Genomic DNA, 72,089 nt, shown 5'->3' on the forward strand with positions numbered 1-72,089 from the left:
CGAGGTTATTCTCTTGAGGGAATGATAATGGCTTATAAATCTAGCATAGTGCCTGGTATCCTTTATGGGTTGGAACCTTTTTGGAAAAAGACATTTGCTGGATAAGGCAGCTAGAGGACAAGCTTTGGCGCTCCTGCCTCGGACTCCCTGCTTCCACTCTGGTGGAAGCTATTTGCTGTGAACTGGGGTTGGTCTTTATACTTACACTATAGAATATTGCTCAAAGTTCCTTTTATTTAAAAATGCTTTCTGAAATCGGTAACCCTTCGACTCTTTTGGGTCTTTTTGCTAACCTAGGGGAAGATCGCTTGAGAACTATGAAGACTTATTAGCGAGGTTGATGAATTTCATCTATCCATTGATGTTAAAATTAATACTCCTTTTAATTTGAGGCTATTGTTAAAACAAATTAAGCAGAAATACATGGGGTGGTTTAAACATGAATTGATATGTTGATTAGTGAAAAAGAGGAAATATCAGGATTATGTTAAACATGCTTTTTTCTTTCCTGACCCATTTAGCTACATTATTAGAGACAATGATGGGCATCTTCACATGTTCATTATGAGATTGCGATTTAACTTGCTGAACAACAATTGACAATGTAGGAGCATGGCATAATATACCTTATGGTTTGAGGAGGTGTTTACTGTGTTTTAAGGAAATTGAAACTTCGAGACATGGTTTAATCCAGTGTGAACTTTTAAAAGATAATTACATTAAAGGTTATTGTACATCTCTTAGTGTGATTGCCAGTTTTGTTTGGATCAATTCTGGGCACAGATTCTTTTAGCAAGTCCTTTGATTGTGGTGGGTGCTATGTCTTTTATTTTGAAGACATTTGAGAAGCTAATACGCCAGGATTACATTTTGTATAAACTCTGTTTTTTCCTTGATTTTAAGTAGTTGTATAATGATGTTAACTGTATGACCTTTTTCGAGACTGTTTTGTGTATTGGTTGTATATGAATTGTTATATGAAATATTGAAATTAGATGTTTTGATTATGCTATATTTAAGGGTTGTAATTGATATGTTGCTGAGGTATTTAAGTGTAAAGGTTTTATTGTTAAACCATACACACTATAAATAAAAAATTAAAAGGTGGGGAAAAAGATGAAAAACACACATCGCACCCTTATAAGGTTACAAGGCACAAGTAGACTTGACTACATTAGGACTAAACGCAAGCCCTATCCTACAACAGTGTTCTGCAGTCTTGCATGTAGGTATCCATTAACATTCAGGTAACTTTAGTTTTAGTTTGAAAAGTACCAAAATTACTTAACTAGCTTAACCATAGAAAAGCAAAGGCCTCAAAAGACATTTGAAAGGATGCTTTCCACAGTGGCACTTAACCTCCACCCATTGGCAAATCGATCGACAGCCCTGCTGCCCTCATCTCTTGACTATGAAGCACCACTCCTTGCCCACCTGCCACTTCCAGGTCTGTGGAATGGGTCTATTTCACAGTACCCCACTCTGCAGGCAAGCCCAGGTGCTCTGATACTAATACGACAGTGAGTGGGCGCAGTATAAAAGCATGTTGATATAACATGATATTAGGCGCTTTACAAAACACCTTTGTTACATCTGCCCCTCTGGTGTACCTGACCTCCCACATGGCGCCTTACTAAATGAAGGACGCAGACATGGGAGCGTAGGAAGCAAATATCTTTATTTCTCACTCACCATAATTCAACTGCCCCCCCCCGTCGCATCACTTGTTGTCCCTTCCCGCTCCCAGGTCCCACCCCACACCAAACACTGGACTGCATGTCCCGATGTCACAACCTCACCCCATTTCATACAACTGGTTCGGTAACTGTTAGCCCATTTCTTCAATGAGCCACCTCGGCCACATCCTGTCCCTTTATGGTCTCTCAGACCTCAGCTCTTGATGCTCAGTCATGTTTGTTGGCCCAAGGCCAATCCTGGCATCACACTCCGACTCTTCCTCATCCCCATGATATGATTCATCAGATTGGTATAGGTCCTCCTCTTCTGATCTGTTTCTCCTCTGTCTCCAGCTGGTGCTCGGCATCTTCCTGAAGTGTGAGGAGTTCCTTGTTACAAATGTTAAACCATGTGATGTAAAATCCATTGAAACTTCCTTGGACTCAAATTCCCAGAAAGCCTCAAGCACTGTGACAAGGAAGAGGAGCAAGGAGTTCATGTGGAGGTAATGTGACATTGAAAATGCTGTTCAGTCTAGTTGTTACAAATCTAATCAGCTGCACAGGACTTTTAAAGCCCAAAATAACCTGCAGCTACTGGAAAGTAGAAGGAGAGAGAAGGCAGGTCTCAGAGTGCGGAAAGCCATAAGCATGACCGGTGGCATATGGAATACTACGAAGGACTGTGGGAAGACCAGCTTGCCAGAAGTCCGCTGGAGGCGTTCGGGACTGGAGGAGAGGAGCCCCAGGTGAGAGAAACAGATGGTGCACAGCGTTCCTGAAAAGTTGCACCGGTCTTAGCAGCTCTTTGCCATACTTAAATCTCTGTTGTGAAAAAATACATTTGTGTTGCCATCCTGAAAAGTAGTAAAGACTTTCCTTTACCTTATTCAAACCAACACTGTGGAAAAGCTACTTAGTTTTGCCATTCTGAGAGGCTAGGAGATATTTCCTCTTTTCCAAATCAGTCTCATGGAAGGAACATTTGTTTTGTCCCCGGAGAATAACAGGTAAAAGAGACATTTGTAATGCCTATAAGAGATTGGTTTTGACACAGAACATTGTGAATAATGTTGAAATAATCCGGGCGAAAGGAGCCAACCATTGTATACAATAAGTATTTTTGTTGAAGTTACATGTTTGAGTTATTGCACTTTTCCAGTGAGTTGAACTGTGAAACATTTACCTTGCACATTTTGTTTGAATGTATTAGTGTGAGGGTCAGATTGAGTTTGTACACAAGAGGCCTCATTACGGGTCTGGCGGTGACCGTGCCGGTAAACCCGGCAGGTTGCCGCCGGACCCGTAATGAATTACTGGCGCCTGACTTCCCGGTAACACTGGGGTATTCCGACCCCAGCGGCCGGGAAGTCAGGCGCCGGTAATTTTGCAAATCCCCATTCTCATGGAGTCCCATAGGACTCCATGGGAATGGGGACCACAAAAGCACCGGCACCGTTAATAACAGTGCTGGTGCTTCCGTGAGACCCCGCCCACAGACTCGTAGTTTGCCGGTCCGGAAACAACGGTGCCGGTAGGCTTACTGGCACCATTGTTTCCAGGCAGACAAACTTGTAGTCAGGCCCAAGGTCATCGTTCTTTAGTTTTATAGAAAGGGACACTCTTGTTAGCATAGGCAAAGGTAGGCCTTTATCCAAACCTCTTTCTGTTAATAAAATGGCTAATGTTGAGAATTATACCTTTTTGTGTCCGCCTCTAATTTCGGATCCCTCACACCTACCTCCAGATAGGACTCCTTCGATCCTCTCTTGATATCAGCATTTCTCTTATCTTTTTCAACCCCATCCTGGGTCCTCATGGTGTCATCTTACTGGTATTTCTCAAGAGGCATCAGGGAAGTGTGGTATCAGAGTGCATATATTTCTTCCAAACATTATGTCTGACTGGCATTTCCTGGGTGGTGCTGTGTGGCGTATTTCTGTAGTCTCTCAAAGGCTGATCATGTACTTGTTCATATGGTTGTCCTGTGGGATTAGCTATCTGTAGTGATCGTTTTAGGTTTTTACATGAATCTCTCAATGTTCCCATTCGCTTGGGGACACCTTCCTATGTTTGAACCCGATATATATTCTGCGAATGCCCTAGCGTTGTGTCCTGTGAATGGGGGTCCATTGTCCGAATGTACTGTTCTTTGAATGCCATATGCAATGAATATTCTATTCAGCACTGGTATGACATGATGGGCTGCCATGGATCCCACTATCTGTGCTTCCGGGAATCGTGAATACTCATCAATTTCTGGTAGCACATACTTTTCCCCCCTTCCTATAGGCCCACCGAAGTCAATGGCAATTTTTCATCCCACACTCTCTCTGGTAGTTCTGTCTTTTGTAGTGGTTCTGGATGTCTTGCTGGTGTGATGAGACAGTATATGGGGAATTGTTTCAGTAGTTCCTCCAACTGGGCATCCAATTTTGGGAACCACACTTTCTGTCGTAGCATACTCTTGGTCGACACAATGCCTCTGTGCGCTTCATGGGCCAGTTCTACCACTTGGCACCTTAGGGAAGACCATTTTGTGTCCCCTGAGCAGTATTCCTTCGTCCAACACTGCCAAGTCCTCTTTGATCAATAAGAAGTTGTCAACATCCCTTTTTTTCTCTGCCAATTCCCTTCTTCCTTTTTCCTTGGCCCTCCTCCATTTGCCTGAGTAAAGGCCTTTAATCACGATTTGAATGGAAGTTCTTTTCTGCTTCCTGAATGATTTGTAATGGATCAATTCCTTGTGGAACTGCTTGTTGTACTATGTATCTAATGTTTCTTTCAACCACTTAAGGTTCAGGAGTCTTTGCTTTTCTCGGCTGTCGGGACAGGAAGTCTGAAGGATTTTATTCCTTCCCTGGTCTATGAACTATGTCAAATGCATAATTCTGTAGTCAGAGACCCCACTGGGCTATGCGTGGAGGCATTTTGGCTTAAGGATTTCCGTAGAGGAATAGTAGGGCTTGATGGTCTGTTATTATTGTTAATGGTTTTCCATAGAGGAATAAGTGAAAGTGCTCACGGGCCTATACTACCATCAGGCTTTTATTCAAGCCTGGGACCTGCTGGGTTTTTGACAAGCTTCTACTGGTGTATTACATGATGCGTCTCTCATGGGTTCTGCCTTCTCCTTTTTGTGCTAGTATGGCACCTAGCCCTACTGGACTTGCATCCACAGTTCAGTGAGTCCTGTTGCATCGAAGTAGGCTATGTTTTCGGATTCAGATATTCTTCTGCAAATGGTGGCAAAGGCCTCTTGGCACTGTGGGAACCACTGGAATGGCATGTGTTGCTTTGTGAGCACCCTCAGGGGTTCACTGATGGTTGTGAAGTATTTAATGTATCTTGTACAGCAGCTTGCAAGCCCCAAGAAGGATCTGAGCTCTGACGCATTTGCTAGAGGGGAAGTCTCATTTAACGCAACCACTTTTTCAGGATCTGGTGTCGTCCCTTTCTCCGAAAATATGGGCCAGAAGAATCGCTGTGTGCCCTTCCTGCCCCCACATTTGTCCTTGTTGACGGTAAGATTTGCTGCCTCTAATGCCATGAATACACTGGACAGTGTGTTGTGGTTTTCCACGCTTGTGCCAAAAACTAAAATAGTGTTGCTGTAGTGAATGCAATTCGGGATTTGTTTTTATCACATTGTGTACTTCGGCTTGCATGCCAAAGCATGACTCTTGCATCTGTAGAGACCCAGGTGTGTCACAAATGTGGTGATGTAGCGACAATCGGGCATAGCACCAGTTGATGATAACCTCTATTAAGGTCAAGTTTTGAAAATACTTTGGCCCAGCTTAGAAAGTGTATCATATCAGTGATACGAGGGTCTTGATGCCGTTCCCTTTTTATTGCTTTGTTTGGCCTCCTCAGGTCTACGCAAAGTCTTATGGTTCAAGGCCTTTCTTTGTCACTGGAATGATCGAGGTACCCACGGTGTTGGTCCTGATGCTGGTTCTATTATGTCTTGTTCTACTAGTTTATGTAGATCCTCCTCTACTTATGTTTATGGAAATGCCTCTGTAGTGTTGGGCCACAGGTGGGACAGTTTTGCTGAGGTGGAGTCGGATCTGTCTGTTTTTCAGCTTCCTGATGCCTTTAAATAGTGTTGGGAACAGTTGATCCATCTTGTCCATCTATGTACTTGTTGACATCTCAAAGCTCCTTGAGCGCCTCTCAACTCTCAGCTTTCGTCTCCTCTCACTCCCTCCTCCCCACCTCTCAATCTGGTTTCCGCCCTATACACTCCACTGAGACTGCTCTCACCTATGTACTTAATTCTCTCCTCTCCGCTCGCTACGCTAAGCAATCCTCAATTCTCATCCTCCTTGACCTCTTGGCAGCTTTTGACACCGTAGATCACCCTTTACTCCTCAGCACTCTGTCCTCCTTCGGCTTCAAAGGCTCTGTCCTCTCCTGGCTCTCCTCTTACCTCTCCAACCAATCCTTTACTGTCTCCTGGGGCGGCTGCACCTCCTCCAACTTCCCCCTGAACTATGGCATTCCCCAGGGCTCCGTACTTGGAACTTTCCTTTTCTCTCTCTATACCTCCCTTCTCGCCCCGTCATCTCTTCTTTCAGCATCTCCCACCACTTCTATGCGGATGATACACAACTCTTTCTATCCTTCTCTTTCTTCACCTCTGACCTCCACCACACACTCTCTTCCTGCCTTACGGCCATAATAAATTGGATGTCGTCCCATTTTCTTTCCCTCAACACTGACAAGACTGAAGTGCTTTTCTTCCCTCCCAATACTCTCTCACCTTCCCTTCCCTCCTTCATCCACTTTCCTCCTTCCAATCTCCTCATCTCGACCCACGCCCGCAACCTTGGCCTCCATATTGACTCCTCTCTCTCCTTCTCTAACCACATCTCCCTAACCTCTCGTGCATGTCGGCACCACCTCTTCAACATCTGCAAGATCCGCTCCTCCCTCACCTTTCACGCTTCTAAATTCCTAATCTCCTCCCTTATTTTCTCCCACCTCTTCTACTGCTCCTCTCTTCTCTTTGGACTCCCTGTCTCTCACCTGACTCCCCTAAAATCCATCTACCATTCCTCTATCCGCACTCTATGTCTTCTTGGCCCTCGAGACTCTATCTCTACCTCACTCTCTCAACTCGGCTGGCTCCCCTTCCTCTCACAATTGCAATTCCAATTCCTCTGCCTTGTCTACAAATCTCTCCACAACCTCGCCCCCCCTATCTTGCCTCCCTCCTCTCATTTTACTCTCCCTCCCGCTCTCTCCGCTCAGCTGATCTCTACCTGCTCACTATACCCCCAGCCCCTTGTGCCTCCTAGCGATTCCGCTCCTTCCAACTTTTGCCCCCCCCTCCATTGGAACTCCCTACCTCTCTCTATCCGCTCCTCCCCTACCTACTCATCTTTCCACTCCTCCCTCAAAGCCCTTCTTCACTACCCCCTGTCTCTCCTTCCCTACCTCTCTCCCCCCTCCCACACCTGCCCCCTTCCCTCCCCACCCCTTTCCCCCTCCTCCCGTTAACCCCAATTTGGATACTGCAACCACTTTAGTGCGTTGGAGGGCACCCGGGCCCCACCACCTCCCCACCACCTTCCCCCCACCTTCCCCCTCCCTCCTCTGTGTAAATTGTTCTAAATACTGAATCATTGGTTTGTTTCATGTTTTATAAATTATGCTTCATTCATTACTGTACCTGTTACTCTGTAATGCGCTTTGGTGTAAAGCGCTATATAAACTCAAACAAACAAACATTAACCTGTAAAGTATGTACATCAATCCCATGTCTATGGCAGCCTTGAAATTTAAGGTTGAGGGGTGCATTTAAAGGCCCCAAACAGAAGTCCCTTTTAAATGAACAGCAGCCATTTAAACACTGCAACCAAAAACGGCATGGCTTTTGCTTTTATTTGCTTTTATTGTCACATGACTGGCAAGAATGTTAACACTTCAACAAAAACAGCCTGGCATTTTCATTTTGTTCATGTAAAGTTAAAGAACCATGGGGAAAGTGGCCTACCTGTCATTATCAATGGACCAGCAGCAATGTAATTCACCCAAGAAGGAGGAATCAAAGAATCCTCTAACATGGAAAACAGGATTTTAAAACATTAAAAGCAAAAACGGCCTGCACAGGTATTTGCAAATAAAAACGGCTTTATAAAGCCACAATGGAAAAAGATACCATTGCTCACAGAAAAATGTCAGGAAAGCAAAACCTGTTGTGTGGGGGTGACCAAAGCGAATGTATACTAAGTTTAACCCACAAAACTTCTGTAAACATGTGAAGAGACACTTACTTCAGGAAAAACCTGTTCTGGCTGAGTTTTAAATGTCACAAAGAAATGCCCCGCTTCCAGCTGGATGTCGCATCTCCCAGCTAACAACCCTGCAATAAAATGTGACGCTGTTGGAGGCGATAAACTTCCCTATTCTACAAACTGGCTGGCAGGAGAGCAGGGATTTCAAAAGAAGGTAATCCTTCGCTAAGGCATGACAAAAAGGTGTGAGCTCTTGCTGCACCCACTTCAAAGAGCCCACACTAATTTCAAAGGGACTCATAAAAATCTCTGGTCACAGGGTCAGCCCAGGGGAACAGATGGCTGTGGGGGATGAAGTGGCCCCTTATGTGATGAAAAGAAACACTCATAATTAATAGTAAAAGACTGTCCCTGACAAATTTAAATGGCTAATTCATTGTCGTAGTTGCTTTTTCATGTGGTTACCCTTGTTGAGATCTACTTACTAGTTATTATGTACTAATTTGGTTCATGGACTTTGTAAATTGTCATTTTATCTTTTCCAAACACGACTAGATGTCGTATTTTGTTTTATATTATGTTTTTGTCTTAATAATTTTTATCTCTTTTTGTAAAAAAAAAAAATTTTGTTTAACATTTTGCTTTGTACAATATTTATTGGTGCATTTTTCTTTTTGTTTATTGTAACATTTTGAAAGGTTGATTTGTTTCAACCAAATCAAAAAAAAAAAATAGTAAAAGACTGTTTTCGTTTTAGGCATTTTGCGCAGCCATCAGACTGAGGATTAATTTCAATTTCATGACATTTTTCATGTAATTTCCAGGCGGTTTTGGGGATATAAATTGCATTTAACTGGGACTCTGGGAACTGTAATGGCCAGTTAGACTAGGTTTCTGGTGGATCTGGACATGTGTAAAATGTAAAAGTGGGTGAAAAGATGGAAAATTAAATTGTGAATATGCTTGATTACTTACATGTACATACCTGTACATTTTAAGAAAACGACAAAAATGTGACACATGGCCATGCTATATCATACAGAGTTGGCAGTCGGCTCATCCAGTTCCCCATGTCAGCTCAAACTGAATATATGTTTTATATGGCAGTGGCTAGTACAATTCTAAAGTTATTATACATAACTAGTTTTTGCCAAAATGTTGAAATGAGAACAAAGGATGGTAATAAAGGGGAAAAGACAGATAGTACTTCAAAAATCCCTCAACCAATCCTGACTGGGGACAGAGAGAAAGAGAGAAACTGTCCAATCCTGGCGGCAGGGATTATGGAAGGGTACTGCCCCTAGATTGAAAAATTAGAGATGTCATTTCTGCTATATGAGGGGGGCTGTACTAGGACAGGGAGACACAACAACCGGGAAAGACAGAAAAAGGAGGAAGGAGAGAAGGCTGTTGAACCTTACCATCTTTGAGAGTGCAGTGACCAGACCCTTGCCCTTTCTTTCCAGAGTGTCCTGAGATCCAGCTGGCTTTCCTGAAACTTAAAGAAATGCTTGCTATGCAAGTAGCAAACACCCAGCCCTCAATTGCATAAGCCCTTCATTTTTTTAGCAGTGCATTCAATATTTCCCCCTTGAAAGCCCAAAATTGCCAGTGTAGTCCAGCCATCTTCCCATTGAAGAATCTCTTGTTTGCCTGTGTATGTTAGCATATCTCCTTCGAAAAACCCCTCAGTTGACTGTGTAAATACTTAATATTTTTTAAAGTAAATCAATTAATTCCCCCATTGAGTTTCATGGATCGGGATTGTTGAAATTCGGAACCAACCATCCTCATCTAGTGTTTTTATTTAATTGTTATAGTCATTGAAGTGTTGCCTCAAAAGGATTATTCCCATTGTGAGCTGAAAACCGAATGTGTCCGTGTATTATGTGCGTTACCAAACAAATTCCTATTTGCATCTGTCAGTGTAAACCCTAACTGGTTTCATTAGTGTGAGCAATCCCTTTGCCTAGAAGTCTACCTCTTATGTACCTCTGTCATTGTCACTGAAAACCGATGTTCCTATTGTAAGCTAAAACCCTTCCCTGAGCTGCCTGTCATTAGAAACCTCAGTGTAAACAAATGTCCATTTGCCACTGTATTTTTCCTTTGCATTTGCTTTCTCCCAAAACCGATTTTCCTACTCATTTGTATTTTGCCCGGGTGTGCTGATTAGTATTCTCTAACTTTGCCTATGTCCTAAGTGTTAGCAAGACACATTTTCTTCTATTCTGTTCCCTAGCAGTTGTGAGAAATTATCAAAACCCCATTCTTCCCTTTTGCTCCAAAAACAGGGTTTCCCTTTCTTTGCTGGCTTCCCATCTTGTGGTGGTGGGGTTCACCCCAAATACAATTCCCCCCTTATATTCCTACTCATTGCCATTGCTTTCCATTCAAAGGAATCAAGTTTAATTGAGATTTGGGGGTGAGTGTTGCGGGGGGTGCTTAACTGTTGGTGCTATCACTTTGTGGAAATTGTCCTTTTTCCGTTCTGCCATGAAAAAGGAAGTAACTGTGATTGTATAACTTAACATGGTTGTTTTGTAGAGATTATTGAATTTTGTGTTGCCACAACATTGGTGGCTGTGAACTTGATTGATTTTCATGTTTCATTAAATAATAAATTAATAAATAGCGTATTGATGCACACCAGCCTGGTTCCTAGTCCATTGTGACATGGGGTGTTTGTGGGGGTTGGGTGCGAGACGGGTTGAAGGCCTACTCAAAAAGAATCTGTAGTATATTAAAAATAAAAAGTTTTTATTGTACGCCACATCCATTGTAGGGGAAGGAGATCCCTAGCTCGCGTGTGCTATGTAATAAACCGGGACAAGGTGCATCCACACTCGGTCGCCGTCGCTAGCACATGTACTGGTATTCTCTTTTCTTGTGTTTTATACCTACATGTTGCTTCAAATTATCCTTTTCCAGATAGCAGGGTTTTTGATCCATATGGGTAGATGTCGACTTCCGACGGGTGAAGTCTAGGTGCTTGTGGTATGGTCTTGTATACCTGTTCACTTATGACATTTACGGTAGCCACTGTGTCTACCAGAAATTCCGTTTGCAGATCGTTTATTTGCATGAGTAATGTTGGGCTATGTTCTGTGGTTTGTTTGTTCCCTATTGCGTATAAGTATCCTTTCTGTCTAGTCCCCTTCCGAGGAGCTTGCTCTCCGATGGAGACTGTTCCACCAAATATCTGACGTGTCATCTGTATTTCCTGAGTGGATGGGCCGCAGTCATACAATATCGCTTCCTTTCTTCATTCGTCTCTCGTCCCCAGTCTTCTTCTCACCTGCCCCCATCTTTGTTCTTCCCGTGCTTGGGCATCCGCTGACAATGCCGCCATTGCTGTTGTGTTGGTTCTGTCCTTGTGTCTGCTTGGGCCACAGTCTTCACCTTCTCCCTTTGAGGTGTTTGACACCCTGCAGACCAATTTGAATTGGTTCTCTCCCACACACACCGAGCAAAGCTGACCAATTGCTGTGCATGTGCCTTCATGGGCAAATTCATATCCAAAACGGTAACAAAATGGTTTCATTTGGAGCCTGGTGCAGTGGCCATTTTGTGGCTCGTGTTGGACATGGATGTGGACATTTTTGTGTTGTTCATGGCTTCCGCCTATAGCTCCAATGCCAGTTCTGCCCTGGGTAGCATCAGCATCTCCTCTAGTGTTAGAGGTTTTTGAAGTAGCTTTTTGCAAACATTATGAGACTCGCGGCAAGCAACGATTTGGGAGAGTGATACTTCATTATTGGAATAATTGTTGAAATCGCAGTGTTTTAACTTGATTCGCAATCTCATTACGAACACGTCCATGGTTTCCCCTTTTTCGTGTCTGGTGGAATGGAAAACGGGTCTCTCACAATCCACGTTCGTGTGTGGAGTGAAGTAGTCAGTGAACACTGCTTTTAACCCTCGAAAGGTGTTAGTGGAGTCTTCCAGTAGCTCATCAATGATATTCCTTGCGTCGGTTCTACCGCCAACTTCAGATGGCATTGCTTTCTGTGATCTTCCATTGGCCCCATTGCCCTTACATATATTTCAAAATCTCAAGCCCACCAGGGCCCCATCTTGCTGGTGTCAGTGATATGAAAAGCACCGGACTTCACCCGGAAGCACAAGAAAGCATGCTGTTTGCTGTTCCAGTCCCTTGTCAATTCATGTGCCGAGATCGACACAGACTTTTCATCTCCCCAGCCTGCACAGACTTCTCTTGCAGCGCGGTGGATCTGCAGCCGAGCGGACGTCCTTCACAGGCACACAGGAAGCTGCCTGATCCGAAATGGTGGAAAGTAAATACGGAGCTTGACTTTGAAATTGACTTTCTTTGAATACCCCTGTTAGTCAATCCGCCCCTTTTCCTATGATCTAATACTTGTCTTCTTACTTTCTACTAGCTGTAATTCTATTGGACTTGCTCTCTAAATCCCTCCTTTACTCCCGCCCACTCCGATTTCAAAAGCACGGTGTGCAGCGCGCACCCGCGCGTGCACCCGGAAGCACAAGAAAGCATGCTGTTTGCTGTTCGCGGTTTGTGCTTCGTAGTGCGTGTGTTCGGGTGACTAAACCTCAGATTTTAATAATTCGGGTTGCATGGGGATCTGCTCTGATGTTGATGAAGTCAGTTGGGAGTAAGTCATTTGCAAAAGCTTAGTACACTTTCTCAAATAATTATCAAAACTTTTTGATTAGTTTGAAATATTTCTGTAAAATTGGTAAGTAGGTGTTGCTTGATCTTTTATTCTTGCCTTGTCCTGTGGTATTGTGTGATTCAAATAACGGCTATTATGGGTAAAACAAAATTAGCAGCTATTCGTAAAGACCACAGGGCGGAATTCTTTACCGCAGTTAGTACTCGCAGGGCCAGTCTGGCACAAGCGGCGGCACTCCTTCTGCCAGCCCCCTGTGTAGATGAAGGGGATTTGTTACAATGTGCACAGGACTGTTCGGTAGAAATCAGGAATTTAGAGGAAAATATTGATCCCTCCCAACCTATGTTTGGAGACTATGAGAAGGAAGTGGGACATTATGATTTACACCAGGGGGATACGGCTGTGGAGACGGATGTTCTAGATTTAGACACTCCGGCTATCTTTATCCCAGATGACACTCTGTCTGACCCTATATATGACATCCTCACGGGGGGTAGAAATGATTTTCCTCCCGCAGATGATACGATGATGATGCTAGGAATCTTTAACCGAGCAATTCTGGTTGAGCTTAGAAAACATAATGAATTGTTGATGTACTTGGTAACAGCGATCGACAATATTCCAAACGTTCCATTAGCTTCACTCATACCTATTGTAAAAGGTATAGAGGTATTGCCTAACAGTATATCTAATATACTAGTGCCCTTAGTTAAGAAGCCGATGGAAATCCGGGGCGCTGAAGTGAAACCTGTATGTAATTTAGAAAGGGATGGATCAGGGAAGGGTCACTTTGATTTATCATCGCTGCCAAAGGATGTAATACCCATAAATAACATGGCGATTCCCAAATTTTCGGAAATCGTGGCCAATTCTGCAAAAAAGGATATTGCTATATCGAAAAGCACTCCCCAGGTTATCACTGTAGGTCCCAGGACGGATAGCCTGTTTTCTAGAGCAGCAAAAAAACAAGCTAAGAAAAACAATAATAAAGCAAAAAAAGCTGATCTAAAAAACAAATCCTCTAGAAAATTCTTGAGAGATATTGATATGAAGCACATGATTGAAGAGGATGTTTCGGATGCAGTTTGTGTGGCAACACATACTGGCGCCTCACAGACGAAGGCAGTCGAAATCGAGAGAACATCTGCTGATCAGGCAACCCAGAGTGAATATGAAGAAGGATTGGATGGAATGAATGAAGCTATGAAAAAAAAAAAGGAGCTTCGTCAGTGGAAAATAACAACAGATTGGAAAATGGGTTGAGTGACATTTTTAAAATCTTTAAGGGCTCATCGAGCACCTTGGGTAAGGATGTAGACCCCCGAGCTCCAAAGGAGCCCATTAGACCTGCTAGCAAGAATACTGTTACAGAACAGGTCAAAATTAACCAAACTCTTGACTACCCTGGAGATGTAGTTAAGTCTCGAATAAGACCTATTGTACAATCGGTAAATACGGGTTTATACCACAAAGACATTGCTAAAGACAATACACTGCCTTTTACAAATAAAACGGTGGTTAACTCCTACAGAAAAACAGATGAGATGTCATTGTTGCAAGGGGTTAAAGAGGGACTTCATAATTCCCACTTTACCTCACCTGAAAATCAGACAAATGTGGAGGATATTCTGATAAATGTGCAGGAGTTGGTGACTGAAAATAAAAGGCTGAAAGAAAGAGATAGAGTAATGGACGATATGAATGAGAATGTGTGTACAAATGGTAAGGGACCGGTATTATATACGGAGATGACTAAGGTGGTACAAATGGAGAAACCTACCATACATATTGAATCCAGTGATACAAGTAAAGATCTGAAGTCCAAAGACTTGGACCAAATTAGTGAACTTTTAAAAAATGTGCATGATATTGTGGAAGAAAATAAGAGATTGAGAATTAAAGATATTTAGCTGAATTGTCAAAAAAAAGATGAGGGTTTATCGGATGAAGAGAGGAATGGACGTGACTATCGCTCCTATGTAAGGGGGGAAGATTGATGGAATAATGAAAAATTACCTCAAGAGATCAAATATGTGCAGGAGACCAGACCTTTGGCATTCCCCAATATGCCCGGATTGATCTTATGCTCATTATTTAAAGATGAGAGAAATCAACTGCTAAATAGACCTTATATTCTCTCTTTATTTGTGGGGATACCTGAACTCAAACTCATTACTTCTGCTGATATCCATCTGGTTGATTTCATAGATGATGAAAGATGGTATTTTGTAAGACTGGTTGTTCCATTGCCATTGGTTTGTTCAATGATCCTGAAGGAAGCAGAAGCCTTACAACGAATGGGTTTCGATCTCTTCCCATTTAAAGATCAGTCTATTCCAGCGCAAGCCCTCGAGAGAGGTGGGTCAATTGAGCAGGAAAGATATGATCAGGTGAATTACCACTCCAATCAAAGAACTGATGATGTTCCTTAAAAACAGGATTGGAGATGGCTGGCTTTATCGTTGCGTGATGCTATCTCTAATCTAAAAGAATTGGGTAAACCTGCATAGCTAGAAATCATAACTTGAAATTGCTCTGCTGGAACTCTCGCGGCAATTTCAATCTTTTTAACAACGAGTCACTTATGACAGATTTACATGGATTTGATTTAATTGTGCTGCAGGAAACTTGGTTAACTTCGCATGTGGGCTGGGAAGATTTTGTAGTGGAGGATTTATGTGCCACTAAAGGACCGATGGGTAGACCCAAGGGTGGCATGCTTACAGCCTCAAAAGAGTCCTCAGGTATACTAATTAAAAATACTTCGAATCAAGGCCACTCTTTTCTCTTAACCGATTATTCGATTGGAGAGGGTGTGAATCTTTTTTCTCTACTGGTTATTAATGTTTATTGGAATGCCGATGAATTATCAGATCTACAGCTTGAACCCAACCTAATTGACCTAGGTAAACAAATAGACCGGTGGTCTACAGATAATATACATGGTCAAATAATAATAGCGGGAGATTTAAATGCAGATTGTGGCGTGGATAGCCTGACTGGAGAGTTTTTGTATCTCAAGATGGTGACCACTGATCAGTAGTCAGAAACTCTGAGGATTTTTATGGCTTAAATATACTGAACTGTGGGGTTTAAAGCATATTCCAAATGACCACTATACATGGAATGCAAGGAGCTGTATGTCCACAATTGATTATATTTTTTTGACTGCTAAACTAAGTTTTTCTGTGGCGAAGTTTGAAGTAAAAACTGTTGTGATGAGTGATCACTGTATGTTGATGGTGGAGTTTGAATCTACAATTCGTGTGAAGGAGAAACAGTTTATAACAAGGATCTTTTACTTAACTCTGCAAATAATAGGATTAAGTGGTCTTTTAATTCTACAAATAAATTTACCTCCACCTTGATTGCAGAATACGATAACACGAAGCTTGAACAACATTTACAAATGTTTTCTGTAAAAGAATTTGATAGCACTATTAGATCCAAAATTATGAGATTTTTTAACATAGGCCCTGTAGACCAGCACAACTTATACATCATAAGCATTCTATGGATATAGAGGTTCACGAAAGAAAAAGGGAACTTAACAGGGAGCTCCGCAGATTACGGAAAAGGAGCACAGTAGACCCTAGCTCTTGGGTCTCTATCAAACGATTAAAGCAATCTTATAAAAACTGGTTGATGAGCCATAGATGTATTATGGCTCAACGTGATGGGGAATGTATGTTGGGAGCAATGAGAGAGGCGACATCATCCAATTTCTGGCAATTGATGAATAATGTTGTTTCGACTCAAGCTCTAACATTGGTAAACCCAATTCCTGAAGCTATCTGGACTGGTCATTTTGCGGCGCTATATAAGACTAATGATCAATGCCACTCACCTCAGGGAATGAGTTCATCCTTATGGACACTGAGATGTGAGGTAGATGTAATTATGAGGCTGATAATAAAATCTAAAAACACGGGGGCTCCCGGTTTAAATAACCTCAGTAACAAGGTCTTAAAATCCAATCCCTTTTTATGGGCAAAAATTGTATGTATTCTTTTCAAAGATGTGTGCATTTCTAAATCTATTCCGCATTCTTGGAGGGTTTCGATTGTCATCCCGGTGTTTAAAAAGGGCTCCAGATTGCTACCCTGTAATTATAGACCGATAGCTATTGCGGACTCCGATTCAAAAATATTTTCTTCCTTGTTATTGTTGGATGTTCAGAGTTGGATGGATAAGAATCGCCTCTTCAGCATGAATCAAGTGGGTTTTAGGAAAAACTGTGGTACGGACTGTGGGGGTTTAGTGTTGCGTTGCTTGCAAAGCAAAACTTGGATTAAGGGGAAGAGTCCAACTTATGTTGCCTCCATGGACCTTAGCAAGGCATTTGACTTAGTTGATAGGCCAATGCTATGGCACAAATTAAGATCTTTAAAAATACCTAATCGTTTGCTGAATATTATTATTGAACTTTATACTGACACAAGGTTAGTTGTACGTATGAACTCACTAGGAGATCTTTCTTCTGAAATTGTAACAAAGAATGGTCTACGACAAGGATGCATGTTGGCCCCAATGATTTTTAACCTCTGTCAGTGGAGCTCAATTTGCTTTTGCGGATAGGGGTTTGGTATCTCCGAAACTGAATGGGAAGGGAATTTCGTGGTTGGCTTACGCTGATGATTTTCTCCTTATGGATAATACCAAAGTCGGTCTGCAGCGCTTAATTAAGACCTATGGACAGTTTATAAGCAATTTATACTTAAAAATGTATCCTTCCAAAACGATCATAATTCGAATGGGTTGTGCCAATAAGAAGCAGGAATCGTTTTCCTGGTTTTGTGAGGGCAAACTCATTAAGCCTCAAAAAGCGTTCAAATATCCTGGATACTGCTTTACTGGTACTGAATCAATCACCCTGTTTAAAAATCAACTTAGGTCTAAAGCAGAAGTGGCTCTAAGACAGATCCGAATGCTTGATAGAAAATTTGGAGGCTTCACGATGAAACCCATGAGGGATTTTTATTTAAGTAAAGTTGTACCACGGATTACTTATGGCCTGGAAATTTTCCCAACAGAGATCGTTGATTTCATGAAAATTCTGGAAGGAATTATATGGAGGGGGCTGCTATTCTTTTTGCCAAATTGCATACCTATTGAAATACTAAGGTACAAATTGGGTTTGCAATCTCTCCATTCGTTGGTTGTAACCAAAAGGCTTATGTTATGGAGAAAATGCAAACTATCTGGGTCTACTAACTTTTATGCAGAGGCGGGTGCTGATTTCTCTTGTCCATTTATGTGTGTTTTAAATAATGATATCAAATCCATGATGGAAGAAATTGGTATTGCTAAATGTACTGTAATGAACAAACCCAACAAATGCAAAAAGATCTTAAGAGGTATGGATTGGTCTCTGATAAAGAGTAAAGTGTTAGCATCTAAATTGTACAATCAGGCACATTCTTTTTGGAAAATGTTGCCGGATATGGAGAATTACTTGATCAAATATCTCTCAAGGAGGTTTAGAAATTCGTATATGAGATTTAGTCTCAATGTCATGCACACTCGCTCTATACTAAACATAAGAAATCCCCTGGTGGAAAAGAAATGGTGCCGATTTTGTAATGTGTTTGAAACAGATGAGACTCTTAAACACATTATGTTGAGATGTCCCTACTTGTTAAAACAAAGAACTGAATATTTTGCAGAGTTATTTGATAATGGTGTTTGCAACGATCCTGAATTTATATGGTACAGAATGAGAAACGGATATTCACCGATTCTGATTATTCGAGTAATTTCCTTTTTAAAAATAGTATGTGAATTAAGTTAGATAATGTTTTGACTTCTGATTTTGTGTTTTATTGTTAGTTCTGTGTTCTTATGTATATTAAATGAAACGTCTATATTCTGACTGTGAAAAATTTTAGTGGTTCTATTCTCTCTTATAACTTTGTTTTTGCGACAACTTTTGTAAAGGTTTGTGATAAACCAAGAACAAATAAACAAATAAAAAAATGTAAAAAATAGTGCTGGGCAATGCCGCAGGGCCGCCCAAGGCGGGGCAGGGTAACTGATGTTACCATCCAGCAGGCCAGGAGAGGGGCAGCCCCCACCCCCATGCCTGCTCCTCTCTCTCTCAGCTGCAGACACACACAGTCTCTGCCATACAAGGCCAGAGAAGGGTGAGGTGTGATCAATCACCTCACCCTTCCTCTAAGCAACAAGGTGCTAAGCACCTAAGAAGTCGGGCAGGACACAGGTTCAAAGACCTGCTCTCCGTCAGGGGGCCAGACAGTCGGCTACCCAGCCTGGGGGCTGGAGCACAGCCCCACCACTATGCACATCAAAGACCCAGGGATCCCCTGGGTCTTATAAATAAGAGCAGCATGCTCTAAGAAAACACAATCTGTTTGTGGACCCTGAACGGGGACCCAAACAAACAGGAGGTTCGCTGTTCACTCAGCGTCTTCCACTCTTTGCTTCTTTACCACAAAACCCTCCCACCCTACAAAAGAAGGGAGAAGAACAAAGGAAAAGAGGTACAGGACACTGTACGTGTCCACAACAAGTCGTGGGACAAGAAAAGGCAGCACGGGCCAGAGGGGGTAACCTCAGGACCCGGTGCCCAAAAGTATTATCCTATTATGATATGTGATTATTGTTATCTCCATAACCATATCTGCACAATAAAATCCTATGGCCTTTTATTGCCAACACTTGACAAGTTTTGTGAGCCAATTTATCTACTGGTGAGGGTAAGGGGTTGGCCAACACAAGTTGTATGCATATGGGTTCAGCAGTTACACGAGTTCCTGTGTCCTTGCTGGTGCATGGGTGGGCAGTGCGATTGCCACTGGAGCTGGAATCTCGTGGTCTGACATGTTTGCTTGCGCCGTCTTCTGTCTATGTGAGTGTGATGGACTGACTCATTGCTGCTTTTCTCTTTGTGTTACTGATTTTTTTTCTCGTTCGGGTGTTATGCTGCAGGGCCTCATTGCCAGGTGGGCGTGTCTAACGGCTGCCGTGTGCTGGTGTCAATTCTATGCTGTGTGCACCGCACCCGCCGCGAGAACCTGGTTCCTCCCACAGTCTAAACACCTCAGACGTGATGGGGGCTCCGTGGCAGCTCCCCACGGCTCAATTGCATCAGCCTTGGCCTAGTCGTCCTCCTCTCTTCACTGCTGACCCGCACGGTCTGGTAGAGGCCTTCACAGGTGGCCCTGTATGTGGGGTAGTGTGCGCAGGCACACCCACTAGATGCCAATGGTACATTTGACGGTAGGGGGTCTGCCCATCCATTGTACCTTGTTAGGAAAGATTTCGTAATTGTAGGTAATTTTCCTTCCATGTGGCAACCCCTAAACTTTTTGCTGTTGTTTTTCACCTTGTTCTTGACTTTGCCAGAGAAGTGCAGCCTTCTGCCGCACTCCTCTGGGCTTTCGCTCCTTTCTTATGGGGAAACTGACATGCCCTTAAGACAGTCAGTACCGGGGAACGCTGTTTCCCGTAGTTTCTTTTATCATGTTGCGGCTTTCGTGCAACATGACACAAGAGGGCACTGTAAGCTAAGTTACAGCTCTCTTGGGTCTCTAGCCTTCTACAGGCCCTAGATACTCGTTTAGGATTGTATCTGATCGGTGCAAGTGTTTCAGGGACGGGATTGGTGGCAGCGATCGTTTCTTGTGTTTTGAGCTCCTTTTGGCGTTCTAAGCGCGTTTCTCGCGCTTAACCCAAAATGGTGGCCTGGCTCCCAAAATGGCCAGACCACGAGGCTCCTTTGTCCTGTCCGCTGACCGTCTTGCTCCCTTCACCTTCCCCAGGTCGAGCCGACCCGGGGCCTTCCTTATTTGGGCATGTACTTTCCCGCGAAACACGGATGCTTTCGCGGGCTTCTACATGTCTTATGTGTGCCTCCAGGATGTGGGCTGGGATGTCTGGTCCCAATACACATCCTGGGTGCCAGAGAGTCTAGGGTGGTGTGAATGCCTGGGACCACCGTGGTACGTGATTGGTCCACGAATGGTGTGAGTGTTGATGAGCGGATCTCCCATTGGGTCCCCTCCGTTTTGGCGCGAAGGGAACCGTGGATAAGAGGGGGCTGGAAACACAACTACCATGTCGATCTCCTGAGTTCTCACGAACAAAGGAATACAGGAGCCAAGTATCCTGCAACCAAGAGGCTGGACCGAGGAATCGCTGGTGACCCGCTGAAGGACTTCTCCTCTGCACTGCTGTCGCCTTGGGAAACCCTTTTCACCTTTGATCGAACCAGAAGGCCTGTACTGGTACTTCGACCCTTGGAATAGCGGGAACAGCTATTCTCGGCATCTTCACCATCTCCTGCCAGTAAGCCTTCGGAAGCGTCTCTGGGCCATCCAGCTGACTGACCAGCTTACACGGGAGTCTTGCTCTGTAACCGCCGCCAGGTTGTGTAGTATTTCGAGTCCTTGTCACTCTCACACGCTTCGTACACTTGGCGTTCCCAGGTCTGAAGTGAGTAGTGTACATTTGGCTCAGATACACACGGCCGCTCCGTTGCCCTGCTGTGGTAACAAACTGTGCGGGTTTCTTCGATTGGGACGTCTTTTTACTCAACACGACGACGAGGCGTTCCCTGCTCTTCTGAACCTGCCAGCTGCTGAAACTGACGCAGAGAAGCCTGGGTCGGCTTGCATCGGGGACCGGTGAGTAGCATAGCTAGGATCTGGTCGCCCTCCTGCAGGAGCCCATTGCTTTTCCCCGCTGTGTCAAACAGCACCCTTTTCCGTACTCGCGCTCTGCTTCTGCCCACTGTGGAGGCTGCGCTTGAGTCGCGGAGCTTGTTCTTCTTCTTTTGTGCACTAAACTGAACTGCCTGATTTCCCTCGAAGAGCTTCTCCTTTTGCCCGTTGGCACCAGCGCGTGCAGGTACTTTTGAGCACAAGGCTCCACTCTTCGCAGGGCTCGGACTTCCATCTAGTTAGGTGCCTCTGAAGGCGAACTGGGTCTAAGCATTATTGAGTACTGCCTGTTTTCCCTCCCTTTTAGGTGGACTACACATTTCGTGCATATAACGCTTGAGACTTGTTGTATTTGTATATATATTGTGTTGATATGGTATGTGTTGGTTTACTATCGTTATATTGTGATTTTCTCGCTACGGTCATTGTTTTAAAGGCCTTGAAATAAATGTGTATATATTTTTAATATAACAACTGTTTGGAGTAGTTTGTAAGTGTTCTTGCTTTGTGTGCTCATTGCGGGCTTTCAGTCACCCTCACCCCTCTTGAGACCTAGTCTTGACCGCCGCGATCGCTACCTTGATTGGTCTGGCTCGTCCAGAGGTTACCCTGATCCAAGTAATTAGGTTGGCCTTCTGAACTTCTGGCCACCAGGACAGAGTTCAGAAATCCGTCTTAACATACCTGACCTCCCACACGGCGCCTTACTAAACGAAGGACGCAGACACAGGAGCGTATGAAGCAAACATCTTTATTCCTCGCTCACTGTAATTTAATTACCTCCCTGCTCCCAGGTCCTGCCCCCATCAAACACTGGACTGCGCCTTAAGAAAGAAAAAATAATATCCGGTCCGTGAGTAACGGTGAATGTTGAGGATGGGTGTCATTTCAAATAAGTGCTGGTAAATTGTGGCTGTTGCCCTACACACAGCGCCTGGAGACTCCTCGGGTTATTGGCTGCGCTCTACAGCGGTTTCTGATCAATGGCTGTACGAAACAAGTATGCACCATATGTGCCTGCAACACGCACGCATGCACACATTGGAACATTCACAAACCCCTTTTGTGAACTCGCCCAGACTGCACGTGCGCCCATGGTAGAATTGCAGCAGCAGAGGAAATGCTTTATTGCGTGTGCACTTGCAATTCCTGCAATAGATGACGTTACCTCAGGGCGTATTGTCTCTGCACGCAAAGACTGAACGACGATGCACAAAGTAATATAATATGCAAGTGAAAGGTGGTGAATTTGGGGCGGCTAAAAGCCAGATCAGAAGTGCACAAAGAAGCCGGTGATCCAAGAAGACAAGGGCTTGAACATGAATGAACGGCAGCACGCGCGCCGTAGCCGAAGAGGAGCCCACCTGATTACAGGAAGTGTTTCTGGACTCGATGCTACATATGTAAAGAAGTTCGCTCATAAGTCGGCTGCAGCCACAGGTGGGACTCGCGCTGCGTGTGAAGGGGCGTGCCACGGCGGCAGGTCACTGTCAGGGCAGGGCTGAGCTTTCGCGGTACAGTAGGCACGCCTGTACCTTCCGCCAACAGAGTGCCGCTCTGGGGAGGAGACGTCCCAGGTGTCAACCTGTGACGTCAGCGGCCAGCCCGGGCTTTATAAGAAAGCGGCGACATGAACTTGCCCAGAGGAAACACCAGGTTTCCTCCACATAAAAAAAAAAAAAACATCCGCTGTGGAAAAACTGAAAGACCTCGCCCTTGTACCTCTAAATTGTGAGTATAACATTTTCTTTTTTCGGGGAAGACATGCAAATTACTAATGGTGGGATGTAGCTAGTAACTGAAAAGAAATTCAATATTTGGAATTGTGCTTTTGACTGAGAACATTGCAGATATGAAAATGTAACAAAACTCCTCAGAAGAGTCCGAGGTGCTATCTGCACGCGTGTTTGGGGGCGGGGAGGGGGGGGGGTCAAAGGGAGCTAGGGCCAGACAGGTCAACCACCGTTACTCGCAAAGTTGTAGGGGCACCAATAGTCCGATTCCAGGCACCGCAAATGTTGCGTGATATGTAAACCTCCCATTGTATGAAAGAAATCTACCTTCATGTTCGGGGCTATGTGCATACACTGCACCGTGGGGTGAACGTGAATGCTGCGTTTAATTGAATTCTGTGTTTCGCTCCACTGATGGTAAATGGCAGTGGTGGTAAATTGGGTTTGGTGACATACGTCATGTGTGTTTTTTCTACGTGTAGTCGTGGTTACACATAAAAACAAACACGTGTATGACCAGTGTATGATGCGGCATATATCTTTTCACCAGTATTGTCAAATTTAGCACCATTGGAGCCAATTCATGCACACATTCACTTTAACAGAATATTCATTAGCATCACCCGTTGCAGTTTCTGTAACCCAGACCTTGGTTTGGACTGCGCTACTTATGAGAACCAAACTGGAAACATGTCTGCCTGAACATACCCAGTGCTCAAGTGTTTTTGCCATATCATTATAAATCACCCCTTCTCTATTCCGTAGCTTTGCTTGTTCTCAGAGGTACCACACTCGGCAACATCAGGAATGGCTGATGCCGGGGATGGGAGGGCTGGCACCTACCAATCTCCATCTCCCCTGATCCCTGACCACCGCTATGTTTGCTTGGGCCGGTGGGATTTATAGTTCAAAACACTTGGAGATCCAAAGGTTGCAGGCGCCCGAGCTATTGTGATGCAAACCCTCAATCCAATGTCAATTCCTTGACGGCTACTCTAGTTTTAGGAAACACAAAGGGCGATGGTGAGCCAGCAAGATATATCAAGCTATCCTTCCACAACAGGAGAGCCATGCCATTTTTTGCATTTTCTCAAGTATGGATATTAATAGCGGATATCCAAAATTATAGTTTAGAATATCAGCAGTCCTTGTGGGAGCACTGGAGGACCTAAACCTGCCAGAGCTGCTAGGGGCCTTGAGTAACCAACGGCACGTAGGATTTTACCATTAGGAGGGGATCTGATTTGCACCTGTGTTCATCTTTCTTTGGGCGCAATTGCTTCCCAGTCTGTTGCAGACCGCCTGAACATTATGGCTGTATGGTGCTTTTCTGCAACTTTGTATGTGATCATGTATGAGCGTGAAGGTAATGCAGTGTAATTGATTATTAGTTGGCGAGGGCTTCTAATGACATAGTGCACTCAGCCCTAACACTGAGGCACACACTAGAGCAAAAGGAAGGCTGGCAACCGTAGTACAAATAATATAAGATCACCAGCTTGTGTCACAGCTTTTCTAAAAATCAGTGACCCTTTTCGGAATGTTGGGCTTCAGCCCAGGGAGTCTTCGATGACATTTTCAATGTCTTAATTCTATAGATCGTTTTCATGGCTGGTGGTAATGGACGCGTGGAGAGGCTGCACTCTTCTGAACTTCCCGTTTTATTGACTTATCCTTCTGGAGCTCTCATTTTTCATTTCTGTTACCTACCTGGTTAGGGTACGGCACACTTTATTTATTTAGCAAAACCCTAATGTGTTATTGTGATTGCTGCACGTTAACATTCTAGGTAACTGTGCTCAGCCTGGGATCCTCCTGTCAATGATAACATGTAAAAGGCATATGCAATGGGAGGTGCTTGCTCTGCTAGATCTGCTTCATCCAGCATCACAGTGACAGCATGAATGGGGGTGGTTGCAGGGTAGGGGTGGTTATAGGATAGGTTTTTATAACGTGCTTAATACCCAGAGGTTTCTAAGCACGGACCCGGGGATTGAACTGGTGGTGCTCCGTGTCACCTTGCTTCCAAGGTGAGCACGTTGTCCTCCCTAGACTTCAATAAGGAGCAATGGCCCATAGTCTGCAAATCAAGATTTCTAAACCTCGGGTATTCACTTAATTAGAAATGATATGTCTAGAGGGAGCTCGGTTCAGATTTACTCCTAGGCCGACTATTCCTCTGCTGCATCAAAAAATCGAAAGTTTTATTGTTTTGTTGTATATTGTCCTGCAGCTGTAACCCGGGTTCTTTGGTGGCTATGTTCTTGGGTTTGTGGGTGGCACGTTTTAAGAGGTGATTGCTGCTCATTGGATCACAGAGATTAGTAGGGACAACAGCTACTGACTCAGAGGGACCTGCATGGCTAAGAGACCCCATAGCAATTGAACATTGTTACCCGGAAAACAAACTGGCTGTGCTGTCTAGTCATACCCCTTGCAAAATCTCCCCAATCGGTGATGCTTGGAGCCGTTGACGAGGCCGGTGCCTGCATGTGTTCCCCATGGTCATCCAATAGAAGAGTCATGTTGCCACTGCGGCGGACATTGAAATGGCACCGCTGAAAATGTGCATGCCTGGGGAACGTCATCAAATGCCAATGGGGCTACATGTAGTATTGAAGGGGGGTATCTTACAGGGATGTTGCTATGCCTGGAAAAGAACCGGGGCTACGCTAATGTCAGAACTGTCGGGACTGGGGGCTAGCTAGGCTTTAGGTTGTAGCTCCTGAGATTCTATCCGGGGCTACAACCAAAAGACCAGGGGCTATAGCCCCCTTAGGCCCCCTAGCAACGCATCAAAGAAAGCTTGTTAAAACAAACGATCAGGAGCATCTTTTGAAATGTTCGCGATTGCATTTATCCTTGAGCTGGCCCATCAACTCAATGCTCATCACTTTGCTTCTATCCCCTTTTTTCCTTTCACGTTACTTTTTTTTTGGGAGAAGTAACATCTGTTCCTACCACTGCTCCTGTATGATTTGGAATAAGGAACGGTGTGGTGGTCATACATTAGGCTTTGAACCCAGAGTTGCGGTTGTAGGTGCACATTATTCCTGGGTGTCCGATGAGAACTTGGAACACTTGAGCAATTGCCTGCCAACGCGTCATTAATCATTGCACCAAGTTCTATGTGCGCTATCATGTGTAACTTCACACGCCTACCTCAAGTTAACCATCACAGCCATTATCTGAATTATCCTTGGGGAGACAGCTGTTGCTTGGAGAAATGAGCCACTTCTTGAGTGAGCCTCCTGTGTGCCAGGATATCGTCAACATTCTAATCACCATCAGTATAGTATTCAACAGTAGGTTACTGTGTGCCCCTCCTCGTGCCCTGTATCCAGAAATCTGGAGCTTTTCCCAATGGAACAGCATGTTCCGGTGTGCCTCAAATCCACAAGCCTGGCAGGTGCCACACAAGGTTTATCCTTTCCCCTTTTTTCTTCACATTATTTTGACTTCATAATATTCACTTGGTTACACTGTCGTGCCCGCTTATGTTTTTCCATGTCATTTTGATGTTCCGTTAAGTGGGAGTAGTGGTCTACTTTCAAAATAAAGCACTCTCATGAACAAATGACTCTTTAACTTGTCTAATCTATTCTTTTTGTTTCAAAAACACATGCAATCCATTCCCTATGGTGTGTTCGACTTTAAGTGACAAAACGTAGAGGTGGCGTAAAGTTGACCATCAAGTGCTCAGTCCGTTTGACAGCTAATGGTGTCTAGAATGTGCCTACATGCCATCTTTCTGTAGAAGTACAATAATGTCAATTGACTCCTGTCGTGACAGTCCTGTTTATCCCCATAGTAATCCATTGTGGCCAAGAAAAGATGGTGGGTTTTAAGCCTTCAGACCTTCCTCCTACACAAGGCGTGAAGTTCCTCAGTGCTGGGACTGCTGCGTGCATCGCCGACCTCTTCACTTTCCCACTGGACACCGCCAAAGTCCGATTGCAGGTAATTATGATAGGAGCTATAATACCACCACCCGAAAGGAGAAGCGTTAGGAAGCAAACTGAGTGACTGACTCTGTGAAAGGGGGGAGAAGAACTCGAGTGGCAGTCCACAGAGGCAGGCACGTCTTGGACTTCATCAGAGAGGAAAATGGTATTTGGGGAATTCGAATGTGTAGAATAATGTCTAAACAGTTTAACATCACCATGAAGTGAGCAAGGGGGATGCTGAGATCTTTAGGAAGTGGTGTGATCAGGAGAAAATGGAGTCTGTGTCAACAGGGCACAACTCACTAGCAGTGCTCGGAACTCACCACGCACACTTCCTTCACACAGCCGGAAGGCAGAAGGATGGAGAACACGGCCTAAGGGAATTAGTGGAAGGGGCAACAGGGTCAAGATGAACCAAAGTGAGAAAAGAGAGTAAGAGTGGGATTGGGCGTGGGAGGAGCTGCCTAGAGATGGTGGTGGGCAGCGGGGCACAAGGGGATTAGTGGAAGGGGCCAGGGGGGTCATGGGATACAGGGAAGTGAGAAGAGAAGGTAGAAGTGGGATTAGAGATGGGGGGTATTAACAAGACTTAAACAAGGGGAGTACCAGATTTGGACATCTCAGGCAGCAGGGAGGGGCATCAGGAATGGACAAAGATCAATGCTTGCCATGGGTAGGGACCAGAATCTAACTCAACAGAGAGTGGGTAATAGGGAACTTCCGGGTGAGAGAGGAAGCTTGAATCCTGGATGGAGGATGAGGATTGAACACGGAGGGAGAGCAGGGGAGTGAGAGTTCACTTGGTCAAACTGCAGAACATGGAGGAACGTATAGGTTTATGGCAGTGTTCAGTGAAATTATATAACACTGCTACAATTATCGAAGCAACTTCTGCTTAGAGTATTCACTGTGATGATTGCCATGCAACAAGCGGGCCCCATAGAAACCTTTAAACTGGAGCATGTGCAGCAAAGAAATGCATCCTGGGGTCACCTTTCCAAAAGGATTTGAGTTATATAGTCTCACTTTCCGCTCTAGGGTACCTAGATGTCTAGGAGGACACTCGATTACACACAATATTCTTCAGTGCATGTGATGTTATATGGTGATGAGCGAGTTTTCCAATGGAATAGCAGGTTATGTGTCCCAACACTGGCTCAACACAGAATTATTCACCATTCCTGCCTCTGCACTGCAAGACTGGTATTGGCAGAGTCTTGCTGTGTACTGTAGGGCACCTCACTCCACGGTTCACATGCCTCACCAAAACCAGGCACCCAAGGCTTCCTGGATGGAAATGGGGGGAGACCATTAACTAGTGGTAGAAAGTGAGTGACAGAGAGGTGGCTAGTCATTGTGGGTAAGTCCGAGTGAGATGGCTAGTCATTGTGGGCAAGTCCGAGTGAGATGGCTAGTCATTGTGGGCAAGTCCGAGTGAGATGGCTAGTCATTGTGGGCAAGTCCGAGTGAGATGGCTAGTCATTGTGGGTAAGTCCGAGTGAGATGGCTAGTCATTGTGGACAAGTCCGAGTGAGATGGCTAGTCATTGTGGGTAAGTCCGAGTGAGATGGCTAGTCACTGGGAGTATTGCTTTTGACATGAATTTGAGGAGCCAAAAGGTATGAGGATTCCCAGCAGTGATAGTAAAAATAGCATGGATTCATCAACCCTGCATCAGGATTCACACCTGGGACCCACTGCAATGCATTCGGCACCAGATCAATCACCCCATCGAAATGTAACTGCCTTATCACGCAGGGGTTATTGCAGGACATACACACTAGGCATTAGCTGGATTCTTCTAGTAATTCGATGGCGGCCTAGAGCTCACCAGTCTTCTTAAGCTAGCCTAAACACGGATAACTCTCCAGTTAATGCAGGGTCATTCTTTGACGCAACAATCCTATATTTTGCAGGCCTTATCGTAAACCTAATAACCCATAATAGAATTCAATGTACATTTACCAGGGACTGCATATTCCATATGCTGTTTTTAGGCTGCCTTTCCTCGTAAATTACAATATTTTCTGACCGAAAGGGTTTTCTTTTATGCTTTATAGGTTTCGAAAAACAGGCAATTAGAACAATTATGTGAAACGCAAATTAGCAATAAAAAATACAGTGAGACGCATTTCAACTGCATCAATGATGCTCTGTAGCTGCCATGATGTCAGTGAGCGTACCAGGGGCAGAAGAGATAGCGGTTTAGCACACACTAGCGGGCTCTCACTGTGTCGGGGACAGCAGGCTGGTAATCAACGGCAAAGCAAAAGCTCATCAAGTACTCATGTGTTCACCTGCTGCCGCATAGCGTACCATATGCCCTGGGCTATGATGAGAGAATGCACCTGGAGCACCCCACTAAAGTTCTGGTGTTGGGCATACGCACAGGCTTCATTGTGCTATAGGCACACAGAATCCTGTGCAGCCACACACAGTTTGCCGACACAGTAGGCCCCACCTGACCTCTTACTGGGAGTCCAAGGGGTAGCTACGAAGATGACGGACATCTAAGTGGGAGTCCAGAGGTTAGCCACGTGAGTGGATGTCAGCCACACTCTTATAGTGTGTATACAGCAGACCCATTCTGACCTCTGAATGGGAGCCCAGAGTTTAGCAACAACAGTGAGTGTCGGCCATACTCCCATATAGTGCCTACAGCAGGTCCCTTCTGACCTCCGAGTGGGAGCCCAGAGTTTAGCCACGAGGGTGAGTGTCGGCCACACTCCCACAGAGTGCCTACAGCCGGTCCCTTCTGACCTCCAAGTGGGCGCCCAGAGTTTAGCCACGAGGCCGAGTGTCGGCTACACTCCCATCGAGTGACTACAGCAGGCCCCTTCTCACCTCAGAGTGGGAAGTCCGCAGGGTAAAGACGAGGCTGAGTATAGTCACAATTGGACTCAGGCTTAAGGAGATCCTCAGTCAAGTTCTAATGCCCCAGCGAAAGGGTATGTGGCTCCCAAGAACCACTACTGAGGCCCTTCCACGATAGCTACTGATTTCTGGGCACTATGCTGACCCAAAGAGTGATCCACGAGTCTTGGAAGGAATGCCCACTGCCCGGGAGTAGGTATCTTCTTATGGGAAGGTCGCCCTCTCCGGCAGCAGAAACCTCAATGTATCATTGTCACAGAGTCCTTTGGCTGGAAATGGAGACACTGACAGACAATTCTTCAGATAGATCCAAAAAGGGTTTTGCTCTTCTGGACGCTCTTGTGGCCCCATAAAGGATCCTTTGGTGCCCATGTAACCTGGATCCTATATGTTTTGTTGCATAGGCAGTGCTTGGTTCATCCAAAACCTATAAGGAAGCTGGTGCTGTCTGTAAACTCTGACCCTGTCACGGGATACAATGTGGCTAGATTACTGTCACTAGGCTGCTTTCAATTTGATAGGAATATACAAATGGGCCTACACAAATCTTTAGCAGGCATTCCCCAGACTGTAATGTCCCCTTTAGCATTACCCATATCCACTTAAAAATTCTAAAACCTAGCAGGCAGTAATTCTTAAACGCCAAATTAGACTTTGTTTAGCCTATTTGTAAATGGACCTTTTCTGGGTTCATGACTACCCCACACTTTTGGCATTTCCCGGTGAGGAGCGTTTTCTTAGAGGTGAAATCAGTGAGCCCTGCTGTGAAGGGGGGATTGGGGGGGGGGGGTGTATCTTGACGGGGAATCCTCTTCCTTCAGGCACATTCATTCTTGCAGGGCGCTCCCAGGAAAGGCCAGGACTAAACCTGGACTTACAGCAGCAGCAGACTTTGTTCTCAGGACAGAAAGGGGAACCAATTGCCCAATGCTCTCCCAGCAGACTTTGCAGGAATCCATGTTTTCCATACAGGGAACAGAACATGAAGTTTTAGACAGAAGCAAGGCAGCCCTCGCAGAATTTGTTGCACAGAGACCATGAGAAGAAGCTGCAGAGGGGAAATAAGAAGGGCTAAGTGGAGCTCTAGCATTCCTTCCAATTAAAAAGTTCTCTTTTCTGAGCTGGCCCACCTGGCCTATTCACTTGTGGCCCACATGACTCTTGGTGCAAGTTACATTTCATTCAGACAGCATGAAATACATGACTTCCAGAAGAAAAAATAAAACTCTGCTTCCCCAACCCGTGGCCTACCATGGCTGCTATGTGCACAAGAACTATACATGGTATTTTAACAAAGCACAGGGAGAATTAAAGCCTAAATTGTCTAAACCGAGAGTCAATGCTGCAGTTTACACGTGGATCTACAGATCAGTCACTTAAGCCAATGGTCCATTTTACTAGTTAGCACAGGTTGGCCTAAGAGGAGAATGTCCCTTCACTGTTTGTTGTATGATTTTGGATTTGGTACATGGTGTTAACTGAAGCCCTGAACTATACTTCACAGTCTCCTGTTGACACAGACTATAGGTGAAGGGATATGCCTGCTATTTGCACGCCCGTTACTACTTACAGCTTGTTGGGTTCATTGAAATGGAGGTCTTCTGATCAGAACCCCCACCCTTCATAAAGCTACATGCCACAATCATAGACATAGTGCACACATGTGCCCTGCTTCATCAGTCTCATGACATCTGCAGCACCTGCCCTTCATAGGCAGAGAGCAGCTTCAAAAGGGCACATGTGCCTTCTTGACACCATGTCCTTGCAGACAGAGGCTGCATTTATCTTCAGCAACTCTGATCCAAATTTTCATAATTGTAGCCCTATCAGTTTGGTGGCAGGATAAACTCTTAGAATAAGCCATACCTCGTTTTGGTATGGTGACTGATAAGAGACCACAATTATTACAGCCACATCAAGTTGGTCTCATACAAGTGTTAAACGAGTGAGCCAGGTCAGTTATGTGAACGCTATGTGAATTAATGGCTAGCCTGCCCATCTCCACTTCCATCAGTGAGACAGAATGCAGGGTGCTGCTCTCCTTTGAGTCTCTGGGAGGATGGATGGGAGCTCACACCAGGCAATCTACTGGGAACCATACTCCAAAGAGGCAAATGTATAAGGAAGGCGGGACTCTCACAAGCGTGTTGCCCACCAAAGGGCATTTGAAGCAGAAGACTTTCATAGAGGGCGGGTTATAGTAGACAGAAAGAAGCTGAAAGGGTTTTGCCATTTTTTGTTTCTGTGATGCTCTCCTTCCTTCCTTCCTTCCTGTCCCCTCCACTCCCTGCCTAGCAAAGCACTCTTGAAATTATGCAAGAAGGCAAAGGTCACTTGTCACAGTGGCAGGGATTGGACCCCTTGGAGTAGGCTTGCTTTTGTTCAATCCCTGTGGCATTTTACTGTTTTAAGGAAGGGGTCTGTCACTCCTGAATACCAAGGAGACATCTCTGGAAACCTATTGGGAGTGGAGTGCAGTCCATTCCAATTTCCTCTGCCATATTGATGAAGCCAGGTGAGTCCAAGGCAGTGGAGAACTCGGTCACCTAGCTATCACAAGGGAACATAGGCCGATTACTGTTTGGACCAAGACCAGCCACTCTGCCAGCTGCACTGGACCAGGCTCCGCACTGGAGGTGAAAGAACCCCTGCAGGTGCCAGCCAAGTGCCCTGGACTTCGAGTGAAGAGTAAAAAGGAGTCACCTTGTACCAGAGTCCCTGGTGTGGGACTTGCAGCATCCTGAGAAGCCCAAGGCAGCTTTGCCTCCTGTTTCTGCCGCTTAAAACGGATTCAACCATGTTTGGGAACAAAGGGACTGACAAAACCCATTTTGCACCTTTTTAAACCAAGCCATATCCTTTTAAATAACACTGATGAAATGTTGTGCCTATTCACCCCTGTTCCGGTACCCAGAGTGTTCTAGTACCTGAATCCTGATGTCTCTGTTGAAGGATCAGTACTGGTGAGGATGAACAGACTATCGGGATAGGTTAATGATCCCTGTGGATATGAAAAAGTCTGGATCACAAATGGAACCCGGTATGCCTGCCTAGAAAGCTCGATGGTTCAGGGTCTTGGGGAGTTTTCGTTGTTACAATACAGCTGTGTGGAAGTCGGTAGGAGTTGACACCAAGCTGTGGAAGCAAAGGCATGGGTGAGTGGTCTAAGAGGAATCACATGATCACAGAAAGAATGGGAAATATACAGATAGCGTCTCACCTTTGTTGAAGGCAGACCGGATGGTATAGTTGAAAGATGATGACGAGGGTTAAGGGGGGGGTGGTCATGGAAAGTATAAGGACAGCACTTTACACCAGAACACTGTCTCTGGGCAGAAGTTGTGCGTACACTTCCTTCTTTATTGGTATCTCAAGAATCGCAACCCAACGTTTTGTATAAACAATCAATTAAGCATCATACATAGTGTTTGCTTGATTTAACAAAAGACTAACTATGAAAACCTAGTGTTTTGGTAAATTACCAACTTACTGTTGTAGCACAGTGGAGCGTAGAACGGTCTGTATAGCCTCACACACCTCCTGGAAAGTAAGCCAGTGCAAAGACGCCAGAATAACCTCTCCGGTCGTCGTTTGTAGTTGTGAACCGGACGTGGTCTTCACACTTCCGGTTTGAGTTCTACATGGTGCCTGACCAGCACCTGGCCAGCCACCAACTTTAGGGCAGGAGCCACGCCAGACGCCAGTCCCGCCAGACTCTGCACACCCGACCCTGCAGACAAGCCAGGATATGCCAACGAGAAGTGCCCTCCCCCACCACCACCTTGTGCATTCGGTAAGACAAGGAGGGCTGGGAAAGTGTGGACAGGGAGAGTCGAGGTGTGGTGGCCCACCCACGGAGACTCTGTAACAGAGTATTCCTAACAGAGTGCTATCACATTTATATTCTGTCTTTGCTGTGTTCTTTCCAAAGGGGTGAGTTTTTGTTAGTGGTTTTAGTTTAGTCGCTTGGATTCTTGAGTGTCTAAGAAATGTATATACATATATTTCTAGAACCTCGATTGGACATTCTTTTATTTTGGAGTCTTTGTACTATTTCTGTTTGGGTTGCTATTGTTATTACATTCACAACCCTCTTAAAAGTGTAGCATGCCATTGACCCATGTTGACACAAAAGGCGAAGGTATATCTCTTGATTTTGCAGCATGTTTCACCTTTATGATTGGGATCACTGTTGGTTTGTAGAAGTGTGAGGCGGAGCAGGCGCTTCAGTCACTACTCATCCATGTACTCATACAGAGCAGGAGTCATTTCATGACAGTGGTTAGGACATGTATTCTGGGGTTGGGGGTTGTTTACCATATAGAAGTCTTGTCACTGTCCCCAACTTAAAATAGTAGGCTTTTCTCTGAAACAATGCTCCTGGCACGTATCTGTGCTCAGTGTTCTATTCACACTTTGGATTCTTTGTGAGTTTTTCTAATGACTTTCGGAGAGTCCTTGCACAAACATTCCCTATTTGAATTGCAGATCCAAGGCGAGTCCTCTGCTTCCAGCGCTGCAAACGCCATCAGGTACAAGGGGGTTTTTGGGACCATCAGTACCATTGTCAGAACCGAAGGGCCAAAAAGCCTCTACAATGGCCTGGTAGCTGGACTTCAAAGGCAGATGAGCTTCGCCTCCATCCGTATTGGCCTCTACGACACTGTCAAACTATTCTACACCAATGGCAAAGACGGTACGTATGAAGCAAGAGCACACTTTCATTTCAAGCCAATGTAAACTCAAGACATAGGTTTTTAGTTTACCACATGTAAGCATGTGCTTCTATAAAATGCTTTGTGCATTCATATATGAAAAGTTGTTTTGACTGCCTGACCACCAACTCAGAGCTTTGGGTTATTTTCTGTGTCTGCCCCTCTCTGACTTCACTAAAAGTGCCCACTTCAGCCACATGCCTAAAATGATTTTGCCTTTTCCAAAGGTTAAGTATGGGCACACGGTAGTTAATGCTGCAATAACCAACAATGGCAGCACAACTTTGCATCCGATACAGAGATGTATAGGACGAACCTCTCAACCTGTGAACAAACCCCCACTTTCTGCACCTTATGCATCACACAGAAACTTACACTAACCTCCCACGCATGGCTTTTTTCTTCCCATACTCTTAACATAAATCTTCTCCTCAAACCCTGACTGGCAGACCTCAGCCCCTGGCTAACAAACCGCGCACTACAATACAAGCACAAGATTTCCTCCCTGGACACAAAGCCCTCGATGTTCCAAACACATTGCTCCCGGGAAGCTATCACGCCTGCAGAGCTCAGGGTTCTTCCAATCTGCACCATCAACACAAAGCACCACAACACAATCTTGCTTTTCCCTCTACGCCCAACTAACCAAATCAACCCACTCTTACAGATCCACCATACTGCCTGAAGAACATGCACAATGGCAGTGGGGTCCGTTACACATCCTAATAACAAACTATAGACATGTCTAAGCAAAATATATTTATCGTGTTCCTCACAGGTCACAAGTATGGAGACTAGCCAGAATGCAGGTGTTGTTTCTTTTCTATGGTCTAAGGCTTCAGAATACCCTACTCGACAAATCCAGCCGTGTGTAGAGCTTTATCAGTGTATATGCCAAAGACTACCCTGGTACAAGAGTGAGAGTCTTCCCCGGTGGCCAATTACTTTTAGCACAACGTGGTAGTAGGGGGCTTCCCTGGCCTGGAGATGAACCACTATCCACCTCCTCATAGACTCCTATAGAATGCGGCCCACACCTTATTTCAGAAGTCACCCCATTCGGTTGTCAGTTTTTCTACTTGAGTTTTTTTTCTGGTCACCCAACGTGTGCTGCATCAGAACTTCTTCCAGTGGTGTACTCACAAGCATATGTTTAAATGGGTTGTCCTGCAAATCCAGAAAGGGGGGGCTGCTTTCCCGCCATGCAATTAATGTCAGAATTGGAAACGCGGGAGAGCTGCAATTCTCAGTCCAATTATATTTTATTATATTATCAAATACACAACTGTGGTAGCAAGTGCTATACGTAAACATTTTAAATAACAATGCTGGAAACAAGTTTTGGGTGCAGGGCAATATTTTGGTCTACTTTATGGGTCTGCTGCAACCAGCAGCTTGCCAGATGTGATGGACTATGAATCCCATGTTCCCTCACCGCTTTTACTGATGGGAGCTCCAGTCCAAACATTCCGTAGAGCCAAAAGTTGCAGAGCACAGTTCAATGAAAATGTACAGCTTTTTTGGTTCACAAAATCGTGGTATTAATGAATCCTGAACACATTCCTGCTATCTTCCACAGAGGCTGGTGTGGGCAGTAGGATCTTGGCAGGGTGCACGACAGGAGCCATGGCTGTAACTGTAGCACAGCCCACCGACGTGGTCAAAGTCCGATTTCAAGCACAGATCAACCTGCGTGGCGTTCAACGACGGTACAGAGGAACCTTTGACGCCTACAAAACCATAGCTAAAGAGGAAGGCATGAGGGGGCTCTGGAAAGGTACAGTATGGCAAGGCAGCCTTCTGAACTGAAACATATTTCTGAATACATGAATAATTACATCGCGTGGCATGTGTTTTGTTTTAGGAACACTACCAAACGTCACACGGAATGCAATAGTCAACTGCACGGAACTAGTGACGTACGACCTGATCAAGGAGGCGCTACTCCAGCACAAACTACTCACAGGTAATGGCGACTTGCACTGCAGGCCAGTACTGCTCGATATTTTTTTTATGTATGTCAATAAAACTGGCAAAAGCAACGCAGGTGGCAACAATGCGCGTTAAGAAACTTTAACATAATACATCCTGAATCCAGTTTCACATTATAATCGAAAATTGATACAATGCCATTTTACTTTGGTTTTAAAGGACATTTGTTTAATGGAGTGACACGTGACGCACCATGAAAAAGTCGTTGACACACAAAAGGGAATATCACCTAATTGGGCAGCTGCGGAAAATCAAAAGCGCTACCAATCAGAAACGTTTTCCAGAAATGCCATTACAATCTGCAGTGGTAAAAGAAACAGTAAAACTAGGTTCCCCTTTGCCACACCACCCCAAAGTCTCCCGTGCCCACCACCACTCTCCCTCCCCTAATACAAAACCCATACCTGGGTCCTGTCTTTTCTCCACTCGCCCCCAACACACCGCTTTACAACAAAAACAAAGTGAAAGAAAATGCATCTTAAATGACCACCATTACTTTCAGTTAGTGTCCCCACACGGCATGCAACCTCCCTTTCTAATCACCCACCATTCGTTCCTCATCTAAAGGGACAAGCCAAGAACTATGGCTACCCACGCATTACCTGCACGCACAGCTGTGTCGGCAGCAATTTCAGATTACCTGTGCTACAATGTGGAAGACAGACACTGATCACTGCTCTGTAGGGCTATCTGGAGGCTTGGTAATGGGCATTATGTCCCAAGAAGGCTCTAAAAAAGAATCTAAAGCACACCAGGGCTGCAAGTAGTGACAGGTGAAAATTCCCAGCAGGGCCCAGGTTTAAATCCCCAGTAGGAGGGGGAGAAAATCAGAAAACAAAAGTGATATGATATGACATTTATAACGCGCCTATACACAGGTGTTTCAAGGCACGAGAATGCCCTTCGCTTGCCATCCAGGAACGATGCTCTTGGTGACAAAAAGTAAGGAGACAAGTGGGGAGAGAGAATTTCCGCGGGGAGCTATCCCCCTTCGAAGGGATCCTGTTGCAGGGAAGTGGGATTATGGGACGCATATCGAAGATATACACTGAATTGAAGCGGGATGACCTCGCAGAATGCCCACCAGTAAGGAACAAAAGGCACTTGGCAGTAGACATCTCTGACCATACATGGGTGACCGTTTGCAGGGGGGGGGGGGGGGAAATCCACGCGGGCCCTGCAATATAAAATGCAGGCCTACAAAATAATCCAGCGCTGGCAGTAAGTACCCGCCAGTGCCTTTAGCAAAAAATTACATGGGGGCGTACGCGAGATGCTGGCGATGTAAACAGGTGCAGGCCGACTATTTTCATATGTGGTGGGGCATTCCTACATGCAGAGTTATTGGAAAAAAGAGTTGTCGTGGCTCAAGGGCCTGGACGGGATACAAAGGGAAATATCGCCAAGCCTGCTGCTGTTTCGGGTGTAGGTTGTGCACGAAGATGCGGGAGAAGAGGGTCACATGGTGCGCACCTTGCTGGTAGCTGGCCTAACACTGGAAAAGGGGAGGGACTCCCTCGTAGAGGGAGTGGGTGCAAAAGGCGCAGACAATCTATGGTATGGAGTACCTTACGCACTTGCTGGATGAAACCCGCAGGGACATAGAGGTCGAATGGCTCCCTTTTTTTAGTAGTTATGGACGCTGAGTGGCGAGGAAACCAGTCGGGGTTTACGGAGGTGCAAGGCCGACGCAACTATGATGGAGGTTGTTTCCGTTTACTTGTTCTAGTTTGGTGAGGGACTATGCATGGAAGGGGGGGAGAGAGAAGGGAGAAGATATCGCGAACACTGAGATGAACCAAATGTTTTCCTGTTAAAAGTGGGGAAGAAAGGGCGTATTAAATGTCTCTTTACACCCGACCAGATTTAAGAACGAGTATGAGAGTTTGCCGCACTGGGAGTTTAGCACACCTGGCATCAAGGAGGCCATAGAAATCTCCATGTGTAGAAGGATTCATGACCTGATCGAGGAGGAGGGGTACGACTATGGTTACATGCAGTGCTTTAAGTGGGATGCTAAATCAAGGGGGGGATCTTGTTTGGGGGTGGCCTAAATATATGTGTGCTTAGGCCACACCTGTAATGAGAGCCACCCCCTCGACTAAGGGGGCGGAGGGGTGGTGAAAGCAGGTGAGCTGGGGCGCACTGGCATTATTACCTTTGAGGCCCCAAGACCCTCCTTTTAAAAGGGTTGGCTGGGCGCACTAAAGGTGTGACACCAGTATGCCCAGCTCTCAGACGCAGCAGGTAGCCCTTTCATTCAAGGAATTGCATGGTTAAAAACAACGGGCTCCTTGAGTGAAAGGTCGGTCTTCTGTGTGATGACTCTGTACTCAGAAACAGGAGAAGGCCCGGCTCTCCTATTGTTTTTGAGTAAAGAGTCATTAGGCAGCATAAAAGCCCTTTAACTGTGCGGTGTTGAAGTCAGCTAATATATATATTCAACCCAACATGGCTTTGTCAGGCCATAATTACTTCTAGTATTTTATTAAAATATGGGACTATGATTCTCCTAGGGCATCTTTCCCATATGGCTTTTCAAGGCGCAGACTACGACTGGCTCCAGTCTTTCCTCGCCAACAGAATAAACACAGTAGATATGGATTCCTTTGAATCCAAATCCTAGATTAGTGGAGCCCCTAGGGTTCAGTCCCATCACCCATTCTGTTTAACCTATACCGACAAACTCTGGCCCAGCTCCTGCACCAGTATGCAATACTTGTTTACACATATACAGGCGGTACGCAGACTTTGCTTCAGGTCGACTGAAACCACTAACAGATCAGACACCCATTCCCCAACCGCATGGCCGTTGTCAGCCTATGAATGTACCCCAAAAGGTTGCAGCCAAAACAGAGGAACTCCTAAGGACACAGCCCCTGCCACCTGGGACAGAAGTCTTTGGCCACTGACACCAGGATTTTTTCCATATCCGTTTGAAATGTGGGATTTATGTGGATGGGTAGTTTACTCTCAACTCCCAAATCACTAAAGCCACACAACCATGTTTCTTTAAATGATTGAACTGCTCCCTTTTCTAGGATTTGGCCATTAGGTTACGGATGTGAATGCCCTTTTAAATTAACGCATTGACTACTGTAATGCTGCTTACGCAAGATTACAGCAGTACTCAATTGAGCATCTTCAACACCTTCAAATGTAGCTGCTCTGGTTCTGCTCAACCTTCCCAAGCAAGATAACAGAACTCCAGCGCTAATCCAGAGACATTGGCTGACTGTTCAGAAGAAAATACAGTTAAGTTTAAGGTGATATGCCTACCACACAAGGCCATTTATCTAACCCACATTACTTCACAGTAAATCTCCACCATCCTAATCCAGAGCTACACTCAGCAAATGAGCAACTGCTCTTAATCCCAGAGGTCAAATCCGCCAAGTGGGGCGGGTGAGCGTATTCATATGTAGTGGTCTCCATTTGGAACACTGTGCCCTTGAACCTACGCACCATGTGGACATATGTGACCATTTAAAATATGGCAAGCCTCTAAAACCCTACCAATATACCGCTTAAATTCTACCTATCATGCGAAATTATCTCTAAATGGGAACGTCTGTGCTTTACAATAAAGCTAATGTAACAAAACATAGCATAAAGCCCGATTACAATTGGACAAGAAACTAGATGCATTTGAAGCACAGAACGCTATGCTGCCTGAAACTAGATTTATCCATAGCAACCTGGGCACCCAGTGTGTCTGGAGTGCAGCACACCCACAAAAGCTATTATTACTGGGTGCAGATCAGTATTTCTTGACCTCCTACTTTCTGACAGTCAAAGCTGATGACTGCTTCTCACAATTTGCCAGAATAGGGGGCACTACATCACTGGGTTGCAGCTGCAGGATCTCGATCAGGCTGTTAGTTATTACCCCTGCACTTGCATATCCGGGGCCTTAGCAGCCCTACTTGCCACCGTAAGAAAATCAGAGAAAATCAAAAGCTGTATAAGGGCATGTGTATGAAACCACAGTGGACCTATCCAGCTCACTGGCTAAGAATTTATCGGCATTGGCGTGAGTAGATTAAAAAGTAAAGTGATGAATCCTGCAGAGTCCTCACAGAATCCCTCCCTAAAATCTCCTCCCAGATGGCCAGGGAAAGGCAGACAACTCCTGATCCTAACCCTGGGGGTGGTATTAGCCGGGTGGATCACCTGGGTGAAGAAGGCCACCAGGGGACTAGGGTGACTCCGTTAGGAGGGACACAGTATTCACCTTCTTTGGAGGGTGAGACTTCCATGATACCACAATACCTAATGCCGTGCTGCCAGACTCAAACTCCACTTCGCAAAAGCACCCAGGGTGTTTATTGTAAAACCCCTTGTGGTCAACATGAGAACAGAGTATATCAGGATCAGAACCTCAATACCATTACTCCTAATATATGGGATTCCCTCATTTGTATGAATTCTGAAATCAAGAATCAAGCAACAATTGCTTTAAGGCCCTTTTCTAAAAATACCTTCTGTAAACAAAGTACATTTGATAAGGTTGAAACTAGGTATCTTTAAAAGAAGCCCAAACATTAGGGACTTCCTGTCCCATAATACCCTGGTTCTGGGACGAAGAAGAGGGGTTTGGAGGCACAGAACTGCAATATGCAATTCTAGTGTTTTTAATGACCAACACCTGAGCGGGACTTTTGATTATTTAAAGCCCCTTCAGGTTTAGGCCATTAGAAATCATTGTGGAAGCCGTGGCAGAACTAGTTGGAGAACCAGTGAGCAGCCATGCATGCAGCAAGAGCAGAGAAATGAAGACGCTGGGCCCGCCGCTGTTTGTATAGTGCGTTATGGTGCCAAGAGAGTCGTAGGATTGGTAAGCCCAGACTGCAGAGGTCACACAGCGGGAAGCATTGAGGTGGCAGGCTGCCCTGTAGAAGAAAGAAGCTTTCAGTTCACTGTCCTCACCTCCGATGGCTGGCAAGCACTGCAGAACACCAGGAACGAAGAAGGCTCCTTCGTGAAAGACACAGGACTCAGGAGCCTAACTGGAGCGGTCAAAGGCTCTGACCGCGAAGACCGAAGAGGTTACAGAAGCAACAGCAGCGGGTAAAGCGGACACGCAAGTCAGAGAGTTGGCCTATGAGAGATGACCCCGGAAAGATCCGTGAGACACTGCTGACTGCGTGCAATTGCTGAATGCAGAAGTAATGAAAGAAAGCATATTTGCTATTATTCATATGTAAAGAGGAACCAAGAGGAAGATGTTTATAACGATCATTGCCAAAGCTAAAAAGGCAAGATCAAAATCAAACAGTATCCCCCATTGCCAAAGCCAAGAAAAGACAACATTTAAACAAACTGTAACCCACATTTTCAAAGCCAAGAGAATGTAATATTGAACTGTCATTGCCAGAGCCAAAAGGGTGAAAAATTGAAATCTAGCTATATCAAAAGTTGATAAAGCCAAAGGAGGAAATATTGCAAACCAATAACAATAAACCTTGGCCAAGTCAAAGAAAGATTGTTACAGAGAAAGGGAGAACCAGTTTACATAAAGAGATAAACTTGTATAAGGAATCGTATCAGCAGTTACCTGGTGTTATGGTGGAAACCCAAAGGTGCATTGAGAGAAGCCATCCTTGTGAAAAGTATAAACAAGGAGAGGAAAATAACCTGCATTACATGTGGCAAATAAAAAAGTGGAATAAACACCACCAAGGAGTGTTGTATCCTTATGGAAGAAGTTGTGAATCTCAAAGTTGCTGAAACCCAAAGACTTTGTTAATGTTTAAAGTTAACCTTATTAACCTCATCACTGAGTACTTGTAGTAGTGGTAGGAGTTTTTATACTGGCAGGTGAGTATACTAGGAAAGGGCTTGTTAGTGGTAGTCCTGGCAGGTTAGTGAACCAGGAAGAAGACTTTAAAGTACTACATTGTGGTTAAAGGTTGTGTTGGGAAGAAAGTGGCAAGGCCACTAACGTTGTTTGCACTGTGGTAAAAAACATCCTGACGAAAACATTGTTGCGTTTATAAAGAAGTGTTATGAAGCAGTTGTCTTTCCTAAAGAAAAGAAGTTCTATTGAAGTGTTCATTGGAAAAATGAAACAAGGACTTTTTGTTTGAAAAGCTGGCGCTTGTGGACATTTATTTTGAAGACTGATGAACTTTGTTTAACCGAAGCTAATCCAAGTGTTCAGTGAAACATAACTTGGATGTTGAAAGGAACTTTGGTAAACCATTGAAAATAAATTTTGCTAACTGGAACATTCATTTAGAAAATCCTGCATTGAACCTAGGGAAGGGGATCCGGCCCTGGTTACAAGGATATTTAGTTGCAAAGTTTGCATTTGAATTTAATTGCTATATTGTTGAACTTGAACAGCCATACAGGAAGCGCTTATACAATTAGAATATACTGTTTCAAAGCGCCCACAGGGCAGGGAGGGAGAGTGGGGAATACATTACAACACAAAATTTAAAAGCAGAGGAGGAAGAGGGAGGGGGACAAACCTACTATGCCTTGTGAGTATTCAGAACGTGCAAGTGCAGAAAGGAAGAGGGAAGAGGGGTAAGTGCAGGGGAGTCCAAGCCCGTGGGTGAGCCATGGACGAAGTGCTAGGAATGTTGAGTGCTACAGAGCCTGGACCGCGGGAGGTAAGTGCAAGTCTCCAGAGCGGAGGGTGTGCAGATTCAAAGTGCTGTGGAAAGACAGTAGCTGGGAATAATTGGTGTGGGAGGTCAAGGACACCGATTCAGCAACTGTGGGATTAACAGAGGAGATAAGGAGGAAAGGAGGTGGAAAAGACTAAAGGAGTAAAGTCTTAAGGAGCTTCCGGAATTTGAGAAGATCCTGCTCAAGGCACAGGGGGAGGCGAGGCTATTCCAAAGGAGGGAGCCCGCAGAGGAAAGTGAGTAACCCCCTGCCCTCTGTTTAGCAAAATGCTTTACACACAAAAAGTAGGTGCCAGAGGAGCAAACTGGTCTAGATGGAGAGTATTTAGTCAGATAGAGCTGAAGATAGTGTGGTCCCCAGGCCCAGGCAGCCTTGTGGATGATGCAGAGGGATTCAAATTTAATCAGTGCAGCCTATTCTGGATAAACTGCAAGGGTTGTAGAGTGGAAGAAGGAAGATTCAGGAGAAGGCTGTTTCAGTCTAGAGAGAACCAGGGCCTGAGTCACATTGAGCCACTGAGGGAAAGTGAGAAAGGGTACAATTTCTTTGAGAAGGAAGAGCTGATAGTTTCACTTCTTAGCAATGTCCTGAGTGTGAGGGAGGAAAGAAAGTGTGTTTTCCTTTAGTCTTAGTTATATAGGCAGGGGAATCCTTGTTAGGTTAGGGAAAGTGAGGCATTTATCTCACCCTTATAATATAATAAAATGGCTACTATTGAAAAACCTTTACCAAGTTGTCAGACTCGCATTTCTGACCCCTCACAGAAATCAGAGTTGGACTCGTCGCCATTGTGCAGCTCATCATGTGGACTCAGGAAAGATGGATCCTCTAAATCTTTTTCAAATATTGCATGAAATCCCTGGAAAGACTCATGTTATGTGTTGCAATATTTATACTGCACCCAATACCACCTTGGTGATTTTCATGACACATGACCTTGTCCGAAAGGTGGCATATTAGGACCCTGCCATGGTGTCACCAGGGTTCTAGGTCATTTGGTCGAAAATAAATGGTCAACAGAACAAATAGTCGACACCAAAAGGTCGACAGGTCAAATGGTCGAATTATTTATTTTTTTCACATTTTTTTTGGGGGGGGTCCCGCCAACCCCCTTTTTTTTTGCTAAAACCCCTTTTTTTCCCTAAACGAAAACCTAAAAAATATATACATAAATAAAAAAAAAATTCAACCATTTGACATGTCGACCAAATTGTGTCGACCATTTGTCTGTCGACCATTTGACTGGACACCTGTCACCAGGCCTTAGTCTGCAGAAAGGAAGAGGAGGTTTGGAGAGGATGTGATAGGAAAGATAAAGTAGACAATACAATTACCAAAATCAGAGACGAAAAACTTGGGATGAGTATGTTCTTGATTAAAGTGAATTGCCATAGGGTATCTTGTGTCCTTATTTGTAATGGCTCTAATATGTTCTTGTAATCTGATTTTCAGTACTCTGATAGTACTTCCCAAGTATTTCTTATTACATATACATGTAATTGTATAAATCACATACTTAGTGTTACAATTAATGAATTGTTTTAGTTTGTAAATTTTTCCATTTGGTAGCCTTATCTCTTTTACACCATTTTCCATTTGGTCACAGATTCCACAACATCCACACTTGTGGGTTCCTGTTGGTGCTGGTACTTGTAAAAATTGACTTAACACTTCGGTTTTTTCTTCTTTCATATGACTGGGGCTAATTTTTTGCTTTAAAGTTGGTGCCCTTCTATAAATTATCCTGGGTTTAGCTTCTATGTACTGTTTTAGCATTTCATCGCTTTGCAAAATGTTCCAATGTTTTGTCAGAAATGTTTTCAAAAGGTGAGCTTCACTATTGAAAGTCGTTATGAAGTCTACCTTTTCTTCTCTTTTCTTCACCATTCTTGGTTTGGCCTTTAGTAGTTCAGTTCTAGGTACTTTTTCAGCTTTGTAGAAGGCTTTGTCCACATCTTGATTTTTGTAACCTCTCTGTATACATTTTTCTTTGAGCAATTTAACATGATTTTCGTATTTTTCATTTGAACTGCAGTTTCGTTTTGTTCTCAAAATTTCACCATATGGTATATTTTTGATTATATGCTTCACGTGATTACTTTCAGCATGTAGTACTTTATTTACTGAAGTTGGCTTTATATATAGATCTGTTAGGCTCTTTTCCCCATCTGTATAGATTAGCAGATCCAAAAATTCAATTTTTTCAGAACTAATTTTTTCAGTAAATTTGATATTATAATCATTCGCATTCAGATATCTGATGTAGTCAAAAAGTTATTTTTTATCTCCATTCCATATCATAAGAATATCATCGATTTATCTTCCCCAATAAGTTATGTATCCATTTGTAAATGCTGTATGTTGCCATGCCTGGTTGATCTCAAAGTGTCCCATGAATAAGTTTGCATAGGCCGGTGCAAACTGGCCCCCATTGCTGTGCCTCGTTCTTGTCTGTAAATTTGTTTATTGAACAAAAAGATGTTATTGGTTAAAGCAAAATGCAACATTTCTAGAATCATTGAATTTTGTTGGAGGAACAAAATTGATCTAGTTTTCAAAAAGAACTCAGTTGTTTCAAGCCCTTTTAAATGTTCAATACTGGTATATAAGGATACCACGTCCATAGTTACAAAAAGAAAACTTTCTTCCCAGGGTATTTCTTCCAGTTGTTGTATGACATGTTTGCTGTCTCTCAGGTATGATGACAGATTAGTTGTTAAAGGCTGAAGGTGTAAATCAATATATTGAGAAACTCTTTCTGTTAATGAACCTATGCCATTGATGATTGGTCTACAGGTTGGAAAATGTTCAAATGTTTTATGGATCTTTGGCAAGACCGTGGATGGATTTATAGGCGAGTAGCAGAAATGTAAAGAAAGATATTTTGGCTGGTGGGCTATACACCATGGTGATGGTAGGTAGAGGTTGGGAAGGTTCTTAGTAGGTTGACAAGGGTGTGGGGCACAAAGTGGAGGACTTCGCTGAAAGGAGGAAAATAGTAGAGATGTTCAGGAGGATAATGCCATGAACATGCAAAAGGACACTGATTATACTACACATTTGCCACAAGGATATGGGTTTCCTTACCAACTTGGCAGTCTTGTAAGTACTGCAAAGGCACTTATGATAGGTGGCACCATACCAAGATTTATTGACAAAGCATACAATGAAGACTATCCACTGTAAAGCAGTTCGAAAAATCATATGTTAATTAGTTCACACAAACTCCAGCATGCTGTCTTTTAAATTCACAGATAACTTGCCGTGCCATTTTGTGTCTGCCTTTGGAGCTGGATTCTGCACCACAGTGATCGCCTCGCCGGTCGATGTTGTGAAAACGCGATACATGAACTCTCCACCTGGACAATACAAAAGCGCCATAAATTGTGCATGGACAATGCTAACAAAAGAAGGGCCTACAGCTTTTTACAAAGGGTACACAGATTTGTTTCCAAAAATTGTGCTTAGATATGCGTACAAGACTTGAATTAATGTGATAGAATTGGCCGAATGTTCATAGTCTACACTTCAATGTCGTTTGCCAATCAGAAAGAAGGTGGAATCAAATTCATGACAAAATGATGGGGAGGCCTTAGGATGATTTAGCAGAACATGGCTGACTGAAGGAAAAGACAACCAGTCTAAAAAATGCAGGCTGCAAAACCTGAACAATCAACAGTATGGTACACGAGTCAAGACTGCATTCTTTTCAAAATAAGTTAATGCAAAGACCTAGAGAAAACATGAAAGAGAAGATGCTCATTAGTTTTGAGCTCAGGGTAAAACAGAAATACTTTAAAGAGACTTGGTTGTATGCCTGCATACATTTAGTATTGGAATTTATATAGGGCAAACCTGGTTTGGAAGCGATATATATCCGTGTACATTGAGTGGTTGATCAGTTAGGGTAAATAATATAGGCAGTGGTGTGCGCTGGGATTTGGTTCAGGTTGGACAGAGGTTGAAGAGGGTTGGATCAACAGGAAGGGAAGGTGGAACAGGTGCTTTTTGAAGGTTTTAAGCTTTTTCTGAATCGCAGAAATGTGCGACTGAGCCTGATTCATGTGTCATGGGATAATGATCCAGATTCTGAATTGGGTTACAACCCCAAAAGATCTAACAGGAGTATGAGAAATACCATAAAAATGACCATAAAGCACAATAATTGCATGGCACATGGTTAGAGATATGCAATGTCTAGTATTAAAAATGTTTAAAAGGTTACGGTTTTGGAAAGAAAATGCCAGGTAAAACCTGGTGAAGACATACGTCAACCTTGTTGGGCTATGACCAACATGCCACAAGATGTTTGTTTTAAGACCTTCCTTAAAAATGTGTCATACTACAACATCAGTTTGCTGACTGTAACCCTACATCCCCTTCTTGCAGGTTTGTGCCCTCCTTCTTGCGCCTCGGCTCTTGGAATGTTGTAATGTTCGTCTCTTATGAACAGCTGAAAAGAGCCATGATGATGTCGAAGCAGAACCTCGAGCTCACAGTGTGAACTTCAGCATGGGAATCAGCCATCATTACCATAGCCTGCAGTAAAGACTCTGCAAGACCTTTACTTCACAAGTATTACTGCACAGAAGCACCTTCCAGCTTTGAGGAAAGTAGCCCCTCATGAAAGAGGGCAGCTTAAGTGTTCAAGAACCCTAACAAGAGAGACCTCTACATCTAGAAAACGTAGCAGACCAGCCATATTTATTGTACGTCAATCGAGTACTTCAGTTTTTCCAAATGGTATTTTTATTTCCTTTGACTCACTTCATCATTTACAATTTGTTTCAGATTTGGAACTATTCATCAAGGATCCACTTTAACTAAATTGTATGAGCTGTTGTATGTCACGGGAAACACATGCCCCTCCTTGTAATGTTTTCAGGAAAAGGGCAAACATATCCAGTGCGATAAGACAAAAACGTGGCTCTACTTTCCAGAAGGATGAAAAAAGTATCACATTGTCTCCATTGTGAGTAGTAGTAGTTGTTTCTTAACCGTGAGGCATGGAGAGATTTGCTACCAGGCTTACAGCCAGCTCTTGAAAACACAGACAAATTACCTCTACTTCAGTGTGCCCCCAAATATGTTTCTTTTGGTTAATTACTTTGACCCACTAAGAGCTGTTCGATATCGACCAAAACCTGAACAAGGCAGATCAGGCATTTGCAACCATGTGGCCATCGATACTGGGTGACTGCAGCAAGTATATTTGAAGACTAAGGATTAGGCGGGTGCAAAGTTCAGAGATGCTGATGACCCCCACACACTTAATACCCCTCACCGTACCCGGATTTGAATGCAAAGAAGAAAACTATTTTTAAGCAACATTTATCTGCATTGCTTTATACGTAAGATGCACTTAAGCAATTGTCGTAAGTGTAAATGATTGAGCTGATTTTTACTGAAAGTCGGTTTTAATAACATATATACATTTTCGAGAAAAATAGTGATGTGTTCAACCATTGGCTGCTGACTCTTGCCGGCTGCTTGAAATTGTCATTTCTTTCTTGTAACATCAGTTCAATGCTACAACCTTCCTGTTGTGTCCATAGAGTTGATAGACACGCCTCCATCTATGGACCTCGGTTATGGAATACGCTACCCCCTCCTGGCTTTTTGGTAAGCTCTAAAAACGTCCTTTTTAGGCAATGTCTTTACAGTATTCTTGTTTCGCTTCCTCTCCTCTAGTATATGTCAGTGGCCCATTTGTTTCTGCAAACCTACTCTCAGATTCAATAAATGATGCCTGGTGCAGGATACAGATACCACAAATCATACATCACAGGAGTAGATTTTGGTCAGAAGAACAAAGCAAGAAATCTGGAAATTAAAACATTCAAATATTTACATCAAGTTGTAAGAAAGAAACTTGGGATACATTATGAAATTTGCATTCACTAATACACTGAGGCTATACAGACAGTATATGAAAGACAGCAAAGAAATGAGACCAAAAGGTGAGAACCATTTTCACTCCGATTCCTCCTACTTATCGCTTATTCTATGATGTAATTTTCCCCAGACACTGGCATAAACCTCATTTGACACTCCTTTCTTGGGCAAACTCTTGGAAAAGTTGGCCATCTCCCAGCATACTCTACACGCTGAATCTGTTGGTTGTCTCCATGACCATAAGCCTGGCTTCAGAGCAGCCAGAGGCATGGAAACTGCTCTCCTGAACACCCGTGAAGACCTGCTCACTAATCTTGACTCTAGCCTTCTTTCTGTCCTCATCCTCCTTGATCTTTCCTCTGCTTTCTACATGGTCAATCATGCCATCCTGATCAATCGTCTCTGTGAGAACCTGGGCATCACAGACCAGGCCTCACATGGTTGACCTCCTTCCTCGGGGACCACCCCTCTCAGGTCCAACTGGGGTCCTTTCTCTCCACCACCTCTCTCTCTCCACATGTGGTGTTTCTCAGGGGTCCAACCACTCAATCTGGCTTTTCAACATCTATGTGGCCCCTTTGATCCACCTTATCTGTACCTTCTCCTACAACTTTCAGTGTTATGCAGATGACACTCCACTCTCCTACAGGCTCCCCTCTGCCTCCTCTCATGCTCATTCCTGACCTTCTATCCGCAATTCAGGAATGGTGTACCATCAACAATCTCTGCCTCAATGCCAGCAAGGCTGAGATCCTCCTCATTGGGACCCCTGCTCCCACTTTCCCTATTTCACTCTGGCCGCCCTCCCTGGGCCCTATCCCTGTGCCTTTTTGTGAGGCAAAAAAATCTTGTGGTGATTTTGGCCTCCACTCTTTCCTTCCCTCCTCACATCACAGACCTATCAAAGAAGTCACACTACCAGCTGCACCTCCTCAGAGGTATTCTACCTTTTCTAATTTCCCACAGAAGCTCAAAGTCTCCAGAGCCCTGGTTCTCTGTAGGCTGGACTACTGCAGCAGCCTCCTTCTCAACCTGCCTTCCTCTATTCTGCACCCTCTGCAACTAATCCAGAACAGGACTTGTCCTTGGCCTCAAGCCCAGGTTTCATATCTCTCCAGCCCTGAAATCTCTCCACTGGCTCCCAGTGGCTGCAAGGATCAATCAAGTTCAAGACCCTCTGCATTGCACACAAGGCTTTCTCGGGCCGGACCCCACCCTACATCCAACTCCCACTTCCTAAACATCTTCGCTCAGCTACCTCTAACTCTCTGATGGTCAGACACTTCTCCAGGCAGAGGGTGGGAGGTAGACATCTCTCCTCTGCAGTATCCCTCCTCTGGGATGGCCTCCCTGCCCCTCTCAAACTCGAGCAGGACCAGCTCAGGCTCCGGAAGCAGCTCGAGACCTATCTTTTCACTTCTGCTTTCTCTCTTTCTCTCCCTTGCTGACCCACCTGTCTGCTTCGCTGACTGGTTGCCTGGCTACCCTCAGAACTCAATGGGACTAGCTCTCCCATGACCTGCAAGCACCTGCACTGCCCACGGAGCTACGCACTCTTAAAGGCGGCATCTGTAACCCTACAGTCCCCTTCCTCCTTGCACTACCCTGAGGCGGCTGCACTCCCCTTCCTCCTCCCCCTGGCAATGCTCCTCTCCCCCCAGCGCTTGCGCAATCTGAATGACACAAGGCCTAGTATGATCGTTTGTACGTCCTCCCTATGCCTCCTTGTCTTGTCGCGCCTAGAAACACTTGTGTACAGGTGTGTTATAAATGACTCATATCATATTGTGCCTTTGTGCTCCAAAGTAGTCTTTCAGCATTAGGAAACATGATTAAACTGATGTCAGCGCCAGTACAAAATGCAACCCACAACAAACAGGCAGTAAAGTACAAAGGGAAAACCTATAATCAGAATATACTGTACAAATGACTTGAAGCACAAGCCACCTTGCTTGCTCGCTCGCTCACTGACTCTACTAACAGCATTCAAACAGCGTCTGATCTCAATAACCAGGAACGATGTGCAATAGCAGACAGCAGGATAAGCATATAACTTGCAACTTGAGCTAGATTTTCATGCCTGCCATTGGAGAGCATATGTGGACTTCTTTCTGGAAGGGTAGTGATCAACTAGGGAGACAGACCACCAATGAGTTCAGAGTGAATGATGCAAGCGAGTCTTGAGGTATCTATATTGTCAATAGTAATGCCACGGTGGAATACACCCTTTAACTGACTGATGGCCATATATAATTATGTGTTGCTTAAGGCCACTGTGCATCTCTTTTCAACCTCCTGTGCTTTGCTTATTGGCCATAATAATGGGGGGTTGAGAAGGGAAGCATGGAGGAAGCATACACAGCATAAATGGGGAACCCCCTCACCTCCATTTCACCCTTAAAACGCCAGTCCCCCACCACCCTTCCTCACTGCCATCGTGTTTGCCCTCCCACCCACGAAAAACAGAAATACCACCTGCTGTGCTGACACCGTCCCTTAACTCCCTCATATTTGGGTATCTTCCTCCACCCCCGTATGAAGGAATCAAGAACCCACCACCCCATCACGTTCCTGGTGTGCCTCCAGGACAGTGTGGAAGCCTTGAAGCAGATAGTTTCTGAACACCTTGGCTCCTGTGCTGACAAAAGTAGAGCGGGGTGCTGGCCTTCTGACAGCACAGGCGCCACAGCGCTTAGAAACTGTAAGACTTGCAGCTCCAGCACTGCCAAGGAACCCCCCTAAAAGCCTTCCCTCACATATTCTAGGACGGGTATTATTTACTATTATATACGCCTGTCCTAGAATATTGGAGGAAAGTGCTCGATTTTCTTGAGTGTGAAAATTCCTAAGCAAGAGTGCACATTAGGGGAAATGCCCCCCTCGCCCCCGCCATCCCCTGCGACCATTTCCCAGGCGACTATCACTGGATACCGAAAATGCTGTATCCCCCCCACTCGACATGGCAGTAGTGGATTATAAATTCAGCAATATACAACACACAGAATTATAGATAGATGGTAGCTATCCACTACTGGCATACATTCAACCGAGGGGTTCCAAGTGAAGTCTGATAGACTTAAGAGAATTTAGAGTTTCCTGTGATGTCCCTTAGAACCCTGAGGCTAAATACACACTTTAGTTGAAAAATATCCCCTGCATCCCTTTTCCAGCCCGACAAGGTCTTCCACAGACCAGCGCCCCAGAAGGTGGAGAAGGGAGATTTGAGGGAACTCCTTGCAACATAAGGAATCTCCCTTCCCCAAAAAGGAAAACGTATACCTGGCATTTTGCCAACTTCATCTAGCGCCCTTTTGCTAGCCATCCACACCATCCCTTACACCACAGATTAAAACGGTTAATACTTGCCATCCTACCACTTTCCACCACCTCCTTCACCCGGATGCCCCGCCCCTCCTGGCACAGCTCCCTCGTCGCAGCTCATGCAGTGTCAAAGGCAGCGGCCGTTGAAAGATTTGGAGCCATAGCTCCAAGAATGCCAGAATCCAGGATCGCGCACTGTCAGGGGGGACACACATGAATAGAAGTGGGGCGCTGGCCTTGGTTTTTTCTACATCCCTCGGGTCTTGAGTGCCCAAGAACGTGATGCACCCTCTGACTTTAGTTCACTGCATTCAGTGGATTATGAAATCCATAATCTGCTGCATGACGTCACAGCAGGATGTTCGGGCATTTCGAAAAAGATATTTGCTGATGGCTTCCAATGAGATTCATACTGAATAATTGTGCACTTCATTAAATGTGTTTGTTAACCTGGTCACCTGACAAGCTGTATGTAAGTAGAACACTTACCCACCTATTGTAGCAGTTCACCCGCCTGACTCCTCACAGCGCTCAAAACATTATTCTGTCATTTTTAGGACCAATTTCTGGCATAGAATCTGCTTCAAGAAATACTAAAGTACAGCATACCAGAAAATGTTAACGTTGGGAAATTATTTTTACCATAAGGTATGGCTGTGTCAAGGAAAACATGTGCAAAACAGTCAAGTCAGTGCCAGCGGATTTGTGCCCAGTAACCAAGAAGGCCATGCCCAAACTCTAACTGTCCCGAAAATCTTCCCTCATTCACTTCCAAGGATGAAAGGAAAGAGGAACATGGTTTGCTCAGCCACATTCAGTTTAAAATTGAGCCGATATGATTACGACCAAGCACTTTATAATACACGCACTTACTTTTTCTTAAAAAAATGTAAAACAAAAACATTTGTTCTTTCAAACAAAAGCAATAAAAACGTTTATATAAAAATATTAACTTTTAAGATGCAAATGAATGCAAAATTGCGTGTTTAACATTTACTGAATGCATTAAAACATTTTGAAAATAAATAAAAACAGCATAGACAACAGCTCACGCTTGTTTCAGGAAGTAAATGTAACCATGCTACAAAAGTCATAATTTGACGAAAATGCCAAAAAGGAGGATCACTATAATGTTTACATGCAAGTTCGTGGAAATACTAATACACAACCAGTAGTTGATGAAGAATTTTCAAACTGGTTGGGGAGCAAATGTTTTTCCCAGAATGTGTGCGATCAACAAAGCACAGTGAGCGAACGCAAAGTAACCCTGGGTGGGAGAAGGTGATGAAGGAGAAACAGAACGCAAAGGAGTCTGATGTGTTCAATGCTTTTTAGTACATAGAACAGGATGTCTTCCGATACTCCCTATAGGAACCATTGGAGCTACTGGAAATGATAAAGGATACTTGCAACAAAGGTGTTAGGACGGGATAACTCGACGGAATTCAAGGGCCTAACTATGGGAACAGTGATCTTCCCCAGAATTCTTTGACTATCCTAAAGTCCAGGGACTACAGTGCCCAGCTCACTTCCTGGCTTCACAGTCTCAGGGTTGTAGTGTCTGGCTCGATTCTTGTCTTCAACCAGGAACCTGAGCTAACATTTATAATTTACCAAAAAGTAATTCTTCATCCTTGCCTAGGCTAAGTCAGGTTGTGTTACTGTAACACATCAGGTTGCCTTCTTGGACTAAGGACTCCTCCTCTCTTTCTTGGCATGTGCTCTTCTCCTAGCATCTAGGATATAGGTGTTGTCTCTCTTTGATTCTCTGGTTTTTTTCGGGAAATTGTTCTTGGTCTCCACAACTGGAGCTGGTGGAAAGTCGCACATGTGAATATATTAACTCTGCCTTTGAGCACCCAAGTAGGAATTTTAAATTCACTATTAGAAGTTAAGTCACCTGTATATTTTAACTGGTATGTGTTTATGAGGCTTACATTTAAAAATGAAAGTGGAACATATGGTTGTATTTTATTGAAAATGTACTGTGTTTTTATATCTTCATGGCGAAAGCCGAATAAAGTGTTATTCCTACTTGTTTCTCTCAGAGTCAGGGCCTCTCCATGGAATGACTCCTCGCCTCTTCCGGCTGCCTGGTCAGTAGCCCACTCTGTGGTAGTGATGGCTGGAGCCTTATGCTCTTATCGGGCCTCGATTGCTTGAATTATCTAGCGTTACTTATGATATGTTGTTCCCCTTACTTTCATAAACACAAGGGTGTGCCTGAACATACAAAGTCAAAAAATATCATTTGTGGAGCTAACAGTATTATTCTCCTGGTAGCCTAAACAATAGATTAAATCAAATTCAATATTTTAATTTACTGGTCTCTCACCAGTCAAAGTAACCTTTATGAGAAAAAAAGGGGAAAAAGTACATTGGCATAAAAAAATTATAAACTTGCTTTAATTGTTAGTTTGTAACAAGACAATGTGTCAATTTAATAAGTACATACAACATGAAAAACATACAAAGACCATGCAATTTACAAAGAAAAAAAAACAGGACTATTTGGTCCATACAATCAATGCGAGCAGAATTTATGCTACGCCTACCGCTATAAAGCGTGTATGTCCATGATACCAAACGGCAGGAGAATGTAGTTCCTGCGACCATTACATAGGACTAGTTGGCGTTTCGGTGATATATTGATGGGTAGCAACCACCTTCCTCAGGTACTGGGATCTTCACATTCAGCCTTAATACAGACAGCCTTAATGTAGGGGGTCCTCCTGAAAAGGTAGTAACAGGGGACATTTAGTGAACTCAAAAGGTTTAACTTTAAATGGGAAGAGAACTAGAGAATATACCAATATATGGTGAAGGCATCAGGCCTCAGTGCCCCAGGACCAAGTTGGCAGTACCCCCAGACAGAAAACTTGAAGGTTACCAGAAAGGCGCCCTTAAAGTGTAAAGAGCGTGCCCAAAAACTAAGTCACCTCGTGAGAAAAAATAAGTGAAAGATGTGATCATATAGTGAAAAATGTGTTTGATAGAATACAAAAAATGCTGTGCAAAAGAAAGGCACATAAATCAAAACATGGCGGAACGTACCTCAGAGGGCACATCATGTGCTCACCATGCAAGATGTCGTGCATTCAGCACATTATTTGGGTTTAGCAATTAGAAAACGAACTGAATCTGGAATTTTCACCTAAAGTGAAAGAGGAGGAGAACAAAGACATAAAGGTGGCGATAGTTTCTGTGCAGCGGTAATTTAATACGGCTGGTGTGCAGGTATGGTAAAGGTAACAAAAACTCACCATATGAATATGTGGATGCCCATGGAGCGCTTCGTATTTTGCGCAGGACACGAAAACTCCTAGCCTGGGGCTGGTGGTATCAGGCTATGGGTTAATGAGTATGGCAGTGCTGCATAATAGTAAAAAATGACAAGCCCAACATGTGAGTTAGGCAGTGTAAATAAAACGCCCAGCGTGTGGGTCAGTCATGGCTTAGTGAGAAAAGTAAGTAAAATGGAACTTACTTTTGACTTCTACCACGTAGAAGCAGCAGATGACTTGCTTCTAAAGAAAGCTGCGGCTTGCTTCTGGAAAATGCTGCGTGTATCCGCTATTCTTCATAATGAAGAAAAAGGCAGCCAGTGGGGTGTAGTAGCACTCAACTGGAAGGCATGTAACACTGAATGGAAAAGGTAGACAAAGAAAGAGGACTGGGACTAACAAAGTGAATTGGTAACACTGAATGAAAAAGGCAGACAAAGAAAGGGGACTTGGACTAACAAAGTGAATGGAAAGCAAAATGGAGCCCTTCCATGAATGACCGGACACAAACAAGGGACTAACACTAACATTGCAGGCTTGCTGAGACGTTAGTGAAGCCAGGCATTATTTACTATATGCAAAGGGTACTAATCCTATGAATGAATGACCGGACATAGACAAGGGACTAACACTAACATTGCAGGCTTGCTGAAACTTTAGTGAAGCCAGGCATTACCTCCACGTCCACTCTTCCTCGTCACAGTACTTACCTCATGAGGCACCCGCCTCCGACACAGGACCTTCTTCTATTTCTTCTTATTTCTGTAACTCCTCCCCCACACCCACGTCACTTAGTTTAATTTTTTCCTGCCTCCGGCAGGTTGGGCTTATTTTTTCTTCCCGGCGCGGGGCGCTGGGGAGCTCCGAATGTTGGCCCCCTGGTGGGGCTGTGTGGCGGGGCCTTCGGCTCCTTCAGGTGTGGCAAGACTCCTGGGTTCCCTGCGGGGCTTGGGACCCGGTTGAGTCAGGCTGCCTTGCCTGGTTTCTGCTGGGCTTTGGCCAGCGCAGGGCATCGTGGCCCGGGTTCTGGGAGAACGGACCCGGGTTAAGGTAAGGAGAAGGGGGGGCATGTTTTTCCTGTTGCATGGCCATGCTGCATGGGCGGTTGTGCACGGATTGGCGGCTCCTTTTTCTTGTTTGAGCCACGTGCTCCGGAGGAGGGTGGGCTCCTCCTCTGATGCTGCAGGCATGTTGCCATAGGAATTAATTGATGTTGTTCCTATTGGTTGTTGTTCTTTCTGGCCTCTATTTGAATGTGGGAGAGGCACGTTAGCAATTGTTTGTATGTGGAGCCTTGGTTCAGTGTGCAGGGGTCTTTGGTGAAGCAGGCTTCCTTGGTCACTGTTTTTGGGCTTACTCAACATGGGAAAACATTCTGCAAAGAGCAGGCATCTGGTCCTGTCTTCTTCTTCTTCGTCTTCCTCTTCTCCTGATTTACACAGAAAGAGAAAGAAGAAGGCTAAGCGTTTTTCCCTGACCAGAAAGGATTTGAAGAAGCTGCTTAAGCATCGTAGAGGGAGTCGCACACATGCTCATGGACACAAGCGCAGGCGTCTGTCTTCCTCATCCTCCTCTTCTTCTGGCGCTGAGTCATCGGCCTCTTCTTGTTCCTCTTTGGCTGATGCTGGAGGGAAGTATCTGGACAGAGAGGGAGTGGAGGAGGTGCTGGCTCAAGTTGGAGATTGCATGGGATTTTCAGAGCCCCTGGTGCCGGTGGAGGGGGCCGACCCTTCTATTCGCCAGTATAGGCATACACCTAGGAAGGGGTTGCCATTGGTTTCCGATATCCGGGAAAAAATCCTCCGGGAATGGCATGACCCGGAGAAGATTGCAATGCCCCGCTTCATGTCCAAACTTTACCCTTTGAAGGGCGAGACTTTGCTGTCTGATCCAGTTGAGGTCGACATTATCCTGGCCAGCCTGGTGGGTCGCTCCTCTATGTCGACCGAGGAGGCGGCCGTCCGGGATCCAGTGGACCGCCGAGTTAATTCCGGCCTTAAGAAGGTTCATGCAGGGGCGCATCTGGCCCTTCGAGCAAATATCTATGGTTCCTACACAGCTGAAACAGTGTTGAATGGTTTCAGGGAGTTGAAAAAGGCTGTCAATGAAGGCTCTGATTGTGCCCCTTTGCTTACAGACATGCAGAGACAGGTTGAGTTTTTGGCCGATCTGGCTTTTGATGGGGTGCGTGGTTCAGCCATGGCCATGGGGGCTGGTATATCTGCCCGGAGGCATTTGCACCTAAGGGACTGGAAGACTGATGGGTCTCAGAAGGCGGCTGCCCTGAAACTTCCTTTCACTGGGTCCAGGCTTTTTGGTGATTGCCTTGAGGATAAGGTGCACAAAGTTTTTAGGGCGGACAAACATGCTGACAAACTTCGACGCAAGCCTCCTTCAACGGCCAAGAAATCTTCCTCTGGGGCTGGTCCAGTGACCAGCAGGTCTTTTCCTGGCTCCTCATCACATTCTTTTCGGAGGGCTAGGGGGGGTCGGGGTCCTCCACGCCCTTCACGTCCTGGCCCGGCACCTAAGTCCTGACGGTTTGGAATTGCCGGTGGGCGGGCGGCTCCGGCAGTTTTTTCCAGTATGGGAAAGGTGGTGTTCCGACTCATGGGTTCTGGACACAGTACAATGGGGGTATCGAGTGCATTTCCTGTCTCCTCCTATCCAGCATTGCATGGTTCGGACTGTGGTTCCCAGGTCTCGGCTCAAGAGGTTGGCCATGGACGCCACGCTCTCCGAATTAGTGTTGAAGGCGGCCATCATGCCCGTTCCTCTCCCTGTGCAGGGTCAGGGGTTCTACTCACGGGTGTTCCTGGTCCCCAAACCTTCGGGGAAGTACCGTTTAATTCTGGACCTCAAAGCCCTGAACTGCTTCGTCCAAAAGGAACACTTAAAGATGGAGACTTTACAGAACATTCTTCCGATGTTAATAAAGGGGGATTGGATGACATCTCTGGATCTCCAGGACGCTTATTACCATGTGGCTCTCCGTCCCTGGCACATGCAGTTCTTCCGCTTTGCAGTGGGATCCTGACATTTTCAGTTCAGGGTGCTCCCGTTCGGACTGCGATCTGCCCCCAGAGTTTTCACCAAGCTGGTGGCTCCCCTGGTGGCGCACTTACATCTGCGGGGCATTCAGATATTTCCCTACCTGGACGATTGGTTGGTCAAAGCGTCCTGCCGGCAGACTGTCATTTCTCATCTCCGATTGGTCTGCCAGGCATTACAGGACTGGGGTTTCCTGGTGAACTGGCAGAAGTCCCAACTGGAGGCTTCTCAGGATCTAGTTTTCATTGGTGCACAGGTTTGCACCAGGATGGGGAAGGTGTTGCTGTCCCTGGAGAGGGTCCGTCGCTTGCTGACTGTTCTGGGCAGGGTTCTCGGGAGGCAGTATGTCCCGGCCCGCCTATTGCTGAAATTGCAGGGGCACATGGCTTCTTGCGTGTTTCTAGTTCCCTGGGCCCGTCTTCATCTACGCCCCCTGGTGTCCTACCTTCTCTCCCACTGGCTCCCTTCATCTCAAGCTTTCGAGGCTTTGATTCCGGTGTCTCTGGCGCTGCGGGTCTCCCTGCAGTGGTGGTTGAGGGTTCCGAAACTACGGGCTGGGGTGTCCCTGATCATTCCTCCTGTGACCACACTTACTACCGACGCCAGTGGAAGGGGCTGGGGAGCTACGTTGGGAGTCCTCTCTGCTCAGGGGTTGTGGGATCCGGAAGAGAGCCATCGGACATCCAATTGGCGAGAGTTGTGTGCCATTCTCCGGGCTCTGGTGTACTTCAGGAGGTTGCTGATGGGCCGGGCAGTTTTGGTCCGGACGGACAATACGACAGCTTTGGCTTACGTCAACTGCCAAGGGGGTTCCGGCCGCTCCTTGAATGCCCTGGCAGCTCAGATAGGTGCTTGGGGGGAATCACATCTGGTGTCCCTGGTGGCTTCACATATCAGGGGGGTGGACAATGTTCGGGCGGATCTACTCAGCCGCCGGTTTCCCTCCTCGGTGGAACTGGTCCTCTCGACCCAGGTTTTTGCAGAGATCTGTGTCAGGTTCGGGACCCCTATTCTGGACCTGTTTGCGTCTCCAGCCTCAGCAAAAGTTCCCCTCTTCTGCTCTCGTTTTCAGACAGAGGGTGCGTGGGGGGTGGACGCCCTCTCTGTGCAGTGGCCTCAGGGTCTCCTTTATGCTTTTCCACCTATTCCTCTTCTGCCTCGGGTGGTTCAGCGCATCAGAATATCCAGGGTGACTGTATTGTTGTTCGCTCCGTACTGGCCCCGCCGGAGTTGGTTCCCCTCTCTGTTGGAGCTTCGGTGCCAGGAGCCTTGGCTGGTTCCGAAGTGGCCTTGTCCCCTTCTGGGGGAGCTACGGTTGGGGGTCCGCCAGATACAATGGGCAGTGTGGATATTGCACGGGCTAGGCTGATATCTCAGGGGTTTTCTGGTCCGGTGGTGGATTCCATAATGAATGCTCTTAGACCCTCCACTCTGAAGGCTTACGGCAGACATTGGAGCCATTTCCGGGACTGGTGTGGGCGGTCTGGGATTCCACCCCTGCGTTCTGGCCTCCCCGCTATCCTTCAATTCCTCCGGGATGGGTTTGACAAGGGCCTGGCGGATTCCACGCTTCGCTCTCAGTGGGCCTCCATAAAATTCCTTTTGGGGGACTCTGATGGGCACTTGGATGGGGAGGTGTTGGTGGGGAAGTTGCTCAGGGGTTTTTCTTCTTCCCGTTCTTGTACTTATAAGGGGCTTCCTCCTTGGGATCTCCCTCTTGTCTTAAAGTTTCTTCAAGGGCCTCCTTTTGAGCCCATTTCCGAAATTGATATGAAACATCTGACGCTGAAGACTGCTTTTCTGATTGCCATAACTTCTGCCCGTAGGCTTGGGGAGATTGGGGCTCTGTTATGTCACCCCCCTTTCCTGAGGGTTCTGCCAGACTCGGTGGTGCTGAGGTGTGATCCGAAGTTTCTCCCTAAAGTTGTTTCTCGTTTTCACACCTCTCAGGATCTGGTTCTCCCTGCCTTTTTTCAAAATCCGCAAACGCCAGAGGAAGTGGCTTGGCATAGCATTGATGTGCGGCGGGCGGTGTTGGAGTACTTGGCTAGAACTGCCCCTTTCCGCCGCTCTGACAGTCTTCTGATTACTTTTGGCCCGGCTGGGGCTGGGCGTAAGGCATCTGTAGTGTCCATTAGCCGATGGATCCGTCTTGTGGTCTCCATGGCCTATGTGGCTTCGGGCCTGCCTGTGCCTGCGCACGTTCAGGGGCGGTCCACCAGAGGTTTGGCGGCCTCATGGGCCGATGCTAGGGGGGTTTCTCTACAGGAGATATGTAGAGCTGCCACTTGGGCTGATCAGAGCACCTTCATCAACCACTATAGGTTGAATGTCTCCCACTCGGGGGTTGGTTCCTTCGGGGTTGGAGTTTTGTCTGTGGGGATGTAATATTGGAGTTATTAAAGGTGTGTGTTTCTGCACTGTTTTGACTCTGTGTCTCATTGGGACCTTTTTCCCCGTTTGTTGCTTTGGTATACCTCATGAGGTAAGTACTGGGACGAGGAAGAGTGGACGTGGAGGTAATGTTCTGATTACTTACCGGTAATCTTCATTACTCCTAGTCCTACTATTCCTCGTCACAGTACTGACGACCCTCCTCACCCTCCCTGCGGGGAAGGTCCCATGCTACGGCTTGGTAATATGAAACTAAGTGACGTGGGTGTGGGGGAGGAGTTATAGAAATAAGAAGAAATAGAAGAAGGTCCTGTGTCGGAGGCGGGTGCCTCATGAGGTAAGTACTGTGACGAGGAAGAGTAGGACTAGGAGTAATGAAGATTACCGGTAAGTAATCAGAACATTATGTACTATATGCAAAGGGTACTAATCCTAGGGAAAAAAACATTAAAAAGCGAAAAGGGGCAGCACACCCCAAAGCATATGGAGTGTTAATTCTACCAAATTCGAAACTGCATGAAAGAAAATTGAAAACCAACCAATAATAAACATTGGTAAAAAGAAACATATAGAAATGCATAAATGCAAAAATTATGAAAAAATTGTAAAAAAGTTTTTTTGAAGAGGACTAGTTAAAAAATTAAATAAATATTGCCTTAGTGCCAAAGCGGAGATAGCTCATTAAGACCATTGGAAATGGTGTCCAATTGGAAAATCCAACAAGCCTCCTTTGTGGACAGAGTTTGAGAGGGGTTGGAAGAGTTTTTGACAACATCAATCACGCACCAGCCCAGATCCTCTGTAGAGTGGCCGTATTCCATGTAATGGCTCACTAGTGGTGAGTTAATTGACTTACATCGAATCCTGGAGCGGTGCTCCGTGATTCTAGTGTGTACTGGCCGTGTAGTTTTTCCAATATATTTAAGCCCACACGGGCATTCAATGCAATAGATAGCCCAGGCAGTCTTGCAATTTGAATAGTGTCTCAGTTCCCAAGGTTTGCCATGCACCAGGACTGTTTTTGTCTTCATCGCAAATTTACAAATAGAGCAGGACCCGCAGGGAAAGTTACCCGTCAGTGGGCGAAGGTCCCAACTGGTCGTAGTGGATCTAGAAGATTTTAGTGAAGAGGAGGCATGGACTGGTTGGTCCTTGAGATTCTTTTGTCTCTTCATGGCGAAGATCGGCAATGGTTCAGCTGGTAAAGCTAATTGTGCCACTGACCAATGCTTAATTGCTTTTTTGATGAGAAAGGAATGGGGACTATAGGTAAGGGCACATACTAGTTTGTCCTGTGGCTCCACATTTTTAGGTAGTAGCAGGGTGTCCCGAGGGGTGAATCTTGCTCGTTTATTTGAATTGGTAATCAATTTTTTGGGGTACTCTCGCTGGCGGAACTTAGTGGTCAGGCTAGTAGCATGTTGGACATAATCTGCTATGGATGTACAGTTCCGTCTAATGCGTAGAAACTGGGAATAGGGTAAATTTTCTTTCAGAGTGCGTGGGTGGTAACTGTCGTAATGCAGTAATGTATTACGATCTGTGGGCTTGGTAAAAAGAGAACAGACCAGTTGGTTGGCCTTATGTTGAATGAGTAAATCAAGAAAAGGGATTTCGATATTGCTCATATCGTGAGTGAATTTAATCGTCCGGTGGCAAGAGTTCAACCAGAGAAGAAAGGAGTCAAGTTCCTGGGAGGTGCCGTGCCAGATGAAGATTATGTCGTCTATATAGCGCCTCCAGCTCTCGATATATTGGCGATATGGATTAATGTCAGAAAAAATGAATTTGGACTCAAAGTCAGCCATAAAAATGATGGCCAGGCTGGGGGCGAAGGCCGCACCCATTGCAGTGCCTTGGGTTTGCTGATAAAATTGATTTTGATATACAAAGTAGTTCCTGGTAAGTGCCAGGGAGAGTAATTCCATGAGAAATTCAGTGGGAGCTTTGAAACTTGGTCTGTGATTGGTTAGTCCCTTTATCTAATTTGTATTTATTTATTTATAGGACATTTGTACTGCGCTTTTTACATCAAGAAATGTGTGTTTCAAAGGAAAGGGAACAAGGTAAACAGCAAAACAATGGAATATGCAACATACAAAAAGTTGTCCTACTAGGCCTTGTGAACATTTGGATTGTGCAGGTGCAGAGCGTGAGAAGGGACAGCGGAAGGGAGTAAGTGCAGAGGATCCACACAGGGGTGAAGTGCCAGGGAGACTTTTGCAAAGGCAACAGGTAAATGCTAGGCAGTGACCACTAGATGGAAGAGGGGTCCCCAGCCCATACAATAAGTGCAGGCCTTTGAGGCAGAACAGGCCAACAAGTGCCCGAAGGTAAGTGCAGGGGGAGGGCGGATATTGCGGGCGATTGGACAGAAAGGCCAGGACACAGAACGACCACCAATCACAGCAACTGGGGGATTTAGCATGGGAGGGATAGAGGGAAGTCCTGAGGTGGTTGCAGAACTTGAGGAGATCCGGCTCAAGACAGAGAGAAAGGGAAGGCTGTTCCAGAGGAGGGAGCCAGCCGAGGTAAGGGAACAGCTGCCCCCTCTCTGCTTAGAGAAACGCTTGACAAGCAGAGAGTTGTAGCCGGAGGATCGGAGGGATCTGGAAGGAGAGTATTTGGTGAGAGCAAGTTGCAGATAGCGTGGTCCCCACCCCAGACAGCCTTATGGATGATCTAGAGGGATTTAAATTTGATCTTTGCGGCAACCAGGAGCCAGTGTAGAGATTTTCGGGCTGGAGAGATATGGTCCCAGGGTTTAAGGCCACAGATAAGTCTTGCAGCCCTATTCTGGATTAGCTGGAGAGGGCGGATAGAAAAAGGTAGATTAGGGAAGAGGCTGTTGCAGTAGTCCAGAGTACCAGAGCTCTGGAGAAATTGAGCTTCTGGGGGAAAGTGAGGAAGGGAGGATGCCCCTGAGGAGATAGAGTTGGAAATAGGCCTTCTTGGCAAGGGCCAAGATGTGAGGAGTGAAAGAAAGAGCAGTCGAAGAGAACTCCCAGGTTTCGGGTCTCAGGGCAACGAGAGGTGGGGTGGGGGGGAAGGGCCATCAAGGGTGTCCAGAGTGAAGGGAGAAAGAAGGAACAGGGGTCCTGAAAGGAAGAATCCCAGTCTTGCTGGCATTGAGACAGAGGTTGTTGGAGGTACACCAAGACTGGATAGCAGGCAGGCAATCGGGAATGACAGAGGAGATCAGAAGTGATGCAGAGGGTCTTGGGCGTCGTCTACATAACAATCATTCTCTGGCCAGTGCTTTCTTTAATCTAGTGAAGGTTCTCAAGTGTGCTCATTCATTAATGTCCTGATGATCCTTAGGATTCCTATGTTGAAGCAGGTCAATGAGCCAGCCTCCTCCACAGCCTACACGGCTAAACTTATTAACCTCAGAAGACAATTCTGTTCCCCCCCGTATCCCCCCCCACCCGACAACTGCCCAACTCTTGCAAGAGCAATCATTGGCAGTAAACTGGATTACTGTAATGGCCTACATGTGGGCACCTCTGCTAAGAACCTATCCAAACATCAACTGCTACAAAACAATGCTCTCAGAGCTGCCTGGGGATTACGACGCACAGACCATATCTTACAAGCCAGATGAGATGCCCATTGGCTTCCCATCAAAGCTTGAATCTAATTCAAAACTTTGACTATCGCCCACCTTTGTATCTATGCCGCCTGCACCTACCTCAACCACTGTGTGGTCAGAAAGGAATCCACTAGCACACTACGTTTATCCTCTACCCTTTCACTCCTCACCCTCAGGTTAAAAAACAAGCGAGCTGGTGGCACCAGCTTTACTGTCTTCACCCCCACTCTCTGGAATGCCCTCCACACCTTCATCAAAGATGAACCCTCCTATCGCATTTTCAGGAAACTACTAAAAACATGGCTGTCCAACAAATATGACTGATCCAGTTACAGGGGTCTCCCCTTCTAACTGCTTCCCAATGTCTCTGTGTTCTATTCTACCTCTGATTGGTGTTGGGAAGGAACTATGGTCCTCCTGAACACTCAAGCGCTTTAGAGTTAGGCAAGACCTCTTTGAGGCGCTATAATGGACTATGGGGAGGAGGGGCACTGGGAAGGCTCTCTCATGCAAAAATAATCACATACACAGACATAGGCAAGCACTAAAGAAGGTAGTTATTGTCTAAATATAAGGCGCAATTAACTATTTGTTGGATAGATTTGTGATGTCCAATCCCAGGCATTTTAAAAGCTTAACTAGTGCTGTAGATGAGTCAAACTCCCCCTCCTTCCCAGAAGGAATATGGCCTGTGGGATTCAAAATAGACAGCAGGCTTAGTGTGCGGTGTCCGTCACCATGGCCAGCACAAACTTACTCACCAGGTGTCCACTGTCCATCAAGAGTCCATGCGCATTAAAAATAGAACTCATGTTTCTGTGAGGCAAAATGCAGAATGGGCTAAATTATAAGTATTATGTGTGGAGGAAACTACAAGACCCAGATAACATTAGCAGGAGGAGTGAAATATGTATAGAATGAATGAAAATTGTTTGTGCATAAAAATGTTTAGTTTTTCCTGGGGTTAGGCCTCAAGGTTTGTAAAAGTCTGCAGAGCTGCAGTGTATTTTTGCATAGTTAGCAAAATGGAAGAAAGCATGAGCTACAGTGTGTTTTTGCATAGCTAGCAAAATGTAGAACAGCATGCGCTGACAAAACCGCTGACAACAAAGAAAGGCGGCTTTGGAGCATCCCCATTATGGAAAAAAGACGGATTGGGATGAAGCCATGATCCAGCTCCAGTGATGCCACCACAGCAAGCCATGCCTATATAAACCCCTGCTTGAAACCACTTTGGCAGGAAGGAACGTAAGAGGGACAGGAGAAGACCATTCAGGCAGCAGAGTCCTTTGCTACCCTCCTCACTTTGTAAGATTAAACGTGTTATCCTTACAAGATCGACTTTTTGCCTTATTTCCCTAGAGGGGTGTATTCATTCTGGTGTGCGTGTAATTAAGGACGCCCTTACATTGGTACAAGCGCCGTGATAACCTAGGGTTTGGGTGCTATACAAATGTAATAAATAAATAAATTGGACGTTCCTCAGCAGCAACCCTGGGCTTAAAGAGTCGCATTTCCATTTTAAAGTTCAGGAAGAAGCCGCCTTCAGGATATTCTGCTCTGTGACATGGGTAGGAGCATCTCTAGAACTTACAAAAGTGCTGTGGAGTGTGCATAAATATTGAGTGAGTCTGTTAGCTCTGTCAAGTGAGTGGGGGCAAATATGCTATGTATTGACTTGCGAGTGTGGTCAATGCATCCTGCGGTTTAAATGTCAGAACATCTCTCCCATTGTACTTAAAGAAAACCTGGGGGGGCTAGATTGTTTCCTATTTACTCCTGTGCCCACATGTTCAGAAGATCTGTGGTAGGTGAGTGAATCAAGAGGAGGAACAGTCTACTAAACTTACCAACCTAGTCATGGAGTAAGAGGGGACCCCTCATCTGCTCCTAAGAGGAGACAGGATGACCTGGGAGACAGCATTCTTATCACTATGCCAAGAGGATTCTGGCACACATCATCTCCAGGTATCACTTCACAAGGCTGGTGGACATCCCTGGTCCCGAGCCCCCTACAGAGTCCCTAAGGACAACTATCCATTATGACTTTGACTCAGGGGTGTAGGAAGTTTGGAAAGTTTCTCCTCTGAAAACATATTTTCTTTGTAAATGGGTGAAAATGGCAAAATAGATTTCAAGAAATATTGGTTAAAAACCTTTAAATTTATAGTTGGTTTTGTAGAGGAACACGTGAACTACTACAATAGATGCCAGATCACCAAAAGGACATAGGAGCTTTTCGCAAAACATTTCAGTGTTGGCTTTGCACTGAAAACCATTGAGACCCGTCATCAAGTTATGCCAACACTGCCAGTGTAAAGCATAATTTCATGCTACGTGTGTCCCCAGGATAATCATGAGGCTTTATTCAACAATATATGCAAATTTTGCACAGTAAAACACGTTTACATTCTAGTGATGCCCAAATGATGCTGAACTCAAAAATATATGGCAGCAGTGCCCCTGTAAAACAAATTATCATGGTGTTTGTGCCAAAAGAAAATCATGGGTTTGTTTCAACAATATATGTCAGCAATGCCACTGTAAAACACATTTCCATGCTGGTTGTGTCCAAAGAAAATCATGTGGCTTTTCTCAACAATATGTGCCAGCATTCCCGCATGGAGCGCGGCATGGATAAGAGCATTCAGCACTGCAGTTCCTAAAGCTGTGCAAATGAAGAGCTGGATCGCTGCTGGTATACCGCAAACATCCTGGTTCCGCAAACTTCCTGGTTTTCAGAGAGGAGGGGCTGATCTTTTGAACACCTCATCCCTGCATGGAGTACAGCGTGGATAAGTATGTGGCCAATTGCAGTCAACTGCAGTCCGTGACAGACAGGCTGTTCGTACCCCAGGACCACTCGGATGTACTTTGGCATTGCGTTACAGGTTTTCCCTTTGGGGATATATTGGCACACTGCCGGCACTCCCTGGTGGGGAAAAGCTGAAACACAGGCAAGAAAGAACTCCAGGGTGGTAGGGGGTCATATCCCTGGCCTTGGGCAGCTGATTCACTGTGTGGGTTGAACATGCCCAAGCCCAGTGGTGGATCCCGGGATGCCCGGGACATTCCCAGTCATTTCCCGGAGGGAGAAGCTGTAACGCAGGCCAGCCACAATACCAGGATGGTTGGGGATAACGTACCTGGCCTTGGGCACCCATCTCCCATGTGGGTTGACCATCCCCAAGTGCAGCGGCAGTCCCAGGGAGCCTTGGTAGGGTCCCTGTGCTTTCAAAGAGGGGAGAAGCTGTAATGCAACCCAGCCAGAGCTCCAGCAAAATCTGGGTTATGTCCCTGGTCTTGGGCACCTGCCTCGCATGTGGGTCTTTGCCGTGGCTTGTAGGTAATAAATTCTGGGGCGATTTGCGCAAGTCAGACATCTGTGGATTCTCACGGGTGTCTTCTTTTCTGAAATGCATGTGGTTCCCCGTTTTCCTTGGTGGCTTCGACACCCTAGGTCCAAATCTGTAGGTTGTCTCCCCAAACCCGTTGGGGAATACCAGTGGTTTAGCCTTTTCACTTTGCACCCAGTTAGGTGCACCCACACATGTGAGGTACTGTTTTCGTCAGGACACCTTTGAGACCGCGGGATGGCAGGACATGTGTTGTTGGTAGGTATTTCAGAGTGTGGCCAGAGTGAAATGTCTGACAATTGTGTTTTTTCCACCAAATTTCAGAGACATTTCCCTCTGCCCACCCACCGAAACACGTTGCTTTGCCCTTAATGTATATTTCCATGCCACAGTGTGAAAACATTCAGGCCAGCCCCATTGTAGTACCCTTCAACCATCTGTGAGAAACCGGAAGGTGTCTCGCCCTCTGGTCCCCGGAGATCTGTCGTCCAGGTGGCCAGGACACAGCCATCGCTATTGGATCCAGTTCCTGGGGTTGGACCAGTGGGGGAGGATCACCTGGGTGAGGGGTCTTCAGGGCATGGAAGTGGGACACTGAGGGTTGAGATGTGGTATCCCCTTCCCTGTAACACCTTTTCCCCATCCTACCCTGTAGGATATTTAGACGCTCTACCCCCCCGCCCTTTTCCCACACAAACACTTTCTTACACAGTAACAGACAACGGACTAACAGCCGAGCCATTTACCTGACATGTCCCAACACACGGGCCAGGCAGAGTCAGGCAATTGACAATAACCGCACGCACCTGACAGCCCTTTACCTTCCCCTCACAGGGATAAAAGGTGGAACACGAAATCACACTTTGAGCAAGGCCGAATGCACGAGGAGCTAGCTACACCAAACCGGCAGTTCAAACAGAGAAGAAAGGCAGAGAGACCTGGAAGGACGATAAAGGGTGAATTGCCCTTGCCCTTTTCAACTCAGACTCGCGAAGCCTCTGAAAGGGAAGGAATAAGACCGGGAGATACAGCTGGCGTACAGAGCAGCAGACGTCTATGGTACACTGCGGCCTCCCGCATTGATAACGCAGGCAGAGAGGCAAGCTGGTTACTGTGGTACTATCCTTGAGTCAAGAGAACAAAGAAGCCAGTGGGTTCTGCACAGCCGGTGAGTCGGAGGAAGCTGATAGAAAACTGAACTGTTTTGAGCCTAAGGTTGTAAGTAGCAACATTTTGAACGCAAAGAATTTGAAATAGAAAGAACTTGTGTGTGTGTTTGAACTTTAAAGAAAGCCCAGTTGAGGCTCAGGTGCAGAGGGGTCTGGCGCCACATGGGTGGTCATTCGAAAGACTATGACCAGTACCTGTTCTTTGAAACTACAAGAACCAGAAGCCCTAGAAAAGGGTGGTGTGAGACGGTCCTACAAGGGTTACGTCAAATCCCTTGTACAATCGAAAGTCCCTGACCCGTTGCCAGAGGAAAACTAGGGGGGGGCCAACTTTCCAATAAGATTGCGAATTGCGGAATAAGGCAAGTGTGAACCCGACAGAAGGATGCCGAAAGAAAGCTAGAAGGAAAACCTTGCTTTCTGATCAAAATGAGCAATACATGAACTGTGTTAAAAATATATTAACTGTGTTAAAGGAAGGCCATAGTGAACCCGACAGAGGGAGGCCCAAATTGCAAGGAGGATCAGAGCCTGGAGGAGGGAGATCCTAGAGGGCGAAAAGCAATCACCCAAGGTGCAAAATCACAGCGAGAACTTTTGTTTGTTTGTAGTTGTGAATCAACAGGCCTTCTAAGGGTTTTGATAACGTTGAACTGGAACTGTGAACCTCGTGCTGATGAGGCCAAGGAGTGTGCTGTGCTCAAGAGTCCTGCCTTGTCCCGTGCTTCAAATGTGGACAAGGGAGAAACAGCCATAGCATCCTGACCTATCATTTGGTGAACACTTCTTTCTTTTCAGGTGAAAATGATCCCACACTATTTTTGTAATTTAGTAGTAAGGATTGGCAATAGTTTTGTTTTTAGTATAGGCCCTTTTTATTTGACAAGACGCCACCATGACTGCCTTATTATTTGACGGTTGTAGACATTATAAAGTTCAATAAATACCCTTTAACTGTGATCACTTGTGTCTGTCTTTACTGTTGCCACCATGAGTTCCTTACATATGGTGACAGGAGTGGGATGTGACGCAATTGAAACTAATTGGGGAACCCTACAATTTCAAAAACTTAAGTCATCGAGCGTTTAGCTCTTCTGTTGCCACAAAAGAATGAATAGGTTTCGATATTTGTAGCAGTAGGGAAGCTATCATTCTTCCTGGGAAAAGAGGAATTATTCCTACAGATTTGGATCTGATACCCCTTCCAGGGTGTCACATCAGGGTAGCCCCAAAATCTGGCCTGCATGCAAGCTCGGTATAGATGTTTTAGCAGGCGTCATCAATCCCGATTTTTGAGGAGACGTAAAAAAGGTTTGCTTACAGAATCATGGTGAAGTCCCATTTGAGGTACATCGTGGGGATCAAATTGCTCAAGGAATTTGGAAAAGGGACTATTTCCTCACTTTCAAGAAAGCAAACCAGATAAACGGAAAGAGGTACATTAGGCTTTGGGGAAGCTGATAAACCTTCTGCCATTGAAGGCACGAAGGGAGATGAGCCCATCTATCCCGATCTAGCCTTTCGGCCAGCGAAATGATCCAGCTCTCGCTGATGCCTTCCTACAGGCTATTCCAGAAGGAGAAGGTATAGGAAGGGGGAGCCCTTTTTTCTTCTTAAAGCAGGGATTGCTGTAGAGGGGGGAAATGTCGACCGAAGGGTTGATAAAGATGCAACTGTTGATCCCCAGGACCCACCGAAAGGTTGTACTGGAAATCGCACACTCACATCTTACCGGGGGTAACTTAGGACAAACGAAAACCCAAGCCACATCAGTAAACGTTTTACTGGCCAGGTATCCACGCCGATATAAAGACCATTATCCAGACGTGTGAAATATGAAAAAAAAAGCACACACGTCCCCTTGCCTGCCCCTTTCGATCCCTTACCAATCATAGAGTCCCCTTTTCACGAATCTGAATGGACATTATTGGGCCTCTAGATAGAAACATCCAGATTAGGCAACAAGTATGTCCTAGTAATTGTTGATTTTGCTACCAGATACCCGAAGCATTACCAATGCAAAATAATACCACACAGCAAATCCTTAAACACTTCCTACCGTATTTTTCAAAAGTTGCTTTCCCAAGGAAATATTGACTGATCAAGGTTGAAATTTTATGAGTAAGCTCATGGTAGAGGTCAAAGAGCTACTTCATATTACCACCTTACGAACTTCTGTGCACCACCCCCAAACCAATGGTTTGGTAGAAAGATTCAATGAAACCTTAAAATTAATCCTGCGGGAACTAGTAGATAAAGACAGGAAGGACTGGGACTGAATGATCCCATGGGCACTATTTGCAGTGAGGAAAACCCCACAGGCCTCTACAGGATTTCCCCCTTTTGAATTACTTTATGGCAGAGAGCCCAGAGATGTCCTGGACATGCTCTGGGAATCCTGGGTGGAACAAGAAGAGGCACCAATCCCCATCTCGCAAACCGCTAACCGAATGTGAGAACATATGAGACTTGTCCGAGATCTAGCCAACACTCCTATGGAAAAGGCCCAACGTCAACAGAAATCCAACTACGATAAGAAAGTAAGCTTAAGGTCATTTTCTATAGGACACAAGATATAGGTTCTATTACCCAACTCAGAAAACAAGCTTATTTCTAAGTGCCATGGGCCTATGAAATAGTAGAATGAACAGGAATCTGCACATATAAAGTAGCCCAACCGGACAGAAAACAGAAGGTCCATTTATATCACGTGAATCTCCTAAAGGAGTGGAAGGAGAACCCATCAGTACTATCTTGTTTGGTTCCAGAAGATGTACACAACTTTGAACTAAGAGACTTCTGCAGGAAAGAACCTTAACCTCTGAGGGTTTTGATATTTTTGAACTGAAACGGTGAACCTCATGCTG

The 72,089-nt window shown here is 45.3% G+C and overlaps 1 protein-coding gene across 1 annotated transcript; it reads left to right on the plus strand.

Moving 5' to 3' along the window:
• Positions 1 to 22,853: 22,853 nt before the first annotated feature.
• On the plus strand, positions 22,854 to 53,586 carry UCP1 (uncoupling protein 1). The gene is made up of 7 exons (XM_069631195.1): positions 22,854 to 22,991; positions 26,805 to 26,953; positions 34,303 to 34,510; positions 36,109 to 36,306; positions 36,394 to 36,495; positions 46,415 to 46,595; positions 47,550 to 53,586. Exons 2-7 carry the CDS (start codon positions 26,828 to 26,830, stop codon positions 47,662 to 47,664), a joined length of 930 nt encoding a protein of 309 aa, XP_069487296.1. The 5' UTR covers positions 22,854 to 22,991; positions 26,805 to 26,827; the 3' UTR covers positions 47,665 to 53,586.
• The last annotated feature ends 18,503 nt before the right edge of the window (positions 53,587 to 72,089 follow it).

Source organism: Ambystoma mexicanum, chromosome 6q (genome assembly GCF_040938575.1).
Source record: "Ambystoma mexicanum isolate Mex_15411 chromosome 6q, UKY_AmexF1_1, whole genome shotgun sequence".
Classification (NCBI taxonomy): Eukaryota; Metazoa; Chordata; class Amphibia; order Caudata; family Ambystomatidae; genus Ambystoma; species Ambystoma mexicanum.

What these genes read in the sequence shown, in the direction of transcription:
- UCP1 (XM_069631195.1), top strand. Translation starts at nt 26,828, where the DNA reads ATGGTGGGTTTTAAGCCTTCAGACCTTCCTCCTACACAAGGCGTGAAG. An exon ending in CTACACCAATGGCAAAGACG is followed by an intron (nt 34,511 to 36,108) that starts GTACGTATGAAG and finishes TATCTTCCACAG; the next exon opens with AGGCTGGTGTGGGCAGTAGG. An exon ending in CCAGCACAAACTACTCACAG is followed by an intron (nt 36,496 to 46,414) that starts GTAATGGCGACT and finishes TTAAATTCACAG; the next exon opens with ATAACTTGCCGTGCCATTTT.